Source organism: Chenopodium quinoa, unplaced genomic scaffold (genome assembly GCF_001683475.1).
Source record: "Chenopodium quinoa cultivar QQ74 unplaced genomic scaffold, ASM168347v1, whole genome shotgun sequence".
In the NCBI taxonomy this organism is placed as follows: domain Eukaryota; kingdom Viridiplantae; phylum Streptophyta; class Magnoliopsida; order Caryophyllales; family Amaranthaceae; genus Chenopodium; species Chenopodium quinoa.
In genome coordinates, this window is record NW_018742241.1 from 1,102,807 (window position 1) to 1,174,895 (window position 72,089).

The 72,089-nt window shown below is 36.1% G+C and overlaps 4 protein-coding genes across 7 annotated transcripts in view; 3 read left to right on the forward strand and 1 right to left on the reverse strand.

The window, feature by feature from the left end:
- LOC110736486 (protein PEROXIN-4) overlaps positions 1-818 on the forward strand; it is an 11,249-nt gene extending 10,431 nt beyond the window's left edge. The window contains exons 5-6 of the mRNA XM_021916708.1: positions 10-139; positions 448-818. Coding sequence (XP_021772400.1) covers positions 10-139; positions 448-536 — 219 coding nt within the window. The 3' untranslated portion in view covers positions 537-818. The remainder of the gene's footprint in view (positions 1-9; positions 140-447) is intronic.
- A 7,425-nt stretch (positions 819-8,243) lies between these two features.
- LOC110736496 (seipin-2-like) lies at positions 8,244-12,418 on the reverse strand. Its single transcript, XM_021916717.1, has 2 exons — positions 11,187-12,418; positions 8,244-8,987 (listed from the first exon to the last, which is right to left on the reverse strand). The coding sequence occupies exons 1-2, from the start codon at positions 12,303-12,305 to the stop codon at positions 8,505-8,507; spliced, it is 1,602 nt and encodes a 533-aa protein (XP_021772409.1). The 5' UTR covers positions 12,306-12,418; the 3' UTR covers positions 8,244-8,504.
- A 20,763-nt stretch (positions 12,419-33,181) lies between these two features.
- LOC110736505 (probable LRR receptor-like serine/threonine-protein kinase RFK1) lies at positions 33,182-51,979 on the forward strand. 4 transcript variants are annotated; one of them, XM_021916743.1, is made up of 24 exons: positions 33,182-33,503; positions 35,754-35,925; positions 36,087-36,158; positions 36,242-36,310; positions 36,392-36,463; positions 37,147-37,218; positions 37,328-37,399; positions 37,483-37,554; positions 37,640-37,711; positions 37,788-37,859; positions 37,971-38,042; positions 39,701-39,769; positions 43,489-43,554; positions 44,818-44,880; positions 44,985-45,032; positions 45,178-45,221; positions 47,202-47,590; positions 47,677-47,857; positions 48,275-48,421; positions 50,077-50,195; positions 50,281-50,491; positions 50,575-50,812; positions 50,990-51,140; positions 51,231-51,979. In XM_021916743.1, the coding sequence occupies exons 1-24, from the start codon at positions 33,422-33,424 to the stop codon at positions 51,585-51,587; spliced, it is 2,982 nt and encodes a 993-aa protein (XP_021772435.1). In that variant the 5' UTR covers positions 33,182-33,421; the 3' UTR covers positions 51,588-51,979. The 4 variants fall into 4 exon arrangements, with proteins under 4 accessions (XP_021772435.1, XP_021772420.1, XP_021772427.1 ...); XM_021916728.1 differs by having other exon boundaries at positions 33,183-33,503; positions 47,662-47,857; XM_021916735.1 differs by having other exon boundaries at positions 33,183-33,503; positions 37,797-37,859; positions 47,662-47,857.
- Positions 51,980-55,320: 3,341 nt separating this feature from the next.
- Positions 55,321-58,055, forward strand: LOC110736700 (protein FAR1-RELATED SEQUENCE 5-like). The gene is made up of 4 exons (XM_021917003.1): positions 55,321-55,749; positions 56,173-56,453; positions 56,666-57,386; positions 57,429-58,055. Exons 1-4 carry the CDS (start codon positions 55,321-55,323, stop codon positions 58,053-58,055), a joined length of 2,058 nt encoding a protein of 685 aa, XP_021772695.1.
- Positions 58,056-72,089: the final 14,034 nt, after the last annotated feature.

Genomic DNA, 72,089 nt, shown 5'->3' on the forward strand with positions numbered 1-72,089 from the left:
ATCATGCAGACTGGAGAGATTTGCTTGGACATCTTAAAAAATGCTTGGAGCCCTGCTTGGACATTGCAATCTGTGTGTAGAGCAATAATCGCTTTGATGGCTCATCCGGAAGCTGATAGCCCCTTAAACTGTGATTCAGGTTGATCCATTAGACCTTGATACTTTTATGCCATGCCGTGTATGCTGCTTTGTTTTTTTGCTGTCTAGATCTCCTTTATCTATGATTTAGCCATTGTAGGTAGGGATAGTAATTTGGGATGTCAGGATGTTTCATTGTTTTGGTTTCCCTAGTGTTTACTACTTTCTACATTATAAAGTAAAACCAACTCAATCTGAAGCAACCCTTCGCCTTTTAACTCTTCCAAGTTTATGGTTATCCAAACCTAAGATGCTACTTTCACGAGTTTTTTGTTGATACTCTCTAATAGCTCAATTTGACTATGATAGGCAATCTTCTACGATCTGGAGACTTAAGAGGATTCCAGTCCATGGCAAAGATGTATACAAGACTGGCAGCCATGCCAAAGAAAGGATAAGCTTAAGCATCCTCTTTGCTTGCATACTGTTATTGATAATCTGCGCAATGAAGAGAGAAGTTTATCCCCCACGTTGTATCTATGTGGCTTCATTGATTCTAAAGTTTCAACGAAAACTCTCTTATTTGAGTATATTATTATATGATTGTCCCAAGAGGCTTTCCCCTATTGGCTCTGCTTGTAGTTCCAAGGTCAAAAAGGATCAAAAAAAACTTTGCCAAACTCAATGTTAAATTGTAATCCTTCGTAAAAAAAATTTCCGATTTTTATTTTTTTGCCAAACCTAAACTGGATTGTTAAATATCGCCCGTAAATCTCTATATAAAACTCACAAATTTAGATAAATTGACACTTTTGCTTTTATATGTAACAAAAAAAAAAAAAAAAAAAAACTCACACTCTCATCTTCTATCTACTCTCTCATCACCTCTCTCTAAAAAATAAAATTCAAACTATAATGTCGAGGCGGCAAGGCAAAGAATTGGCGGCAACAAAAGCGGAGGAAAGGCGGTTATACAGTGGCAAGTTATTTTTTATTTGAAAAATAATAATAAAAAAAAAACCACAAAGCGGCGGGGTCGTCTGGCTGGGACGCCAGATCCACGGCGACGGAGCCCAAGCAAGTAGCCATTACCGTGGATCTAGCGTCCCAGCCACACGACAACCCCACGGCAGCGCAGGCTGGGCAGGACGCCAAAGCCACGGTGGCGGCGTCTTGTGTGGACCGCCGCCGTGGGGCTGGCGTCTAACAAGGACGTCAACTATTTTTTTTTTTTTTTTTTTTGGTATGTGTATATTTTTTTTTTCCGTTTTTTGTAATTTATTTTTAATTTTTTTTTCAGATTTTGTTTTATGTTTATATTTTTTTTTCAATTTTTTGTATATTTTGTTTTTAATTTTTTATTTATGTTTATATTTTTTTTTTGTTTATGTATATTTTCTTTTCAATTATTTGTATTTTTTTAGTTTATTTTTATATTTTTTTTTTCAATTATGTTGTATTTTTTTATTAATTTTTTTATGTTTATATTTATTTTTTGTATGTTTTTTCCCATTTGTATGTATTTTTTTTTGTTTATATTTTTTTTTTTCAGTTTTTTGTAATTTTTTCTTTATGTCAATTTGTTACTATTTTTTTTGTTTATTTGATATTTTTTTTGATTAGTTATTTCTATTTTTTGTTGTTTGTACTTAAAAAAATAGATTATTAATATAAATAATAATAATAATAATAACAATTGCTATTATTTTTCGTTATTTAAATGGAGCTAGGTATCGCATATTTGACCTGGTGCGGGGAAGAGTATAGAAGTAGAAACTACTCAATGAAAAGCTCGAAAATGCCTTGTAGGACGCATGACACATTAGAAGTAGAAAGCTTGGTATCGCATAAACATAATAACGTTATTAGAAGTAGAAACTACTCAATGAAAAGCTCGAGGCCCAGACACGTTAGATCCCGTGGTATTTCTACCTCGGCTCGCAGAGAACGAGTTCACTATCCTGAGAAGGATGAAGACGATGATGGTGATAAGGAAGAGGATGAGGAGGAGGAGGAGGAGGAGGACGTAGATGAGGATGTGGTGCTTGGGATGGACGATCAGAGTGGACCATATGATGATTACGGTCCATTCAGTCAGAGGCTTGATGATATGTATGAGACGCATAGGGTAGATGTGCGTAAGGGTAGAGATGGTAGATTTGTTAGTAGATCTGGCACATCATCTGCATCCACTGTGTCCGCGGTAAGCAGAAAACGGTCGAGGGCCGTTAATGATTCTTGGGTGGTGAGGGGTGAGGTGGTTGGGGGACCTGTAGATGGGAGTGTGATTCCTAGCTTTCTAGGACACATAGCTATCCGTATTTGGGAGGACTAGGAGAGGGCTTTGGATACGGGCATTTTGAAATGCCAAACTCGGGAAAAGACTTGTAACTTTTTGTGTAGATGGGCTGAGGCTTGGCCACCTTCTTGCCACCATGCACGATAAGATTGACTCAACGCTGATCACGGCTTTCGTTGAGCGATGGCAGCCGGATACGAACTCTTTCCACCTTCCGTTCGGTGAGATGACAATCATGTTGCATGACGTCGAGGCCATCCTTGAGATTCGCGCAGAAGGAAAACGACTTTCTGTTGTGACTGATGCGGATCAAATAGATTTAGAAGCGAAGTTGTTGGGGGTGGACAGGGCTGCGCTGTACACCGGGGCGCTTGGTGTTTGGGATCACGATGGTGTAAAGATCGCATCCGTTTTGCAGTGTTGTTTGCACCTCACTGCATGTAGGACGCATGACACACAACTGGCTGCATATGTTTTTCTTCTCCTCGGGTGTACCTTGTTTCCGGATAAAAGCGGAAACAAGCTCAGGCCACGCGGCAGAGTTGACGCGTGTGATCCTGACAAAGTAGGCCAATTTTCTTGGGGGTCGCCAATTAGGATTCTCGAGTCGGGCTAACGTGACAAGTATCACTGGATGTCTGACTTTATTACAGACCTGGATATACAAGTATTTTCCTGCATTTCGACCACACCGCGACCCGATTCCTATTGGTGATGGGATGCCACGTGCCTGTGCGTGGAGTTTGCGGTTCGGGAAGAAGCCTGTTGACCGCCTCCGATCGATACGGTTATTGCTTGACAGGATGTTCCATTTAGAGGTAAAGTGTATAAATTATTTCTAATTTATATTGTGATGCATTTATTATATGAATCTTACTAATTTGGAAAAATGTGCAAGTGAACTGGATGCCTTTCGTCCAGAACCTTAGTAATAGGGTACCCAGGACCCTCTACACGGGACTGATTCAGTATCGTGAGATCGTAGAGGCGTACATGCCCTAGCGCTGTCTTCGGCAGCTTGGATTTGTCCAAATTGTCCCTCCTCCACCAGCATGGCCCAGTAAGGCGGTCCGATCTGCGTCGTCGAAGGAGTACGTTGTCCAATGGCCGGAAAGCAAAATTGCCACGTGGGACCAGTTTTCGATGGTTTCCCATCTATGGACTACGGAGTTGCAGAGGCCGCCAACTGGGGTGCCTCCCATGTGTGACCACCACTACATGGAATGGTACAGTCGGTATTTGCACCCGAGGTTGATCAAAGACCTCCACCATGGCGACGACGCCGATGATGATGATGTGCCACCGCCCAGTGTCGTGGATGCAGTATGTCTTATAAAACATTTATTGTTGTGTGTGTGTGTTTTTTTTTAATATTTTTTTTATTCTTATATATCGTTGTTGAATTTCATGTTTTTTTGTTGTGTGTAGTGGATGGGAAAGATGATGCAGCTGGGACAAAGACTCTTTCAGGAGAGGGACAACATGACGACTGCATCAGGCAGAGTTGTTATTTATGATATGGAACGGACCCTTGCGCAGTAGGAGCGGGCGTCAAAGAGGGATTACTGATATGTTGGCAGTTTATTTATAGAACATTTTGTACATTATCATAGTAGTTTGTAAAATCTGACATTATCGTTTAAGTTTGTAATATTTGACATGATCATTTTTGTTTGTAAAATTTGACATTATCTTTTTAGTTTGTAACGCGCAAATACTAATTAGTATGCATGCAAGATATGAATTTAGTCAAAATTAGAATACAAAAAAAAAGGAATAAAAATAGCAATACAAATACAAGGTTACATAGAAAAGGTATACGCATGAAAAAGTAAAAGACAGCTAGGTTGTTCCAATGACGCATCCGGTCATGATACAACACATCCCAACCCTCTACGCTTGGTTTGCGAATGGTGTACCACCGAGGTATGATCGGTGGCACCGGAAAATCGGATGACAGGTTCAATTGGATGAAATGTCTATATGACGACCCCAGAAATGCAATAGCAAACTCTCTTACCGGTTTGGTGACGGTCGCATGAGAATACCAAGGGAGAACCGTGCAACATGGATAATAAGCTCGACTATGCAAACCAAGCCCGAAATGCATGACTGCTCACTTGTAGATGTTTGCAACGGCAAAGAGATCAAGTGGCGCGTCGAACCAATGATTTTTACCACAAGGTCCTCCTCCCCACCGGATACGCTGAAGAGAACTATCCAAGCCTTTGTCGTACACATGACAATAACACCTCGGTTTGCGGCAATTTCATTGTACATCAACTGACGCACTAAAGCGTAGTTATCTTCACCCATCTAAAACACATCAGCCACGACCCGGAATCCACAGTTACCATCTGTAAACACATCATTCCACCCGTCCAAGTATTCCATGATGATGTTAGGGATCCTGTCCATATATGGAAACTCATCAATATCCACTCTTCCTGTTGCACATATCACACATTTAACAAGTCAGCAGTAAACTAAACAAACATTCTAAATAGTAAAGTAAATTAAAGTAAAGTATTGTACTAGTTTCGGGCATGTTCACCGACGAAGAAGATCGGCCACGACCAGACGAACGACTAGATGACGATGAATGACCACGACCACGAATGTACTCAAACGCACTCTTGTTCCGCCGTGGTTATTGACCTCTAGGTCGCTCGACCCCTTCAAGTTCCTCGTGATCCAAGCATTACGTGTTGAACATGTTATGAAGTACGTGGGTAACATCACGAATGATTGAAGGGTGACTGAGGACACTCGGTCAAACATCGAACGAAACTGCTCCAACTCCTCTTGTTCACGGTCGACCGTCTGTGGAGCAACATGCTCTCCAACAACGAGCGTCCGCCAGAATGGGTGAACCTGATCAACATGTAACGACACCCTATCTTGCGTAATTACACGGTGAATGGTGCATACACAAGGTAGTCCATGAGTCACTGATATAGCACATCCGCACCGAATAGCCACTTTATCACCTAACTCCTCCATCCTGTTGTGCTCGCTCAGAATCAACCCCAAGCAGTAGTGTGACACACGACCATGGAGAATCTTAAATATGAAATGGAAATACATCATACCATGTCGCCTTCTAGAGTCCTTGAGAGAGTTCTTGATGATATTCTTCTGAGTATCAATAGCCTTGTTTATTGTCTCAAACAGTGTATCCAGAGCAGAGGTGGAAGAATCAGTCCTGTCCTTCAAAGCTTTATGAGTGCTCTCAACTCTACATGTAGTAGTGTTTCCAAAATGAAAAACTTGGTTTGTCCAATATTTGACAAACTTTTCCCTGTGAGGTATCCACTGTTGCATCACATAGTTTACCACTGCCGGACATCATTGGTATGCATCCTTGAAGTTATCCAAGGCTCGATTGTACTCTGCCTTTGTGGTAGCTTGCAGGATCTTCAGCCACTTACCATTTAGCAATCTCTCTGCTGATTGTAAATTCTTGTTGAAAATGAGGTAGGCTTTGACTTTCACACAGTTGTTGATGTGCCATGTGCATAGTAGATGCTTCGATTCTAGAAACAGCTCCGCTATAGGGGCAAAAAGACCTCCCTCACAATCACTAACGATGGCTGATGGCTGAACATTAGGGCTGGTGTAGTTTCATAACTTCTCCAACACCCAATAATAACTCGCAGCCGTCTGGTCCTTGATGACTGCATAACCAATCAGAAAGTTCTGGTTCGTTGGAGCCATCCCAATCATCTCAACCAGTGGGAACTTGTGCTTGTTTGTCTTATATGTTGAATCGATCAAAATCACAGATGGCCAAGACTCGATCATATCAGCACAATCAGGATGCACAAGGAATAAATGAGTCACCTCGAATGTCTCTTCATCAGAATTAAACCAGAACAGGTAACCACGTGCTTGTGCCTGGTGTAGAAGCTGTTGTATAGGGGTCCTTCCCTCTGACTGTTCAAACCTCAGTTTCAGTCTGACGTTGTAGATGTGTCTTCGGTTTGGCTGGTCTTCAGGAAATTTCTTTAACACAGATGCTAATATTTTAGCAGGCTTCATTTGAGCATACTCATTTCTTTGACAACTAGTTTTGCAGCAAGACTTAGCCGCTTAACTGTCAATGACCCACTTGATATACTATCATCTCATGGTTGTGATACCCCCGTTTAGATTAACCCTTCACTTCCTAACCGTCACAACTTTGGTGTTGTCAAACCTTTACTCTAAACTCACATCCATTACCTTTCCGCTTTGTATCAAACCGAATCGCTGTACTGAAATCTTGTTCCTCCCTTTTGCGATAACGGTCGCATCTCAAAATGCGATCCATTCTACCATCCCGTTGAGATTTATGAGTTGCTACTACTAAACAAAAACTAGATCTAGTTGCAACCTGTTTTTCCCAATCAATCGCTTATTGAACATCTTCAAAGGGACCATCATGTACAAAAATTCCACTATAATAATTTCCGTCTCCACCATAATCCTGCGACAATGACATATTATTTTTAAATACATATAATTATATAAAGATTAAATTAATACATTTAACACAAAATTAAAACATAAGTAATTTCTAAAATTTTTATTTGTAAACTTAATTTCTATATTTAACACATAATACATTTAATTTCTAAATTTACACATAATTAACACAAAATTAACACATAATTATGTATAAAAAGTATTCATACAAAATTAAAACATAATTTTATTTTATTTTTAAATTATTAACACATATTTAATTTCAAATTAGTATCAAGGTTAAAAAACCAAAAAAAAAAAAAAAATTATTAAATAAAAAAAAAAAAAATACAAACTGCTGGTAGCGCTTGGCCGGGACGCCGCCACCGTGGCTGTGGCGCCTGGCCGGGACGCCGCCTCCGTGGCTGTGGCACTCCAGCCAGACGCCACTACCATGGTGGCAGTGTCCCGCCCAGGCGCCACCGCCACGGTGGAGGCTTCCCGCCAGACGCCACCGCCGCGGTGGTGGCTGTCAGGCCATATGCCGGCCAGCATTTCATAATTTTTTACCGCAAAGTACCACGCTTTTCGGCGACGATGACGGCTATTCGGTGTCCCTCGACGATCTAGTCCTGCTCCACATTTTTCGTGAGAGAGAATTACGTTTTGGGTAAAAATTAGAAAAAGGGCAAAAGCGTCAAAGTAAAAATAATTGTGGGGTTTATGTAGAGATTTGTAGGCGATGTTTAACAAATCCCATGCTAAAATGGTAATATTTCGTAGTAAATCTTAGGCCCTGTTTGGTTTGAAGTAAAATATTTTTATGGATGGTAATTTTCCTTATTTATTTCCATTTTGCTTTGTTTGTTTGTGAAGGGGTGGAAAATAATTTTCCCAATAGTGAAAAACATTTTCTTTACAAAACAAGGGAAGCCACATTTTTCCACCCTTGCCTCATTTTTACTCTTTTTACTCTTTTTTTTTTTTTTTTAAGAGTACCTCTTTTTTGCTTTCCTCTTATCCATTCTTATATTTCCATTCCAATGTTTTATTTCTCTATAACTTTTCTGGCAAAGAACCAATTAAAGGAAAACTAAAAATGCAACTGTGGTTTCCATAGAGAATGCTTTACATCAAACTAAACGGGGCATTAAATGAAAGTTGAGCAGAAAAAAGTTCAACACGGCAGTCCAAATATCATTTTTCATGTTAGAAATTACTTCGTATGTATTAATAACCAAAAACAATGACGCCAACCACTATAAGCTTAGCTTGTAGACCTGAGTGTGTCAATTGCTAACATAGTGCTCCAATCAGTTGTCCCAATTTAAGAATTCACCGGACTTCTTGCACTTCCATAAAGTGAAATCAGAAACTACACCGTTTAAAACATCCAATACTAAGAAGTGGAACAGAAATATGAACCAAAGCCCGTGTTATTTCATTCTATACAGAAGGAACTCTAAACTCTACAATGGTAATCTACTAATGAATACTGTGACAAGTGACTACTACTGTGTCAACAAACAAATCCCTATGTACCCACCTTTACACAGTAGGAAATAAGATGTCTACAAATTAATGGACAGTTTCCGTATGGACTGCTTTTACATAATACAATCAGCAAACAATATCATCAAACCGGAAATAAAAATGAATTGATCGATCATAAGTAAGAGTGCTATCTTTGAGTTGAATGAGTATAAGGAGCGTTTCTTCTATTTACACTACTTCGTGTTCTTTCTCCTGGAAATATTACAGGTCTGCAGCATACAAGAGCAAACAGCAACTCCATTGTAAACACTATCATACTGAGCCAAACAAATATAGTTCTTCTCCAATACCATAGGATACGTTTAAAGAAGGGAAGTTTGGATTCCAGATGTACAATCGCATCATATACTTCAGGGATACCAGCTGCCGGACGAAATTCTGCTCTTTGTTCCATTGTTATCTTCAAGCAAGCAGTAGGAATGACCCCCTCTTTGTACCCTCTGAACTTCAACTTCAAAGTTTGGGTCTCGGACAGATAACCAGCAACAAGAGGAACGATCTTGAAAAATGTCAACAGTAGGCGAAGTGGCTGGCTTTTAAATTCCAACATGCATGGATGGCTGAAACTGCCAAGGGTTTTACCATTTTCCGATAGAAATTCTATCCTCACCTGCAGACAATAACGAAGTCATTACATCCCTCTCATAAAGTTGAGTACTTATTAAAAAATCCTTAGCTATACAGGTAGCATTAGCGGTCAAACAATAGCACCATATTTGACTTATTAAAAGGTAAGCTATGTTAATTTAGACCAAAAGTATTGCTTTCGTCTATATCCTTATGAGAGAAGCTTTGACATGAAAGCTACTAAATTTCTCGGCATACAATTCTTATTGATGTGGGAAAAAACCTTTAAGTTAAACTGTCTCAAGCATGATTGGGAAATTCCTTGTTGCATAAATTATTATCTTCTTGCTTATGATGTCAAAGTTGAGGTTTTCTATTAGTGCGCAGATTTTATCATATTTTCCCAAAAATGAATCCAGCCATGGACTTCCTGACCAACTATGGCTATTTGTTTCCTCTCTTTCTCTTCATCTTGAAGCACTAGATCCTAACCTCTCTCTTATCATCCTAAGGAAAGAATTAGGTTAGTTTTCTTCTTGAATCTAGCCTAGGATTTCTTTCTTCATTATCTTGTAGAACGCCAAGGTCAATCAGAATATCAGATGTTAATTTATACTCCCATAGGTCTTCCATCTTAAAATAGTTGTAATGATAAGAGTTTTAGACTACCAATTAGAGAGTGACAGAAGCACAGAACTTTAAAAGGTAGAATAATCTATTGTTTTAAGAAAATAAACACATCAGCAAAACTGTGACTATTCCATACTATCTTCACTTGGACTATCAGCTAACTAAATCAGCCAAAATCTAAAACTAAGCCATCCACAAGTCCAAGGACGTTTAAAGTTTTTTTGACATCATCTCAAAACATATAAACAAAATTCATTACTTTTCAGCTCAAATGGAAAGGCTTAGTGACAGAGCATTACACTTTGTTTCGATGTCAATATACGAGGGAAAAGAAGGGGAGGGAAAGAGGAAGTGGAGGGGGAAGATGGAGTTCCAATTTCCCTCCAAATCTCTCCAATTTTGGGGAATAGTGTTTATTAAAGGAGGGCAAATGGATCCCTCTCCCCTTCCCTCACACACCCCTTATCCAGAATTCCAGATAAACTTGTTCCCCCCTTTTTTCTTTTTCTCCCCTCCTTTTTTCTCCATTTCCTCTAATTAAAAAATAAATTTACGCTTTGTTTGGATAGCAAATAACGAAGGAAAGGAAGGGGAGGGAAAGAGGAGGAAGGGAAGGGAAAAGAAAGGGAGGGGAGAAGTGAGCTCCATTTTCCCTCCAAAACTCTCTAAATTTGGAGGGATTATGCTTATTAAAGAGAGAGGGAAAATGGATCCCTCCCTCTCCTTTCCCTTCCCTTCCTTTACCAAAACAAGAGAGTTTGTCCCCCTCCCTTTCTCTTCCTTTCTTTTCCTTTCATTTCCTTCTATCCAAACCAAGTATTAATCTGATTAGGACCAACTTCTTCCAGTTTCCAAGTGCAGATAAAGAGATCAGAACACAAAGGGGGTACTCCCAATTGTGATGTTACTCTAGAATCTTATTCTACAACAATAACCATAGAGCAGCCACCGAGGCTCGAGAAAAGAGGCAGATGGGATAAAACAAAAAAAAGCACAAGAAGCTTGAGGAACACAAATATGATTGACACTAACTGTAAATAGACAAGGAAGAAATGGAAACAACATAATTGCATCACTTGTACTGTAAAGCCATGGTGTCAAAATGTTCAGAAAAGTATAAAACCAATAGTCAACCAAATAGACCATAAGCAGGTTAACAGAGAGGAATGCTAAAAAGATTACTAAGTATTGGACAATTACAATACTTTCCATTAATGATTCCAAAACAAAAGAAAAAACAGTTCTTGCCAAGTACGGAGTACCAGCACTATAGTATAAAAAGAAAACCTACTGGCATCATAACCAAGGAAAATTAAGAAGATTATGGTATGAACAAATCATATACTATGAGTTGAGCAGCAATGCAGCATTGTTCCAATAGTCAGAGGAATGGAGAAGAACACTTCAAGTTCAAACATAAATAAAAACCTAAACAGAATACTTAAAACTAAGGCTGAAGCACTACCAACCTAACTACAGTGAGGCAATAAAAATCACATACAACCAACTTCAACCAAAATATAGACCATTAATAATAATCTAAGCCTGAAATATTAAAGTATTAAACAAAATGAACACTCAGAAGGCGAGAGCTTTCACAAGAGAAATATACCTGAAAGACTCCCAGATTTCTATTATAATCCGACTCCGGCAAAACAATGGTAACAGTAGCCTGCAACTTGTGATTTGGAGGTATAAATCTGGCATATCCAACAGCATTCACATCCTCATATTTAACCCTCCATTCTTCAGACGGACAACTCGTAATAGGCACGAAAGCAACTGGCTTGCTTTTCGTGTAGTCAAAATTCAATCCCTGCTTCAACAGGAATGGTTCTTCAACAAAACAATATCTCATCATCAACACACCAATCACAAATGCACCAATCAACAAACCCACTAAAATGGAGCACACATAAACCGACCAAAATAATCCCCAACTGCAACGCAACACGAGCTTCAACCATGACTTATGCTCATTCAACCATTCAGACATAAATGGACTCAATGTATCACCAACAACTTTCCATAATTTCGTTAATTTTCCAATCAAATAACCCTTACCAAGCCCAATTATAAGCAATGGATTCACAGAAAACAAACAAGAATAATAAAGCACCCAAAAAGGGAAACTAATAACATTAATCAACAAATTAAATTGAAACCCAATTGCTTTAATTAACAATTCAGCAAGAATACCCAATGAACCAAACTGCCCATCATCATTTTCCCTCTCCCTCGCCGCCAATGAACTGAACTGCCCATCATCATTTTTCCTCTTCCTCACCGCCTCCGCTGCCAATGAACTAGACTGCCCATCATCATTTCCCCTCTCCCTCGCCGATAATGAACTAAACTGCACATCATCACTTTCCCTCTTTCTGATCGCCTCCTCCGCCGGCGGTGGCGGTGGCAGCGTCGAATCTTCTCGTTTTTCGTCGGTAGTAACTGTAGAACTCTCATCTTCGACGGTTTCTGACGTCGATTCCACTCTATTTGAATCCAATTTCTGGGTATTACTCTGAAAATCCTTCAATTTTTGGTTTCTCAGTGATCGGCGACGCCGGAGGCCTGCTGCTGAGACACTTGAATCTGGGAAAGAGGAGAGAGAATGTGAGGATTGAGAGGTTGAAGGAGAATCATCGGTAGTAACTGGGCAATCGTAGAAGGGGAATTCATCGGAAGCGTCGAGAAATTTATCATCTTCATCAGTTGATTTTGTAACTTCCATTGATGAATTTAGAGAAGATTGGGTCTTAGGGTTGAAAGATTAGGGTTCTTCGTGGGATTGCTTTGGCGGGGAAGATAGAACAGATTTTAATTGAATTATTTTGGGAAAAAAGACTTGATAATTTGTTATCGTACATATCATTTCATTTAAGGTCATCATTAGGCGGGTCGGGTCGAAGCTAAAAAATTATGTCCACTTTTCAGATCGGGTCAAGTTATGGGTCATGATTTTTGTGCCCAAATCCGTCCAAAATGATCGGGCTGTGCGGGCTTTTCGAGTCGGACCTTAAAAATCAACTAAATATACATAAAAACGCATTCCCAAACCGAAAAAAAAATTAAATTTTCGGATAGGGCCGGGTTGGGTCAAGCTAACTTTGATCACCTCTAATATCATTATGAAGAGCCAAAGAGGTCAACGTGGATGGCCAATTAGCCATATTGGTATAAAAATTAGCACCCTTGCAACATATTGGTGTAAAAATTATAACTGGCGACGTATTGGTATAAAAATTAGCAAAATGTGACAAATTGGTATATAAGTTCGCATAAGGTGACAGATTGGTATAAAAGTTACTAAATAACGACATTTAGCTCTTTTTCATGTTGAAGATCATATTGTTTTAAATTTAATACTTTTACTTTCTTAGTATTAAATATTTTTTAATATTTTTAAAACTCTAAAAAAGCAAAGAACACCTAAAGAATAAAAAAAAAATTAAAAAGAAAAAAATGAAATCAAATAAAGTAGAGTAAAATTCAAGACAATGAAAAGAGTTATTCAAGAAAAATCGTAAGATCGAGAATTAATTACACAGTTGTGGCTTTACATTAAGCTTTCAATTTTTGCAATATAAAAGAGTATACAAGTAAATTTGTTCCTACTTTCTATAATTTATAACCTTTAAGCTAATTTTAACTAGTTTTAAGTTTTAATACATGAAATTTTAGGCCTTTTCTAGAATAATTCTCACTTCTAAAACTCCAAATTATAAATAGAGTATATGAAATAAAATAAAAATAAAAAAAAAAAAACTTCGTAAAAAAATAAAAATAAAAAGTAATTTAGCTACTTGCTACTTCTACAAATATGCCAATATGAATAATGTTTGATCAATAATTATTCTCCCTCACATTTTCTCCTCTTTCCCATTCTTTAGATTTATCACTTTCTCTTTCTCTTTCTCTTTTAATTCGTTTTTTTATTTTTTTTAGAATTCTATTTGCTCTTACAAATTTTGTTGTTATTATTCGTCAATAACCATACGAAAATACTATAGATGTTAAAAACAACAACAACAACAACAATAATAATGATAATAATAATAATAATAATAATAATAATAAAGCAATTATATGATACGCACTTTCTTTGGCAACAAAAAAGGGTCAAATGTCGCCATTTGCTAACTTTTATACCAATATGTCGCAAGGGTGTTAACTTTTTTACTAATTTGTTGTCTGTGTTAACTTTTATACCAATGTGTCACGAGGGTGTTAATTTTTATACCAATTTGGTCAATTGGCCAACGTGGACATGGTAGCCAATTGGTTTTTGCCTGTTAGTGCAGTGGTGATTAGGGTTGCACTTGATGGGAAAGACCGCGTGTTCGATCCTTCACAATACACAATTAGAAGGGAAGTAAAATCTAACCACCTAAAACTGAGCCTCGTATCCAAATTAGCTCTAAGGGTGAAATAAGTGTTAAAAAATGGTACTAATGTGAGTAATGAGACTATACGTCTTGTTTGTTAAAGTGTTGAAGTAGCTTTTAGCTTATTGAGACTTTATAGAAATTTGACCAAACGAAAAAGCTAATTTGAGTGTTTGGTAAATAGCTTATTGAAATTGCTTTTTGGGCTCAAAAAATAATTTTTGATAAACCTTAAAAAAAGAAGCTTTTTTAAATTAGCTTAATGAACATATAGCTTTCTAGTTATTACATACACTAAAACAACTTACCAAATATTTTTACACAAATAGCTAATCAAACCAGTTAATATAGCCAGTTATACCAACCAATTATTAACTAATTACTAAATAGGACCTATATGGGGTTAGTAGGTGTTTATGGCATTTTATAACAAAAGGAGTTGCTTAACTAATTTGACATTTCATAACAAAATGGGTTGCTTAACTAATTTGACATTTCATTATGTAGATAATTATAACAAAAAGGAGTTTAAGGTGATTTCAATTTCAGCTTGTAAGATGTGGAAGTACCCAAAAATATAAACTCGAACACAAGCCTACATCGCAGCAGTGTATGACCACGTTTAGTAGAATTTCATCCTAAAACCAATTGAAGATAGGTAAATCATTTTCCTAATACTTTTATTAACTGCAAAAGTACAATATGAATAAAGTTGATGTTGAAGCATATTCTTTTCCAAGCAACGAATACATGTAAGTGTCACACATTGATAGTGGAAAAGAGAGTTAAACACTTTATAAGGACAATAGGCTACTCTTCATATTGCCATATGATTTTGAGATGAAACCTTGTAAGTGGACTCTCTTTTTATGGCTTCCCAAATTTAACTATTTAAGATGGAGATCATAGCTATGTTTTCTCCATGTCATTTATAAGATTTTGGAGGCCCAATGTCGAACTAATATATTGGCCACTAGCTCCTATTAATTAAGTCATTCACATATGAAATGTTATCATTTTTTTTTTGTTAATGTATCTTTATTACTTTGAAGTTAAAACAAATAATCTAATTTTAGATTTTTTTAAAAAAAAAAAATTGAAGATGTTAGTTGTACAAAAAAAAAAAAATCTACTCCTATCCTACTTCATTTTTATTATATTCTTAATATTTTTGGGCCTTATTATTATTTTCTCTTTTTTAATTGCACAATTTGGACTTTCATTGTTTACACATACTTCTTTGACCATTTTTTTATACATAAGAAAAAACTAGTTAATCTCCAAGCTAAGGTTGATTATTTTAAACCGATAGAAGGAAAATGACTACCTATTTATTATATATGAAGAACTAATTGTAATCCAAGTATTTATTTGGAATAAGCATTAAGAAATTTTTAATTTTGAATGCAAAAAGTAGCAAATAAAACAAAGCATTTGTATGAATCCACCTATAAAAGTTATATGCATAGCAACTTAACAATTTTCAATCCTAGAATATAGGCGTTGGAAAAAAGATTAAAAAAAAAAAACAACTAAATTGTAGAGAATTGTGTAGGATTATAGATACACTAAGCGGAATTGCATGAATCATGTTCATAAGTATCTAGAACATGATCTATGCACAACACATAAAGAAAACACATAATTATACCTTTAAGCGTGATTCCACGAGTGATCGAGCAAGAACAATTAGGAGAACAAGAACCCCAAACATGATTCTTCTACTTGGTCTACGGGCTAGAATTGAACCTCCACTAATGCTAGTTAGTTGAGAACAAACCCTTCGATCTACCTTCTATGGAGAGGATAGGAAATAATCAAGTCACGAACCACCACCGCAAGCAACCACCTTGCTTGGGTGGTCCGTACGGTTGTACGGATGAGGGGAGAGAGAGAGGCGTGTGAGAGAGGGGATCAGAGTGATTGGTTGCTTGCTTCACACTTTACTGCCTAGGTTAATTGTGGCTTGTATGCTTAACCTAGGCAAGGCCTCTATTTATATATCTCATATATAATTAGAGTCCATGTGAAACCCAAACTCCTAATCCAACCCAAACTACTCTAGCCTTACTTCTCATGTGGCATGTCATTACCTCATGAGGCCCATGAATGGGCTTCATGCTTTGTTCAATCCATAACCTTTATGTGTGACCTCATAGGATCCATTCTATTGGGCTTTGGACTATTTGACTAGCCCAAAGATAATTTATCATATCTAGCAATAGACAAAGACGACCCAAAAGAATGAACTTATTATCTCCATAATATTGATCCATGATATATCTAGTAATTGCACTTGACGAAGACATAAATCCTTCAATCTCCCACTTGTTTGAGACAAGTGTGCAATATGCAAATTCCTTAAGTCAATTAGTGTCTGATTTGATAATATGATTGCATCACATGTCAAGATCATATTAATCTGCAAAGCCATTCTTGAAACTGAGTTAGAATTACAAAACAAATGATTACTAAGTAATACATTTGAGCGCGGTCACGCTTTTTCTGAATTCTCCCTCTTCAAGCAACCATGACACTTAACCTTTTATAAGGATGAATCAATCCAATCTTGTGGCAACCAAAACTCCCACTCAACTTTTAGAATAACCCAAAAGTACTCTGTATAGTCCCCTTTCATGGCATGACGGTGGAGTACAATCAAAGTTAAACCAATCATTAAGCAAGACTAGTGTTCCACTCATGTCAAAGCAATCCAGTAATATATCCGGAAGTTCTATACTTGAACTTCAAAGTAGGTCAAAGTTCAATCATGTATCATTCATACATATCCGTGTGATTGATTTAACATATCTATGTCCCTATAGCCCATGAAATTGCGCTATCAATCATGCTAGTCCATTTATTGAAATCATTTATGTCCAATTTAATGACTTCGACCTAGGAACTTAGTATAACATATGAATTCAGTTCATCAGTGGGGTTTTATTCACCAAATCACGTATTTAATGATCCCAACAATTCATAATTATTTTGGACATTTTATTTAATATTAAACCTCAATTAAATAAGTGAAATAGAAATTTCATATTAACCATAAATTGCAAGTCAATGTATTACATTCGTAATAAGTTTTCTCAAAACATATACAACTTTAATTCCATTCCAGCACTTGCTTCAATCCTACAGCCCTAGTGTGACTCTTATGCTTGGGCTGTGGAAGGGGTTTGGTGAGAGGATCAGCGATATTCTCATTCGTATGAACTTTGCAGATCTTGACATCCCGCCTGCTAACGATCTTTCAAATGAGATGAAACTTTCTCATTACATGTTTGGACTTGTAATGTGACCTTGGTTCCTTTGATTAAGCAATGGCACCATTGTTGTCACAAAACAAATCAATTCCATACTGAGCACTAGGTATAATGTCTAGCTCTGTGAGGAACTTCTTGATCCAAACGACTTCCTTAGCTGCTTCTACTACAGCCAAATACTCAGATTCTGTCGTAGAGTCTGCGATATTGCTTTGCTTCAAACTCTTCTAGCTCACTACTCCTCCTTTTAGACAAAAAATGTACCCTGATTGAGATCAAAAGTCATCTTTTTCTGTTTGGAAGCTCGCATCCGTATAGCCTTTGACAACCAATTCACTCTCACCACCACATACCAAGAACATACTCTTAGTCCTTCTCAAGTACTTAAATATATTCTTAGCTGCAGTCTAGTGTGCTTCACCTGGATTTGCCTGAAATCTACTACACATACTCAAGGCATATGAGACATCTGGCCTTGTACATATCATGGTATACATAATAGACCCTATTGCCGAGGCATAAGGTATATTAGCCATACGCTTTAACTCTTCTGGCTTTTGAGGGCATTAAGTTTTACTGAGCGTAATACCATGAGACATGGGGAGAAATCCTCTCTTAGAATCCTTCATGTCAAACTTGTCGAGAACCTTGTCAATATAAGTCTCTTGACTTAGTCCAATCATTCTTCGAGATCTGTCTCAATGGATTTTAATCCCAAAATGTACTCGGCATTTCCTAAGTCCTTCATCGAGAAACAACTTCTCAACCATTCCTTGACTAACTCAAGCATTGGTATATCGTTTCCCATGAGAAGTATGTCATCTACATACAAGACTAGGAAGACTAGGCTGCTCCCACTAACCTTCTTGTAAACACAGGTTCTTCTTCGCTCTTGAGAAAACCAAACTGTTTGATTGCCTCATCGAAACGAATGTTCCAACTCCGAGATGCTTGCTTCAATCCATAAATGGATTTCTGAAGCTTGAAAACCTTTCCAGGATTTTCTGGATCTTCAAAACCCTCAAGTTGTGTCATATACACATCCTCCGTCAAGAACCCATTCAAGAAGGCGGTTTTGACATCCATTTGCCAGATTTCATAATCGAAAAATGCAGCAATTGCTAGAAGAATCCGAATTAACTTAAGCATTGCTACTGGGGAAAAGGTTTCATCATAGTCAATACCATGAATTTGTCTGAAGCCTTTTGCGACAAGTCTCGCTTTATAGATGTAAAAATTTCCATCTTTATCTGTCTTGATCTTGTAAACCCATTTGCAACCAATAGGTTTTACCCCATTAGGCAAGTCTACTAGGGTCCACACATCATATTCACATATGGAGTCCATTTCGGATTTCATGGCCTCAAGCCATTTCTCAGAGTCAGGGCTTGCCAAAGCTTGCTTATAGGTTGTAGGTTCCGCGCATTCCAATTGGAAAATTTCAGAATCTGTAGTTAACAGGACATCAACAAACTGTTTATTTCTGATTCTGTGTGACCTACGAGGGGTAGGAGTAATAGTAGAACTAGTCTCTTCAACTCTTTGAAGATTTTCGAATGAATTAGATTCAAGTGGGATGATAGGAGTTTCGCTAGTTGAATTAGCTTGCTCTGACGCATGATTTATCAACTGAGTTAACTCATGTGCCCTCGCCTTTGACGTGGTGTTATCCACATCCATTTGTTGCTCGTCTCAAATCTCTTCGAGAATCACTTTACTCCCACTTGACTTGTTAGAAAGAAATTCTTTTTCTAGAAAGACACCATTGCGAGCAACAAACACTTTGTTATCTTTGCGATTGTAGAAGTAATACCCTCTTGTTTCCTTAGGGTAACCCACAAAGAAACATTTGTCTGATTTGGGACTTAGTTTATCGCTTTGTAAACGTTTTACATAAGCTTCACAACCCCAAATCTTGAGAAAAGACTACTTTAGAACTTTTCCATTCCATAACTCATATGGAGTATTTTCCACTGCTTTGGACGGGCTTCTGTTTAGTACTTTCACAGCTGTTCTAAAGTATATCCCTAGAACAATATATGCAGATCTGTAAAGCTCATCATAGATTGAACCATGTCTAGCAAAGTTCGATTTCTCCTTTCTGATACACCGTTTAATTATGGTGTTCTAGGAGGAGTTAATTGTGAAAGAATTTCATAATCACTATAATGATCATCGAAATCTTGGCTCATATACTTTCCACCCCGATCGGATCGTAGTGCTTTAATCATCATGCCAAGTTGGTTTTGAACTTCATTCTGGAATTCTTCGAACTTTTCAAAGGATTCTAACTATTGCTTCATTAAGTAGACATAACCAAATCTACTTAAATTGTCAGTAAAAGTTATGAAGTAGTTAAACCCACCTCTAGCTTTTGAACTCATTGGCCCACAAACATCCGTATGTATGAGTGCCAAAAGATCATTAGTCGTTTCACCTTTTCCTGTAAAAGGTGATTTGGTCATTTTTCCCAACAATTCTCAAATGATTCATAATCAAATGAGGTAAGGAGTCCATCCTTTTGTAATCTTTGGATGCACGTTTTGTTAATATGACCTAACCTACAATTCCATTGGTAGGTTGGGTTTGAACCATCTGTTCGTTGCTTTTTATGATCTATGTTGTAGACATGGGTTATATAATCTAAGACATATAAACCATTAATTAATTTTGCGCTAGCGCATAACATACTATTCTTTAAATAAAACAACATTTGTCTCTTGTTTCAAAAGAAAAACCTTCTGTGTCTAAGACGGGAACTGAAACAATGTTCTTTGTAATCGCTGGAACATAATAACAATTATTTAGTACTAAAACGAGACCAGATGTGAGTTTTAATTTATAACTTCCAATAGCAAGAGCAGCAACAGTTGCTCCATTTCCTACTCGAAGCATCATTTCTCCTTTCGTTAGCTTCTTATTCACTCTTAAACCCAGCACATCATTTACAATGTGAGCACCACAACCGGTATCGAAAACCCATGTGGTAGAGGAAGTAAGATTAACTTCTACAACAAGAATGTTAGGTAACTCTTTACCTTGCATGTTGTGGGGACATTCTAGCGCGTGGTATGACCACTTGCCGCAATAGTAACACTGGCATACATCCTTCCCAGATACTCCTCAGAATGGTTGACAAGTAAATCGACAAGCTTGACTGTTGAGCCTTCATCATCATGAATAAGCTTGACTATGTCATAACCAGCATGGAGCAAAAATAATATGGTGTCATGAGCGAACACATCATTGAAGGGTCTCCCTACGATATCCATTTGGTTAAACAATTCAATCACTTCCTCAACATGGATCTTAACTGATTGACCTGCATGAGTTTCTTGGCCATGAACGATATAAGTCTCGTACCTAACACTGTCAGTCCAAGAGTAATAGATCTTGGGAATCGAGTTATCGATTTCCACGACATTCTCATCAATGATGCCTGCTGTAATACCCCGTATTTTTATACGTATATTAATTTAAAACATTATTTTATAAAGTATTTAAATAATTCAAAATGAATTATTTATGGTATTTTTATTATAAAAAGGTTTATTTTAATTAAAAATCCATTTTTATTTATTTAATTGCTTTAGAAATATTTTATTTTATTATTTAGAAACTTTGGGTCATAATTATTTTATAAAAGGAAATTTTAAAGTCAATGGAATTTTAAAGAAAGTCAAATATCATTTGGAATAGGAGTAGGAATCATTAAGGGTAGAAAAGGTATTCAAGTAAGAAGGGTTATAAGAGAGAGTATAAGTACCCATCATATGAGCAAATTGAACTTTGCCCAAGGTGGAGAATACCCAAAGGTAGAATCTCTTTCTCTCTCCTCTTATTTTTCTTTCCCCTTAATTTTCCCCCTCCCCTCTTCTCACCTCACACGCACGCACCACCTTCACCACCGGTGGCCGACTGCCACCACCAACACAGCCGGCCGCTACCAGCATAGAGCGGTAGCAGCAGTCGCCACGGGGAGGTGGCGCCGACCACTCTCCCCAAGGTGGAGAATACCCAAAGGTAGAATCTCTTTCTCTCTCCTTTTATTTTTCTTTCCCCTTAATTTTCCCCCTCCCCTCTTCTCACCTTACACGCACGCACCACCTTCACCACCGGTGGCCGGTTGCCACCACCAACACAACCACCCGCTATCAACATAGAGCGGCAGCAGCAACCGCCACGGGGAGGTGGCGCCGACCACTCTCCCCTCTTTCCCCTTTTTCGTGCGCAAGTTTTTATCTTTGATAAGTGCATAATATAACATATTAGTCTTATAATTGTCTTTTATCTATTATTTTAGGAATTTGTCCACTTTTATAATTTTAGTAATATATTTGTCTTATATTTATTTTATTACTTAATTAATATAGATATTACTTAATTTCTTTATGTTTGATGTGTTCGGTGGAGGCCAAACTAATCCCAACAATCTAAGTTGCTAACTAGCCACGTGATGGGAAAATGATGAAGTAACTAAAAGTGAATTACAGAAAAGAAAAAAGATAAGAAGAAAAGCCTAATTATTAGGCGTGGAAACCAAAGAGGTAGAGAACCAAACTAAGTCAAAGTTCATCTTCAATAAGAGCTAATAATTTCATCCGAAATGCAAGAAACAAGATAATGAAGATGAATTTTTATCCTAATTCAAGATTTTATCTCTTCAATCTTGGAAAACCTAGGTTGTTTTTTGGTTATAAAAATCCCTAATTATATCTCCCAAAAATGTACACAAGTTATACCACAAAAAAAAAATATATGGGGAGTTCGTAAGGCTTTGTAGAGCACGAATTGGTCCAAGATTGATCGATTGGGTGGTATCGGAAGGCGAAGGGATTAATTTGACGGCAAAATCGAGCAGTAGCTGTTTGATTCTTGGCTCAGTTCATAAGTTCTCCTTAATTTATTATCTTATAATTTTGTAATTTGGTCTTCAATTTCCTGATTTATGTTTCGTCGTTTAAACACTGAGTATAATCGTATTTCAATATTAAAGTTTGATATTTAATTGATTTACATGATTCTTTGTTTTTATATGAACGTTTAATTTATTTATACTTGGGACAGTGCACGATTACTAGTATGAAGTAATTAGACTATACTAAATTATTACTTGATGCGGCATTAATTGATGATTAGAGTGAATGACTCGATATTACTAGTTTGAGTTTGTGAGTTGATCTAATAAATTAAGTTTATTAAGGTAGGAAGTATATTAGCAAGATTCTAATTTTTAGTGAGCTATATATATCAAATCGACTATATGAAAGGAAGTTGCGAACTAAGTTATGTCGTTTTGAATATTGAAGGAGACTATATGAAAGGAAGTTGCGAACTAAGTTATGTCGTTTTAACCTATGATCGAATTAATATTACATTGATGGTTTGCTTGTCGTCTATTCTAAATAATAGATTAGTATTTTTAATCTTGTTTGGCTTAGTTACTCGTTCCATTTAAACCCCCCCCCCCAATCTCTTGTACATAGTGTGAATAATACTCTTTTATTTATATGGTTTATTTTTAAAGTTGACTTTGAGTTTTAAGGATTAATTAATCTCCCCGTGGGATCGACCCTTACTTACCCTTTTGCCAGTTTTTATTATTTTTGAAGGTTTAAGTGAGGTAAATTATTAATTAATTTTATACGGTAAACGACACGTATCACTCTTGTTCTATTTAATCCAACCTTGATTAATTGTGTTTTTGGGTGTGTGTGATGATTTTATGATGCTTTAATAGTGATTAATATGTATATAATTGTAACACTCTAAAAATTCCTTTCCTTTAAAATACCTGTTTTGATCTTTTTAAAATACGAAATAGGAAAATCTAAGATATTACCACCACCGTGAAAACGGCTAAGACAATTATAAAAGACACACAGTGGAAGACTCATTTTAAAACCATTTAAAACAAGTTAACTTAAGAGTCAAACCAAACTAAAGTAAAGTCAAACCAAAGTCAAACAAAGTCAACCTACAACTTGGAACCATTTTTAGGCCCTTATCAAAACCCAAAACGAATGTTAAAACCTTTGTGTTAGTGTCACAAGAAAATATATAATAATCAAAGCGAATAAACACATCAAATTCTTATGGAAACTAAACAGGAATCGCTCTTCACTCATGTCCATTATAAATATGCTTCATCAGCTGAAAACTTCCTTTTACTTTGTCCTCACTATTTGCCGTCGTAGGGCCAAGATATTGACAAGGCCAAACAAACATACAAACACACAATCAGCAAAGCGGAGTACATAAACGTAAACAGTACACATTAACCTACTTTTATCCTATCAATACATAACTTACCTTGTTGCACCTGTTCACAAGCATACAACATACCATACAACCAACCAATAAATAAATGAATTGCTTATTTAATTTGATTAAGCATCGAACGAGTTTCCCACCAAATCCCCTGCCCCAAATAAATTGAGGTAAAATACACCGGGAGCTAATCGGGAAGGCAAATGCCACATGAAAGTGACTGGACGTCCTGCACATAAAATAAAATAAAGGATAATATAGTGTCCTATACTCCCAGTAGAAACTATGGTAAAATATAAAACCCCATAACTCCCCCCATATGTTCATTCTCAAGGTATATACGTTCCAAGAGTTTTGGTGCGTAATCTCTTTCACTTTACGTTGTTTACATATTTTTAAACTTGGTGATGAATCTCAATCCATAACACAATCAATCATCATAAATCATTCAAGCAATCAAACATACCGATTTAATTCTTGAATAATTAGTGACCACATAAATTTAATGTTGAACTCTTTTTAAACTACCTCGACGTTAAATAACACCTTAAACGCATAAACTACCGCAAATCCTATCCCTCGATGTTTAGAACACCTTAAGAGCACCTAGGCACCACATTTCCTTTTATTCCTGTGTACCAAGACACTTAATAGCTCAATTCTCATGCTTAAAGCATCAATAAAAATTATATGAACCATAATAAAATTTCCTTTTTATATTCCAAACCAAATTAAACATTTAGTTTAATTAAACATGTTCTCAATCATGCCAATAATAAAAGTGTGGTTCATATTCAACATGCCAACATAATTAATCCCAATCATCTATTCACCACAAGTAATCCATATTTCACAAATCAATCACCAACATCAATATCATCAACAATTCCAACCAATACCTATCATGATACTGCCTTGGAATTAATTAAACAAAGCCTAACATGCTTCTACAGACTTAAATAAATACCGAGGACGCGAACGTACCTCGAATATGATCTCAAAATCGCCACGACTACACGAAATCACACACTTGGAAATCTCCTCCGACCCAAAATTACAAAGAGACATTAATACCTATTTGTATAAATTTCCAGCAATATATACACTCTTTAAATCACTTTTAAACCCTCTAACACATGCTGAGAATTAATTTAACCACCTACTTTTATTCCCAATTAATGGGTAATTAAAAATCCTTTCAAGAAACATAATTCTAACCGTTATATAAAAATTCCAGCTTTATAAAACTTATAAAATTGTTGTAATTATGTTTAAAAACACCTATTTCAATAATTTCAATCAACTACAATCAATTGATTATATTTCGGCTAAATCTATGTACACGAGGATTTAAGTGTACACGAGGATTTAATTGGGGCTTTCAAATTGGGAAAATTAATTATGTTGAGGCTTTAAGTGTCTATGTACCGTTAACTCCGAGTTTTAATTGAGGCTTTAATTGGGGTTTTAAAAAAATTCACCGAGTGCCATTAATGACTGTCTATGTACACGAGGGGTTTCATATTGGGGCTTTTTGATTCAAAAACTAAATCTAAAAATTAATTACATAATAATCATAATTAGAACAACATGAAATCATCACACACACCAAAAATTAATAATTAAACAAGGTTGGATTGATTTAAAACAAAAGAGAGAGAGAGGGGGAGAGAGTTTATTTTTTTTTTTAAAAAAAAAAACACAACCGCACGGATGGGAGGGGGTTGCTGTCGCCCTCCATGCCGGCAACTGCTGCTGGCGAAGGCCGGCCGGTGGGAAGTGGTGCCGGCGGCCGGCCACCATGTGTGTGTGCGTGTGAAGTAAAAAACAAAAGGGGAGGGGGAAAAATAAGAGGAGAGAGAGAGATATTTTACCTTTGGGTATTCTCTACCTTGGGCAAGGTATAACTTGCTCATGTGATGAGTATTTATACCCTCTCTCAAAACCCTCCTAGCTTAAATTCCTTTTCTACGTACCCTTAATGATTGCTACTCCTATTTAAAATGACATTTGACTTTCTTTAAAACTCCACTGACTTTAAAATTTTATTTTATAAAATAATTATGCCCCAAAGTTTTTAAATAATAAAATAAAGTATTTCCAAAGCAATTAAATAAATATAAATGGACTTTTAATTAAAATAAACCTTTTTAAATTATTAAAATACCATAAATAATTCATTTTAAATTATTTAAATATTTCATTATATAATGAAAATTAATATACGTATAAAAAATACGGGGTATTACAATAATTTTCAGATTTGGTTTTTGAATTAAAAAGCTCCAAATTGAAAACCCTAGGTTTCTAAATTAATGTTTATTGATGGAATTTGATTGTAGTTGATTAAAAATATAGAAATTAATGTTTTTAAACTAAATTATAGCAAGTTTAAGAGTTTTTATAATGCTGGAATTTTTATGTAGAGACTAGAATTATGTTTCTTGAAAGGATTTTTAATTACCCATTAATTGGGAATAAAAGTAGGTGGTTTAAATTAATTTTCAGCATGTTTTAGAAGGTTTAAAAGTGTTTTAAAGAGTGTGTATGTTGCTGAAAATTTATTATGAATAGGTGTTAATGTCTCTTTATAATTTTAGGTTGTAGGAGACTTCCAAGTGAGTGATTTTGTGTAATCGTGGCTTGAGATCATATTCGAGGTACGTTCGCATACTCGGTAATTATTTAAGTGTGTAGAAGCATGCTAGGCTTTGTTTAATTATTTCCAAGGAAGCGTCATGATAGGTATTGGTTGAAATTTTTTATTGGATTGACTTTGGTGATTGATTTGTGAAGTAAGAATTATTTGAGGTGAATTATTGATTGGAATTAATTATGTTGGCATGTTGATTATGAACCACACTTTTATTATTGGCATGATTGAGAGCATGTTTAATTAAACTAAATGTTTAATTGAGTTTGGAATATTGAAATATCATGGTTCATATAACTTTTATTGATGCTATAAGCATGGGAAAGGAGCTATTTAAGTGTCTATGTACACGAGGATTTAATTATATTTCGGCTATTTCACCAAATGCCACTGAGCACTTTAATAATTCATCAAATTCCATCAAGGTTTTCAAAATTCACCAAATGCCACCGAGCTTTAAAAAAATTCACCGAGTGTCATTAATGACTAACGACCGTTAGTTGGCCGTCAGTGTCCGTTAGTTGACTCCACCACTTGTCACGTGTCACCTTCTAATTAGTTCATTTTTTAAAAAAAAAATAATTAAACAAAAATTAAAAAATAAAAAATAAACCAAAAAATATTTAAAAAAAAATAAAAAAAATAATAAAAAAGAAAAAAGAAAACCACCAAATCCCCACCCACTACCCCTTCAACCACCCTCAAACGGCAGGCCGCCCACCCCACCCTAAACCCCTCCCTATCGCCGGCGTCCCTCCCTGGCAGGCGTGCAGGCGGCCCCGCCCCTTCCTCATTCCTTCTCCGTCATCTTTCCACCACCATTAAAACCCACGTTCAAGCTCAAAGGCAAGAACACAACATGCTCATTTCTTCACCATTTTCTACAAAATTACTATCAAAATGCTCACAATCAAGAATGTAACAACATGGGACAAACAATTTCATCAAACAAGCATCACACGAGAAAGCCCCAAATCAATTTTTCCAAGGGGGTTTTCGAATTTTTCACAAATTTGTATGAAATTTGACAATGAAGCAAGGATTATACATGGAAATAATTATATTGTAATGAGAAGAAGATTTTACACACAAATTGCAAAGAAAACCAGCGGAATTCGAGCAAAAAAACGAGCACCTACGAATTGAAAAGGGTTTTCAGGTTGTGTGGGTGGGTGGCCGAAAACGAAAGGGGAGGGGAAAGGTGTTTTGGGTGGGGTGGCCGGAAATCGAAAAGGGGAGTGGAATGGGGTATTGGGTGGGGTTGTCGGAGTCGAAAAGGGGAGGGGAATGGCTGGGAGGCTGTCGGACTTTCGCTCTCCTCTTAGCTGTGCTTCTCCCTCCCATTCCCCTTCCCGGCGGCAAGGGGGCTGGCCTGGGCTAGTGGGCTGGCCTGACTCCCTGGTGGCTGACTTTTTTTTTGTTATTTTAAGATTTTTTTAATGAACCAATCATATCATCACATGTGTCATGATTAAACCCTAATGACTAACGGAGTTAACGGTCGTCAGTCATTAATGGCACTCGGTGAATTTTTTTAAAACTCGGTGGCATTTGGTGAATTTTGAAAACCTTGATGACATTTGGTGAATTATTAAAGTGCTCAGTGACATTTGGTGAAATAGTTGATTATACTTTGGTGTCTAAGTGCACTTAAGGTATTCTAAACACCGAGGGATAGTATTTGTGGTGCATTATGTGCTTAAGGTGTTATTTATTGCCGAGATAGTTTAAAAAGGGTTCAACATTAAATTAAATATGGTCACTAATTACTCAAGAATTAAATTGGTATGTTTGATTGCTTGAATGATTTATGATGATTGATTGTGTTATGGATTGAGAGTCATCACCAAGTCTAAAATATGTAAACAACGTAAAGTGAAAGAGATTACGCACCAAAACTTTTGGAACGTATATACCTCGAGTATGAACATATGGGGGGAGTTATGGGGTTTTATATTTAACCATAGCTTCTACTGGGAGTACAGGACGCTGTATTTTCCTTTTTATTTTACGTAGGAATTTCGCCACTTACGAGTGGTTCTTTTATACTGGCAAGGTTAGCTCCTGTGTTAGTACCCCTTTATTGGGGCAGGTTAGGGGGAAATCCCGTTCGATGCGTAATCAAATTAACTAAGCAATTTATTTATTTATTGGTTGGTTGTGTTGTATGTTGTATGATTGTAAATAGGTGCAACAAGGTAAGTTGTGTGTTGATAGGATAAAAGCATGTTAATGTGTAACTGTTTACGCTTATGCACTCAGCATTGCTGATTGTGCGTTTGTATGTTTGTTTGGCCTTGTCTTTATCTTGGCCTTACGACGAACAATTCTAATGGCGAGTAGTGGGGACAAAGTAAAGAGAAACTTTTCAAGTGATGAAGCATATTCATGATGGGCATGAGTGAAGAGAGAATCCTGTTTAGTTTCCATATGAATATGATATGTTTTATTTGCTTTTATTATTATAAAATTGCTTGTGACATTAACGCAAAGGTTTTATTATTCGTTTGGGTTTTGGAAAGAGCCTACAATGGTTTCAAGTTGTAGGTTGACTATATTTGATTTTGGTTTAACTTTACTTTCGTTTGGTTTGACTATTTGAGTTGACTTGTTTTGAATGGTTTTTAAAGTGAGTCTTCTGCTGTGTGTCTTTGATAATTGCCTTAGTCGTTTTCACGGTGACAGTAATGTCTTAGATTTTCCTATTTTGTATTTCAAAAATAGCAAAACAGATATTTTAAAGGAAAGGAAATTCTAGGGTGTTACACCTGCTTTGCCTAATGGTCGTACACATCCTCTACATTCATCATATAGGCAATTTAGCAACAAGGTTGGCTCATAGTTCTCAAACTTTCTAGCCCAATGGATTGAAGTAGAAGATAAGATGAGATTCCTGACTTTCTCTGCATCCGAATTATCTTTCGTGTGCCTTTCAGAAGTAAATCCAACTGTAAATCAGCTTTCGATTGGAATATAACGACGAGCTTCGAGCTTGTCTCCTTAGAACATTTCTAAGCTCCCTTTCCCAATCTCTGAAGCTTCTTAAGTTTAGCCTTATTCTTAGTGGTAAATGAGTGCTTTCATTAGTGCTCTACAAACAAAATAAGGCAAAGTTCAATATATAATATGTTAATAAACATTAAAGCACCATAAAATTTGTTAATTAGGTAACTTTAAAGCACTTTATCAATAAAATTCGTCCCAATTGTATTAAGTGATTCCAAGATCCTTTATTTGTGTAATAGTTGAACGGAATGAGGCCTTACCATCAACCATTACATTTTCAAGGTAAGTAAACTCTTTACAAATTGTAACTCTTGGTTGAATAATTAGCCATCTCATGTTTAATTATTACCCTTTGATTCAAGGTTCTAAATGCTTTAGGTAACCTTGTTAAGCACAACCAATTAAATGTGTAAAACGTGACCTACCCCAAATTACCTAAGATAACAAGTGACACCCTGAGGAGGCAGACATGTCACTCACGATCGAAGGGTTGTTGGGTATTTAATTGGAAAAACAATCTCAATATTTCTTGGATCTAGATTTATTATGTTGTGATTAATTTAGTGAACTCTAGCGCATCATCATAAACATAAAAAAAAAACCTAGCATGCATAATCTACTAATGCATAAATAAACAAGACATAGTATGGCCCCTTAATCCTAAGAAAACTAGTAAACCAAAAGCTCCCACTTGAATCTCATGGATCTCATCCACCTTGCTCCTTTGGGCCTTCACTCCATGCCCTTCTTGGATTAACTGCAACTTGTAATTCTACTCTATTCTATTTAATACTTAAATATAAAATAAATTACAAAATACTTAACGGTACGCATACCGTATTTAGATTACAAAAACACATCACAATGCGCAGATCGTATTTAGTAATCTACAGGGCCATACTAGTCATTATATAGCAACATAATATCATATATTATAAAATTACCACATAATAAATATTACGTAAACATGCTTGCCTAAACTACAACATCGAATGTTCATAATTAAGGAACATGGTACCAAAATATCTCATATTTTAATCTGTAATTAGATAATATCATGTATTATTCATGACCATTTATTAAATATCATATATTTTAAGTTAGGTATGAGATAGAATCAAATCTTATTTTAATCTGGAAAGAATCATATTTATTCTCCATGATTATCCTAACTAATTTAGGAGATTCTATCCTAATTACTAGCCAATCACATAATTTTAAATCAATTATATCCTAAAATAATTATGGGATAATCTTATTATTAAATCAATAATTATCCATATGGAATCTTTTGCTCAAAATATCCTAACAAACTAATCAACATTAACAACTTTAATTTTGAAAACTTATCAAAATAAGAACTTTTAAATTTGATATTATCTTTCAAAATAAAATCTGATTTTAATTTTGAATTTTAAATTAAATAATTTTTTATTTTTGAAAAATAGCGCAAGCAATCGTGGTGTGGCCAGCCGAAACCAACCACGGTGGCCGTACACCGTATGGTGTACGTTGCAGAGCAGGGACACACGGCAGCAGCAGTGCCGCACAACTGTTGCACGATGCTGTTGCTGCCTCCTTTGCTTGGACCTGCTGCCCCGCCCATGCCCTCCCTCTTGGTTCACCACCGGCGGCAGCCACCGTGGCTGCACCACCGCCCCAAATAAGCCAAAAAGTAGTATGTTTTTTTTTTTTGTGTGTGTGAGTGGTGTGTTTTAATTTAATTAAAATCAACACTTATTAATTAAATTAGTCCAAGTAATTTAAAATTAAATCACATTTAATTGTAAAATTAGGGTTCTTCATGAAAATAATTTTTAATTCAATTTAACACTTTAATTAAATCATCGATCATGCAAAATTCATAATTTATACATGAATCAATTAAATTAAATTCATGAAACTATAAACAATCGAAATTATTCAAAACACAAAACACAAAATCAAAATTTAGGGTTTAAAAAATTCCGAAATTAGGGTTGGGGGGTTCGAATTTTTCAAACATATTAGGGCAAAATCGGTCAAATTTTAGGCAAAAATTGAGCAATTAAATCATATTTAACGATTCCATCTGTTAAATCACCTTAAAATAATAATTGACCCATGAATAAATTATTCTCCCTCTTAATTGAATTAAAATTTGTGTACGTCAAAGAATTATGATTAATATGCATACATGCATTACGCTAACTGATACTACTAATAGGATTATAGATACTAGTCCACGGGCTAGAAAAATCTCCACTAATGCTAGTTAGTTGAGAACGAACCCTTCGATTTACCTTCTACTGAGAGGATAGGAAACGATCAAGTCACGAACCACCACCATCACCGAGAGCAACCACCTTGCTTGGGTGGTTTGTACGGTTGTACGGGACGAGGGGAGAGAGAGAGCCGTGTGATAGAGGGGATAGGAGAGATTGGTTGGTTGCTTGCTTCACACTTTACGGCCTAGGTTAATTCTGACTTGCATGCTTAACCTAAGCAAGGCCTCTATTTATATATTTCTTATATAATTATAGTCCATGTAAAGTCCAAACTCCTAATCAACCCAAACTACTCTAGCCTTACTTTTCATGTGGCTTGTCATTACCTCATGAGGCCCGTGAATGAGCTTCATGCTTTGTTCAATCCATGACCCTTATGTGTGACCTTATAGGATCCATTCTATTGGGATTTGGACTATTTGACTAGCCCAAAGATCATTTATCATATCTAGCAACAGACAATGATGGACCCAAAAGAATGAACTTATTATCTCCATAATATTGATCCATGATATATCTAGTAATTGCACTTGACGAAGACATAAATCCTTCAAATTGTTTGGAGGAATATTATGGAAAAAAAAAGAGAAAAGATATAGTTTGGGCAAGGATACTAAAAAGTTTGGGAGTGAAAAGATTAAAGGTGTCTATTCGAGTGTTCGGGTCGGATTCGGTGGAATCGGATTAGGTCATGTCTTATTTTAGATTTGAGTCATGCTAAATTATTGTGTTCATACAAGTTGAAATCTCAATTTGGTTTTTTTTTTCAACTCGGTTTTAAGTTAGATCAGTCAGGTTGGGTTTTGACACCTTTAGAAAAGATGATATAAGCAGTGAGTATTTCTTTGTTATAAATACTTGAAAATCTCTGACCAAATGCTCAAAGTTTAATTTATTACTGTATAATATAAGAAATCCTTATTTAACAATGTGGTATTATTTATCACTTAAATTAGTTAATTAGTAAACCTTTGTATTCACAATCATTTTTAGGGTAGCGTTGAAAAAAATATTACTCGTAACAACTTTACAATTTTTTTACAAATGGTGTGAAATTACTCTTACAAGTATTGCTTTATTATTAGATATTGATAGATAAAGTTAAGTATGATCTTTTCAAATTTGTTTTGATCAATTTTATGTTATTTTGCTGAAATCAAATCAAAGATATTTATGAGTAAAACTTTGCATTAATATACGTGAAACTTTGAATGGTGTTTCCGATATTGTGTTTTAAGTTTGACGGAAAACTAGGTCTGCGGTCGGTGTTAGTCCATTTATAATCTAGGTTGTACAGGAACGGATACTGACACATATACGAGTACGAAACGAATATAGGAAAACGTTAATCTCAATTCTCAAGCGATAGTTGGATGGAGTGTCCATGTATCCTAGTTTATATTATGCCAAATACAGATTTAGGCTTGGCCTGCCCTGATACAAATAATGATGGATTTGGGTAGATTTTTTGGGTCCGATTTTAAAATTTTTTTAGGGCTTTGGCCGTCCAAAATTAGGTCCGTCCAATTTTGGCTAGAAAAGTCCGTTATTTTTGGTCCGAAATATCAGGTTCGGACACGATATTTTCAGCTTGAAGTTGGCCCGAACTGTCCTATCCCGAATCCTTGGCCCGCCCCGGCCCATGATCAGACTGTGCAATTAGCGCAGATGACTTTTAGTATTCCGAACTCCACTGTTGTATAGTCAAAGTCAAGTACTTCAGTGACAGCCTATTTATCCACTAATTGATTTTTTTGACAAATCTTTGGCCAATATCTCTTTCTGCATTTGAATTATCAAACAATAATAGTAGTAATACAACTACTTTTAATTATTATATGAATCTAGCTTACAATTTAGTTTCTTCCTCTAATTCTTGGTACTGATACAACCTCCAATGCATAATTTCTGTTGAGTAATCATACTTTCAATTCATAAATTATGATTTTTTGTTGGAACACCCAGAATTTTTTATAGCTTCCCAATTCATTTTAATGGCCAAACTTTTTGGTGTGTTGATAATTTTTCTGGGTTTTCTTCTTTATCCATTACACTCCAGAGTACATGAAAATGAAGGTTAGATTTTTTTTCCTTATATTAATTTCTAACTTTTGCATTAATTTTTTTTAATTGGCTTTAATATTGATAATCATTTTATGAATTTAGAAGGATAATATGGTTGTAAATAGACAAGAATGGATAATTTGTTTTGTTTGTTTCTTAATATTTGCTGTCGGTTTGTCAGCGGTATATTGTTTCTAATTATAGGCTGGAAAGTGAGATGATGAAAGGTTGGTGGTTAATTATCCATTTTTCTCAAAAGCTATAAAGACCCATTATAAAGTTCATTGTGCCCAAAATTATACTCACTCTGTCTCTCATTTTTCATTGGTTTCGATAATAATAATGTGATACCGTCCATGTAGGATCGAACGTATTTGTAGTGAATTTTTTTTCCTGAAGTATTGGCTGAGAAGTGGGATGGTGAAGGATTGAAGGGTTACTGGACACTAGTAGTGGTAGTAAAAATGTTGAGGACATACCATTAAGAATCTGTGTGTGTTGTTATATGTTTTTAGAATAGTTGCCTCGCTTTAATTTTTATGGTTGTGATTACCTCTTACCTGTTAAGGTAATCGGAGTCTTCCAAATCCTAAGCTTATTTATTTAATTTATATTTTATTTTTAATTAGAGAGTGTGAGGACTGAGGAGGGAATTAGAGAAAACCTGATTATATTATTAGGGGGTTGAACCTATTTTTTTTTGACAAGAGAGTGAACCTATGTTATTTTTATCTATATACTTAAAAACTTAAAAGGTTCAAGTGGTTTATTTGGTAAAGGATCTTATATTAGGGGAATGCACTGGTTAGCTTGAGTGTGTTTAAAAATATTGTGGAATGAGCTATGTGATTATAGCTCAGTTATGCATTTGCAATAAAAAATTAGAGAGATTTCAAAATTAATGTGGAATGAGCTATGTGAATGTATCTAAGGTTCTATTTAGTTTATCGGATTTTGTTTGAAATTGTATTGTAATGAACTTATATTACTTTGAACTTGTTTGAACTTACTGTATATGGTTTTATAAAACTTATTTTGTCTGAAATAAAATAAATTAAGTTAAAATAAGATGAAACTAATGGTCCTCAAGTTATGCATCTCGACTAAAAAGTAGACTTATGGACATGAGTATTAATGAAATTAATGACAAAAACATAGATCTGTTATCTTGTTAGTAAATATGCATAACTGAGAAATTTCTCATGGACTATTTCATGCAATACATATAAACTTAGTATTGCTCTATTAATTTATATTATTGCTCCCTTATAAATTTGAGCCAAAGGGTTTGTAGGGAAGGAGCTCTGGTCCTGCATTAATCAATGACAAGACAATACTAAACATGGCTTGGCTCAAAACTACATAGCTTGACTCTAGGTTGAATAGAATGTTATAAATTGAGTTTAACTTTGAACTTTAGAAGGCCTTGAATTTGAACTTGAGCACATCAGATTGCTATTGTTTGGCTTTATGATAGTGTTCTTATATGAATATTATGCTGATAGAGAATACATACGAAATATTCTCTTTCTAGGTTTAGAGAGATCTGTAATGATAATATTATTTTCCAAATTTTTTTTTAAACTTAGGAAGGGAATATTGTGCATATATTCTCTATCATGTTTGACCTAGGCAAGTTATGATAAGAATTAACTTATTCCATGTATTTTTAGGACTTAATGAGTTAGGGTAAAGGATATATACAAAGCTCACTAAAATATAAAAGACATGTACTAAAGTACTCAGTATATTTTGAAGTTCACAAGCCTATAACCATGAGCCCAATTCAAAGGATTTCATGATTAGCTCATTCTAAACTCAAATGTTGAATTCAAGTTTGAACTCAGCAAATTAGCAGATGACTGAAGCTGAGTTGGACTTTTAATTGAGCTGATTCCAAACTATTCATGAGCACTCTATTACTTTTCTGACGTTGCCATCACTAATGCATTTCGTGTGCACCACAAGAAAGTAATTGATAGAGGTGCAAACATTTTAAGCTAAGTTATTTATAGAGTGTTCTCAAAATCTTGCCATCTAATTTTTTTTTGTTTTTTTTTTTCTTTTTTTTTTTTTTTTTTTTTTGGTGACAAAAATCTTGCCATCTACGACTAGACAATAAAGTCTTGTTTTGATGTAGTGGATAGTTTGAGATCACTCTGACTTCTCTTGATAGTAATTCAGAAGTTTAACATTCCATTTAAAAGCTGACATTATGAATTTAGAAACCCATAGATGTGGTGATTTGTTTCTGTTTTGTAGTGGTTGCTCTCCAAGAAATATTTCAAATATTGGGTGCCAAGTACTGGAAGTTTGATAATGTCTCTTGTCAAGTTGAATTGGCTGGAGCAACACCACAGTCACCATTGGATGCTGAAAGTGAAATTAGCTGTGATTGTCATCAGGAGAACAACACTTGTCATGTTGTAAGAATGTACTATTTCCTAATCTCATTTCTATAGCCTTATTTCATTCATCTCTTCGATATGCTGTACAGTTTGGAATACAAGTCAAGGATTTCTAGTTTTACATTGAAACTTGTATAACTTTTTCGAAGGTAGTAAAATAGAAATGGATGTACTGTATGCATTGCAGATTTCTCAAACGTTACAGTCTTCCTGGAGTGCTTCCACGTGAATTGGTGAAGCTTCCTTATCTTCGGGAAGTGTAAGAACTAGACATCTGTTCTTTCTCTTCTACCCATTTTATTATCTAATTACAGTGTACATCATTCATTGCTGTGCTTGCAGTGATTTTGCCTATAATTATCTATCAGGAGGAATACCTGTGGAATGGGCTTCACTGCAATTAGAATACATGTAAGCATGTTAATATTACTGGCATTTTAATTGTTTTTGAAGTCCGAATTTTACTTAGTCATGCAGGTGAAACTCATGCAGCTCTCTTCTTTCAAACCGGTTGTCTGGAGAAATCCCCAAGGAGCTGGGAAAAATTGGCAGCCTCACTACCTTGTATGTCTCATTTTATCCAATCTACTACCTTGGCAGTTATCTAGGGAGTTACTTCTGTGAATACTTACATTCATTATCAGCATATCTGGGAACTCTACCATTCATTGTCTTCGGTAGCTGTTTTTCCTGGTCTATGGAATTCAATGTGTTTTTGTAAGTAATGTGTTGAAACCACCTTTTATTCTTGCCACTTTGTTCCCATATTTACAATATCTATCTAACTATTGGTATGCTAATATTTGTTATATATCTGCAATCACATAGACTTTTCTGTATACCTACAGTCCCCTAATCCTTACATATTTCCCTCTCTTGTCGTTTTTCTCCTTTATATTTAATGTAGTCCCCCAATTATCTTTCTGCATTTATGGAGGAAGAAAGTATGTTAGTAAAGGCCTATATAAGGGTATTTTTGTCCGATGTAGAAATTTTGTGTGGGTGGCGTATTGTTAACAGAAATTAATGTATGGTTGGTTAAATGAATTCAGATGCTTTTGTGCATGTTAATAAAGAGTGGTTTCGGGTAAAGCTTCTTACTAAAATAATGTGGTTTGTAGGTTTTCTTGACTATATATTTTTGTGAAAGGGTTTGGAAATATTTTTTTTCACTTATTTTTCAGCCTATGTTGAATGATTCACATTTGGGTGTATATGTTGTAATGTCTCTCATGCAATCTTTCCAGGAGTCTTGAGGCCAACCAATTTAGTGGTAAACTTCCTGATGAACTTGGGGAATTAGTTAACTTGAAGACACTGTGAGTAACTTATTCCTCTATTAAGAAATCAGCTCTTTAATTGATCAGTATATAATCAAGTTACATCAGGTTTGATCATATACTTTCTCTCTTATGGTATGGAAATTAGAGTGCTGTCGTCAAATGATTTAAGAGGAACACTACCTCGAACTTTTGCTGGCCTGACAAACTTATCAGATCTGTAAGTTTTCAACTAGTGTAAAACATCGCTCGTTCATATTGTCCTTTGCCATGACTTAACTTTTTCCTTTTTGACCAATGCAGTCGGATTAACGATAATAACTTTAATGGGATAATACCGCATTATATAGAAAATTGGAAACAGCTTCAAAGACTGTAAGATACTTGCGCCATTGGCCAGAGGCTGCTACTTCATTCTGCTGTAATTGGGTGTTAATCTTTTTGCTCTGCATCTTTGCAGGGAAATGCATGCAAGTGGACTTCAAGGGCCTATTCCGTCTTCAATATCTTTCTTGGATGGACTAACTGAATTGTGAGTATATGTGATAAGCTGTAGCATTTTGACACTTTCAGTAACGCAATGTCTTGAAGGATATCTGAATTCACAGGAGAATCAGCGACATCAATGGATCTATTCAGAATTTTCCGGATTTGAGGAATATGACTGGCCTAGTAAGACTGTATGTTGAACACTTATATCATATAACTAAAAGTATGTTGAACTCTTGTATCATAAAACTAAAGTTTTGTTACAATGCTTTTCACTAAATTGATCATTTCTGGGTTTTTAGTGTGCTGAGGAACTGTAGCATTGCTGGAGAGCTTCCTGTGTATTTGTGGGATATAACGAGTTTAAAAATGATGTAAGTGACTAACTTGGAACTTATACTATGGTGTCAAAATTTAGCTTTTATATGTTGATTTTAAGTTTTCGTATAAGTTTTGTTGTGGGAAATGTGGTAGCCTTGGTGGCAAATACAGGTAAAACTCAATTATGCAGAAAATAGAAAGTTGTCATGGCATGCTTTTGGCAAATTAATATGACCCCAGGGCTGTATATGCTGACTGTGATTAGTGACATCTGCTATTCAGGGCTTCAGGGCCAATCTTACCAGATAGCTTCTGCCATTATCCGGCCCATTGTTGCGGATTCTGAACAGTACTTTATTCATTTTGAAGTAGTGGTAAAAAATCGCTAATTTTGGCAATGGATTTATCATACTATGTATTGAGTTACTCCCTCCATATTTTTTAAAGTGAAATGTTTTGACTTTTTGCACTATTTACCTAATCCATTTTGACTAATGTTATTGATTTATACATTAGAAAAAATAGTCTTTTGAGTAGTTGTTGGAATCGTTCCATTTTTATAATTTTTACTTATTGATAATTAAAGATATATTGCTCAAAGTTTTGGATCGGCATACGTGCACATGAGAAACATTTAACTTAAAATAATACGGACTTACGGAGGGAGTATGTCGTTAATAGTGGCAATGTACTACACCTCCAGATCATTGCTTTACAGTTTGTTACATTTATATAGTTGGGGTCTTGGGAGAATAACTTAGGGAAGGCCTACTGAGGCCATGCCTGATGTGTCTCGCATTATTAGTAGAATTTATGTGTTTCTCAAAATACTTAGGGATAGAATCTTATTTGCTGTTTAGCTTTGGTGGTGTTCCCCGTTCTCTAATAACATTTTTGTGTAGGTGGTTGTCTCCTATTTCTCGATATTAGTCTTCTAGTGCTGCTAATTTGTTGTCTTACTTCGTTCTGCTAAACTTTTTTGCTACTTCAATTCTTTATGTCCCACGATTATCATCCTAGTTGACGTGATGGAGAAAAAGGGGAAAGCCTATACCTAGTATGTAAAAGGCATCATGTGTCATTCTTCTACTAAAGAAAAGGAGTAAACGAGGATCACCAATGATTGTGTTGACCAGACATACTACATGAGAGGGGTGAAATAGAGAATGAGGCACTTAGGCAAATTTTGTGGAATGAAAACTAAAATTCAAGGAACTCAATAATGCAAGAGAGGTTTAGTGTGGACAAACTCTCTTGCCCAACAAGAAGAAAAACCACAACCTATTTAGAATTTAACTCAACTCTTATTAATAATAATAGGGCAACAACCCATTACAACCTAAGACTCAAGCTCAAGTTTCCCAACGAACTTAAGCATCCCTCAGTGGATTTCTTAACCTATTGTGCCTCTCAAATCTCTCTCAAATACTCAGCTTTAGAGTTTACTTTAACCCTAACCCCAAATTATAACTCATTTAGGACACCAGTATAAGGACACAAAGACACTTTAGAGTTTAGAATTCAAGTGGAATGACTTAAGATATGTATTTTGCTCGAATGTTTTGTGTATTTTTCAACTATTTTCATTACGGTGATTTTTAATATCTGTGGTTATATTTTCCATCAGAGAATTCCTGCCACTCCATGCTTTCTAGGATTTTATTGTTTCACAAATAATGGTCTAATGTCAGATATTTGTCCATTTTTACAGTGATGTTAGCTTGAACAATTTAGTGGGTGAAATTCCAAATGACATCAATGTTAAGAACGTGAAGTTTATGTGAGTTGCTCTCTGAACTCAAAATTCATGGTTCTAGTCATTTTGCAAATGTTAATGCTATACATCATGGTTTATTGTGCAATTAATCAAGGGAGAAACTATTGCCCTTTTACCTTTCGTTTTGTACAACTGTCTGAATTATTATGTAATAAATAGACAGAGAGAAGTAAAATTAGAAAAAGGTACATGTAATAGATAAGAATGTAAAAATGCAAATTTAATTATTATCATATATATAAATTAAAAAGTGGATACTTAGGCTATGTTTTCTTCGCCAAAATAAGAAGGTTTGGTCAGTATTTTGTAAGGTTTGATCTAGCTGGTCTGATCTTATCTCCTACTTTTACTGAACTTTTGTCGTAATTGTGCCTATAATTAATATAAAATAATATCAAGTGAAGTTTGTAAGAGTCGTCTTAATGTGTATTTTCCAAATGTCTAATATTCATGATATATACGAAATTCTAAATGATTGGCCACAAGAAAACACTATAAAAAAATCTGATTTGGTCTATTTTATTTCTATTTAGTATAAGTTATAAGTCCCTGAAATAATATGTAGAGAATGTAATATAATTTGAAAAGTGATTGTAAATAGGAAAAATTAACAACAAAGGTCTCAACTATGTCCGGTCTTCTTTAAAAGGTCTCACCTTTCAAATAACTAAGGGCAGTCCCAACTATTGTACATATTTTCATCTAGCGGTCCGTGACCTGAACTTACCTGCTAAACCAGTTAAATGAACCACGTGGCGTTGTTTCATTGGCTCTTTTTTTTTTTTTTTTTTTTTTTTTTGGCTGCCCCTCCTCTCTAAGCTTTCCAACCAACACCTTGCTTGAACAACCACCTGCAGCTACCCCACCACAAAATCACCACCTTCTAACCTACCCCAACCACAAAAGCACCAACCCAGGCCACCCCCACAAATACACCTAGCCACCCACACGAGCCACACCACAAACCACCAATCAACGCACACCCCGAAGGCATGAAATCACCACTGTACCGTCTAGCCCACCCTCATCCCAAAACGACCACCAACTAGCCCATCCACACTACAAAATCATCTCTGTAAATCCCATCAATATACTACGCCAATTATGCAAAAATCAAAAGCTCTAGTAGCTATCCAAAACCAGGGATATACCAGCAGCTTTGGAGGAGAGTTGCGACCGTGGCTCTGACTTTACGGTGAGTGAGCTTGAGGGATTAGGGTGAGATGGATCAGGGCCGAAAATCGCCTCCATTTTAGCATGCCATAACTCAAATGCTACAAGAGGAGGAGATAAATGGAGGTAAAAGAAGAATGATGGTGGTGACGATGGGGTGGTAGATTGGTGGTTAAAGTGTGGAGAGTGGTGACTAGGAGGAGTTGTGGTGGTTATGCCGCGAAAGGAGAGAGATTAAGAATAAATTATTGTAATTAAAAAATATTACCGGTTTAACAGGTAACAAGTCATACAAGACTGTTTCTTAAAAAAAAAAAGTCATACAAGACTGTTTTGAGAAGAAATTGTTGTAGTTGGGACTACCCTTAGTTAATTGAAAGCTGAGACCTTTTAAAGAAAATCACCCAAAGTTGAGACCTTTGTTGTTAATTTTTCCTTGTAAATATGATTACCATGCTTCTGAGTCGTGTATTTTCTTGTCAGGCCAGGGCCTTAGTGCCTTAATGCCATGCTGGATATATCTGGTGTGATCAGCCTTAGAGGTTTCCAAAATGTACTATACCAATCATTATTCTTTCCTGCTCTAATACGGTGGTCTATTTGATTTATTCATGTAGCCAACAACTGTCATAGGGTTTACACTCTTTCAACACCCCTAGTAGGTCAATCTGTCAATTAACCCAAAACATTTAAACACACTCTTTGGAAAACTAAGGAATGAATATCAACTAACCCCTTCCAATGTCTAAGTATTAGTTTTAATGATGTAGGTGATCAGAAAATAATGACAACATTAAGAGGGCCAAGCGGCCAACAGTCCTTTGAAATTTAACTAGTGGAAAAAATAAAGGAAGTTGTAGATGCAATCCCTTTGTTCATAATTTTCTATATGGTAAAACACTTTCCAGTTATACAAAATGACCCTTTGGTTTAAAATTTTTCATTATTTTAGAATGTAGATTCTGATTTACTTTAATTTATTATTTACTAGGCCATTGATAGTTTTATATTTAAACAAGGAAAAATCTAAAAAATTCTCAATATCCTTTCCCCTTTCCTTTTCCATCTTATTCTGCTCGTATGTCTGCTGATATTTCAGTTTGTTATCTCCGGTGTTTACCATTGACCTCTTACTCCACCTAGGAGGTGAAGCTTGTCATTGACCCTCAGTTTGCTTCCTCTTTCTCATTCAATCTAATTCTCTAGTCCTGTTCTTTAATTCTCTTAGACGCATTTGGTTTGAGCTCTTGGGATAGGGTTAGTGTCCATTTCATTCATTTAATTGTTTGGTTAGGTGCATTAATAATGAAATTTCATACCAAAAGGATTAACTCTACCCCATCCCCCTAGAATCCCATACCCATCTCGCCCCCTAAGATTCACAATTCATTCCATTAAGAGATTTAAAAACCATTCCAACAATAAACCTAACAACTTAAGACTAGTATGAGATTATGAATCCATACCTACCTAGTATGAGATTACATACCATTCCAATCAAATTTAACAAACCAAACAACCCCTTAAGAGTTGCAGTTTGCCAATCCCTCGTAATATGATAAGGTTTTGGGGAAGGGCCAAAGGGGTAAATGAAGAGAAAGTTAAGGACTCGATAGTAATATTATGGGAATAGGGGATTGCGAGTTTGTGACTAGTGGGCAAAGCCAAAGGGGGGTTTTGAGGAAGCTATCTTTACTTTGGGAAAGCGGAGGAGTGGTGGTGGCTCCATCATCTATTTTATATCACCTGATTGACCTCTACGAGAAACTGAGCCCCCCTTCCCCTTTCCCCAGAAAAACTCTCTTGAAGCCTTGAATATAATCAACTACTTCACCAGTAGCATGAAGAGGACTAATTGGAGGCATTTGGATATCAGGGTAGATAATAAAAAAGGGAAGGGGATGATTTTCTTGACACAACCCCCTTGAGGCCCAACCACTAGCTTGCCTTCCAAATAGTTTTGAAAATTTGCAAACAACAAACACCCCCTAATATCACTCCCTTTTTTCAATTTCAAATCCATCACATCAATCATATTGAAGAGACTCCAGCTCAAGCTATAAGCCTTATCACAATCAAGCTTAAAATTGATACCCTTCTAACCACTCCAAATATTTGGTTAGCATCATTGACCATTATCTGATAGTATAGCTCCATCCAAAATATACCTTAATTCACAAAAGTACATGGGTCACAAACCAACACAACCTTGGCCAAAATCTCATACACACCTGTAAGACGACTAATCAATATTGAAAATCTTCAAATTAGGATATATACTTACTCTTTGCTCTTGTTTCTCACTAGTGGGTACCACATTTCCATCTACTAGAGCTTCTTTTCTTGCCTCATGAACTCCAAACAACCCCTCCATCCTTGCCAGCTCACTGTAACTGCCCAATTCTCTATTAAATATTAACTGTAGCATGTTTCTTGATTTATTAGCAGCTGCTTTCTTTCCAGTAGCAGAATTAATCACAACAATGTTCCCAATGTTTGTTCTTGATATTAACTAAGATTCTTGTGGGCATTTTTGTTTTTATGAACAGATTTTTGACAGGTAACACGCTTAGTGGAAACGTACCTTCTTCTTTATTGCAAGATGGAAGGAACATGTAAGCCATAATTTTTGTTAGTGTAGTTCATGGTCTTCTCTTGTAAGTGGTTGGCTTCTCTTATTGTTTCTCTAGCCTCTTAAGTTTATGATCTAGTAATTTGCCTACATTCTTTTTAAAGTGATTTACAAGCATATTTGTAATTGCTGATTTGCCCATTATCTCCAATTACATCTATTTTTTCTCTCTCCTCAATATTATATAACCCTTTTTTTTTTTTTTTTTTTTTTTTTGAAACACTCAATTTTATATTACTTACTATCTTTGATCACATCGTGCTTGGTTTGTTTCAACATGTATTATCTAAACTAAATTTACCTGAAATTGTCTGAATTTACTTTGTTTGAAAAAATTAATTTGTCTGAAATTGTCTTATTTGTGTGTGAATTGTCAGATTTTTTTACAAAATATTTTTTTCCAGGACTTGTCTTAACTTGTTTTTTTAACTTATTCTAACTTATCTAAACAAATCTGGACTTAGTTTATCTAAATTAAATTACAATAAGATAAAACTAACATACCCCTAGTCTCTCTCTCTCCTCCAATATAAAATTACACACTATCTCTAGTCGTTTGTACTTTTCACACTATTACCAATTAAATGTTCTACCGCAAAATTTCTCTTGAAGTAACATCCTAACATCCTCTACACCCTCCCCACCCCCCCCCCCCCCTCCGCTCGGGTAAATTGTAATATGGGATAGAGGGTTTATAATGCAGTTTAGATATTTTAAGACATTGAGATGAAATGCTTGTTTACTTGTTTTGTGAAATAATTGAATGGATGCTAGTCATGCTACTATATGGACGATGTGGCCACACAAAATTTCTTTTCTGTAGAGTTTTCAGGTGACTATAATCATTAGGTACTATATGACTTTTACATGGTTTATGCAGACTTAAAGGATTTTGGATGCTCCTAATAGGCTTTACAAGATAGTTATTGTTTGAAAATTTACCGTCTACAATAAGACACTGCAGCTGTCTCCTAATCCTTAGTCAATAAGAGATTTAAATAGTTGAAATTGTTATGCTAAAAATGCTGCTGAACTTCTATAGCTTTGAGTTGCTTTTCCTCATTGAACTTCAGCTTTGCGCATAGGTGTATCTTTTGTGTTTCTGACCTCTCTGTAGCCTCTTATGACAATGGAATTTGCTGGTTCTGGCTATAACTAGGGTATTCTTGTTTAGTTGTTTCACTTGTTTTCACTTAATTTTGATCTTTCATGTAGAAGTTGACAGCTGGTTGATGTTTTCTTGCAGTGATCTTTCCTACAATAATTTCACTTGGCAAAGTCCTGAGCAGCCCTCGTGTAGAAAAAACATGTGAGCCTACCCCTTTTCAGTTACTTTGTATATAATATATTTTTTGTGTTACCTGTTTGGTGGTGTTCTGACATTCTTTTTTCTGCCCGCTACTTGTTAACTAGGAACTTGAACTTAAATTTGTTCCGGAGCTCTTCTACTGGTGTCAGTTTGTAAGCTACTTTTTGGTTTTACTGTGAAGTAGAAGTAGAGTTATGTGTTTACAAACATTGAATGTTATGAGCTTTTAAAAAGTCATGCTAAACTCTTTGCACTCTTGTTAGGCTTATGTATTTATTTCCTTCTTTATCTCTGTAGAAAAGGACTGCTCCCTTGCTCAAATAGTATTGATTGTCCACGATGTAAGTAACTTTTACTGGATATGCATTCTTTTATTGATTTGTTTGTGAGAATTAGGCCTTTATTTAAATTGTTTGCTTTCATTTATGAACGAGCACTACAGATCTCAATGTTTTCCTATTCTTCTAAATCTACAATTGTTAATTTTATTTTTCTTCTTCTTTTGGTTTATGAACGAGAACTACAGATCTCAATGTTAATTTTATAATTTAATGAAAAAATTTTGAAGTTGATCACCCTAGAAAGATTTATAAGGCAATCACAAGGACTAAATGTGTTAAGCTGTTTCCTACTTTCCTGATTATTAATTCACAAGGTATGATTTAAGAGATGAATATTAAATTATTGGAGATAGAAAGTTAGAGGATTTATATGAGTCTTTTTATTTTTCAAATGAAAAGAAGTGGGTGCACATTTATATGTGATATAAATACGCAGAAAAAACTGTGGAGGCATATGTATAGAATGAGGTAGAATAGACATCTATTTTACTATTCTGAATAACTGCCATTCCTCTCTAACCAAAGAAGGAATAGGAAATCCCCTGCATTTGTAGCCTGGTAGGTCCCTCCTCGGACAATCCATGTCACTGGGAGGTAGTTAATTTGCATTGTAGGAATATATGGAAGGAGTAAGATACAAGCATGTACAAACTATGACAATGAACGTAAACATGAATTAAAATTTCTTACATCTGGCTAGATTTGTTAATATAAAATCTTGATGTGTAACTCAGGCATCTTAAATTATGTTCAACTTCTCTCATTTTCAGCATATGCACCAGACTCTTAAGTAGTCTCATACTTCATCATTAGAAACAGATGTTATATTGCTATGTATCTTAGTTCAGTTATTCAAGGAAATCTGGGTGAAGACATAAAATGTTGTAGTGGATAATATATGGTGTTTTATATCAAAAAACAATCAATCAAACTCAAGCAGAAGTTCAATCGAATTGAGATGTTTAGGATCTCTTTATGGAACATTATATTGACTTGCTTAGCAAGACCAAGTTTTTTCTAATGGTGGTAGAGAAGAGGATGATCAGTTATATATGTAGCCAGGAAGAGATAAGATCAATGATGAGTTGGAAAAATGACGTGGTTGGGTTCTCAAGATTTATGGCTTCATATCGTTTCTAATTGAGGTGGCAATTACAGATGCCTTGCTTTGACTAATATATGTAAGATAACCACTCCAAAGGAGAGTAATATAGAAAGAGGTAGATCAGAGAAAAATTAAATTGAGGTAATTAGATAGGTTTTACCTCATTTGTAGCTTAATATCTTACCAAAGACATGACTTACATGCATGTTTGGGGCTCTGAAACCCTTGTTGTTAACCAATGGAGGAAACCCTCTTAGGACCTTATTGTCTATTTGAGAGGCAACTCTCTTCCTTCCAACTTCCAGGTCTTCATCTTCCATTTCTGTTTCCTCATCATGCCCTCGCTCCTTTGCTTGTGTTGTATATGTGCCCTTGATGTGATGTCTTCCCTCTAGAATTTATTAAATGCTTACCTCTTGCCTTTCCCCTTCATATCATCATCACCCTTGTGACCTTGCATCATCAGTAAAAATGGTTTTTAATTATTTACTTTTGCGATTTTATTTGAAAAAAAAAATAAAAAAATTTGCCCATACTTGCAACTTTCTTTTGAATCATGATCTTTTGCCTGGCTTTCAAAAGCTGTTTTTTCTTAGGATAGTTAGAAGAAAGGCTACATATAGAAAATTACTCAGTATCCTTTGTCTCATCATGTGTAATTGCCACTTTTCACTCTTCTTATACAATCCGAGGTGAAATCGTAATTATGAGAAGATTGTAGTTTCATCTCCATATAAATAGGTTTGTGAGATACCTTTGAATTGGATTGACATCTTACAAGAATATTACAAGATTGACATCTAATGTTTATCTTTTAACAAGAATATTACAAGATTGACATCTAATGTTTTCTTACTTTACTGTTCTATTGGCAGATGGCTGCTCTTTGCATGTTAATTGCGGTGGAGATGATTTTGTAGCAGAGGATGAAGACAGAAAAGTTGTCTATGAAGGAGATGGAGGTGTTGGAGGTGGTGTTGCCACATATTATATGAGCAGTAAAAACAACTGGGGATTTAGTGCCACTGGTGATTTCATGGATGATGATGATTTGCAGAGTATACGTCATACTAAGTATTTACCTGGAAGTAATTTATCTGATCTGTATGCCACAGCACGTATTTCCCCAGTAACACTTACTTATTTTACTTACTGCCTGGAGAATGGAAATTATACTGTTAAATTACACTTTGCTGAGATTCAGTTCACAAACAACAAAACATATTACAGTCTTGGAAGGCGGTTCTTTGATATTTACATTCAGGTAATCAGTTGTCTCCATGACGCATGTACTTCTTCTATTTACGATTGTCCTGATATTAAGTTTGTCTACAGGACAAATTAGTGCAGAAAGATTTCAACATTGAAGATAAGGCTCATGGTGCTCAAAAGCCAACAGTCATAGTGTTTAATTCTAGCGTGACAGATAATATTTTGGAGATCCGACTAAACTGGGCTGGTAAAGGGACAACAAGGATTCCGACCAGAGGAGTTTATGGACCCCTCATTTCAGCTATTTCTGTCAATCCTGGTAGGGATTGAATCTTTTGTTCGTCACAGAGATACTTAAACCTTTCTCTCTCTTCTTGGTTTATGCTATTAGGCATTGTTCTATAACTCTTTTCACGCTTTGTTTGGGTAGCTAAGTAGAAGAGAAAGGGAGGGTAAGGAAAGAGAAGGATGAGGAGGGAAGAGAAAGGGAGGGGAAAGGTAAGTTCCATCCCTTCCAAATCTCTCCAATTTTGGAGGAAATATGCTTATTATAGAGGTAGGGAAAATGGATCCCTTCTTCTCCCTCCCCTTCCTTCCCCCAATCCTTTATCAAAATAAGGGAGATGGTCCCCCTTCTTTTCTCTTCCCTCCCTTTCCTTCCATTTCCTTCTATCCAAATTCCAAACAAAGTGTCAATTGCTAATTTTGTTTCTAATATTGGTGTACCTCTCTACAGTTTCCAGACAATGCTCAAGTGGCAGAAGCCAATCAAGCCATAGGATTATTTATATCACTCTAGGAATCGTCTCCTTTTTCTTTCTGATCTTGGCTGTGCTTATTTTATGGTGGAAAGGCTGCTTCAGAGTCAGGACAAAGAGCGATGGTAAAGAAAGTTCTAGCTTGGCAGTAAATGAGTATACATATAATTGACAAACTGATTTTTCATATAACCTAGACTGCATGCCATGAAGTGCAATTCTTAAGGAGATATTCCAGGATTCTCAACTCACTGTGATGATACTTTTCATATTACTGATGGGCAATTGCCTGTCACAAGTTAGGATAACTGCTGTTAAGTTCATTGATAGCGATTTAAGTCAATTTTGGCTTTGGATTGTGTGGTAACTCTGCATTTTCGTCCCGCTAGAGTAAGAAATGTGGACTTTAATATCTCCGTTCACCCTGAATATTTAAGGCTTATGATTGTACCATTTGTGGCCAACTTTGTGAGATACTTTTCCATCTTGGAAATAAATTTCAAAGATGTTTCTCTGCGATATAGCAAGGTTTGGTAAATATTTATGAAAATCAGATAGAAGCTCAAACTTTTGTCGCTTGCTATTGGTTCTAAACAGGGATGCTCATACATGCTGCATGTAGTTGTTGCTATTCTTTACTAGGTGGATCACGTAATGCATGAATGTAAATCTGACTGTTCTTTTAAAATTGTTGTTTCGGGAATCATCATCTTAACCTTGGTATGTACTTTGAATTAACAGTGTGTAAGCCATGGTAGTTGGGTGCTTGTGTATCAGCTCTTGGGTGAGGCATTCTAGTTTGGATTTATGTTGTGGCCAGGATAAATTATAGTGGTTCGGAATGGACTTTGATTATGAAAGTTTTGCATATCTTTATTCTCTGTTGATTCAGAAATAATTCTAAACAGGCCTAACTTGTATATTTTTACCTCGTTTGTCACATGATAAAATTTGGAATGTAGATATTCGAATGAAAGTTGGAGTTACATATATTGAGATTTAGATAAGGGAGAACTGACTAAATTGGTTTGGGCATGTGAGACATCGATTAGAGGATGTACCGGTAAGGAAGATGGAGTCGTGGAGAATTTGGATAATGGAGCATTTAAAAGGAGTCAAGGGAGACAAAGATGTCTTGGATAGAGGGAGCTAAGAATGAATGAAGCAAGTGGGTTTGGAAGAGCATGTAACAATGTTACATTGAACAGAAATGAATTGGAGAAAGAGGATCTTTATGGATTACCACAAGTGATAAATTCTCAGTTCATGCAGTGAGCCTGTCCTTTTGGGAATAATGCTTGCTGTTGTTGTTGCTGCTGCTTCCTCAGGGATCTGTGAGAATTCACGTGATCTCAGATCAATGCATCCAATATCTAGATATTCACCGGGTTGCATTTGTTTAAATTACTTTTACATGTGGATGACTGAAACCCACTTTCTTTCCCTCTCCAATACTTGTGTATAGTGGCTGCTCTTGCTTAAATTATTTTCAAAAGCGAAACATTCCTCTGTTTTTTTTTTTTTTTTTTTTTTTTTTTTTTTTTTTTTTTTTTTTGGAGTTTGGATGATCTTGTTATTAGAATATTATCGTTGTTATTGGTCAAATATATTACTTTTTAACGGTGAATATGGTTGTTGCTTATCAGAAAAGGTACGATGTAGACATGAAGTATGCACTGGAATGATTACAAAAAAGTCTTGGGGACGTTGGGGTTATCTTGCTGTAATTTTTATTAAATCTCATGATGTCATGCTATGGTCTAACCGTGTTCATTTACAGATCTTGGTGGACTGCAAATACAAGGTGGTGGGTATACATTGAAACAAATCAGAACTGCCACCAATAACTTCAATCCCTCAAACAAAATAGGTGAAGGTGGTTTTGGACCTGTTTACAAGGTATGTTAGTGCACAATGAGTCATACGTCATGTCTTAGTATATTTGTTGAAGAAAAACAAATACTGAAGGTGAATTGGCTAGCAGGGTTTGATGCACGATGGCACTGTTATAGCAGTAAAGCAGCTTTCCTCCAAATCCAAGCAGGGGAATCATGAATTTCTCAATGAGATTGGCATGATTTCTTGTCTTCAGCACACCAATCTTGTTAAGCTTCATGGATTTTGCATTGAAGGGGATCAGTTATTGTTAGTATATGAATACATGGAAAACAATTGTCTGGCACGTGCTTTGTTCGGTAGGTTATCAAATTTGAGATCAACAATGGTAGCATTCCTGATTAGTACTTGTCAATTTTAGGCTATTTGAATATGATTGTAGGTCATGAACAAAGCCAGATTTTTCTGGACTGGGAAAAAAGAGTCAAAATATGCCTCGGAATCTCCAGAGGTTTAGCATTTCTCCACGAGGATTCAAGACTCAAGATTGTTCACAGGGATATTAAAGCTACTAATGTACTGCTGGACAGAGAGCTGAATCCCAAAATTTCTGACTTTGGATTGGCTAGGCTTGGCGAGGATGAAAAGACTCATGTTAGCACCCGAGTAGCAGGAACGATGTAAGTAGTACCCTATGGGTTATGACTAGATGTCACACCCCCCCCCCCCCCCCCCCCACACACACACACACTCGGTAGTTATTTCTCATTATCTTAGTCATATACATGCCTCAGACTTCAGTTTGAGCACCAAACGTCATGTAATGACATTTGTTTTGCTTTTTTGTGCCTTTATAGTGGATATATGGCGCCAGAATACGCAATTTGGGGTCACCTAAGTTATAAGGTTGATGTTTATAGTTTTGGAATCGTCACTTTGGAAATTATCAGTGGAAGGAGCAATAGCTACTATGTGCCATCTACTGACTTCTTTTGTCTTCTAGATTGGGTATGGTTTTTTTTACCAGATTCGCTTTTCTCTGCGATTAATATGTAGGAAACTTGTAATTAACTTTATTTCTGACCCATTCACTTGCAGGCATGTCATTTGCGGACAAGTGGTAACTATGTAGAACTTGTTGATCAAAGGTTGGGATGTAATTATAACATAGAAGAAGCAGAAACTATGGTGAATGTGGCTCTCCTGTGCACCAGTGCTGCAGCTTCTGAAAGACCTACTATGTCTGAGGTGGTGAAAATGCTCGAAGGTGAAATGGCAGTCCCAGATGTGGTTCCTGACTTCCAAGCATATACTAATGATGTAAGATTTAAAAGCATAAGAGGTAAACATCCTCACAGAGAAGCCGAGAATGTTGGTGGTAGGCAATCTGAGATTTCAACAACGATGCATACAGAAACTTTATCATCCTCTACATCCAGTCAACGCGTACATTGACATAGCCTCTAACAGAAACTCCTCATGACAATTATTTTCCTCAGCATTTTGGTATGTGTATGTATCATCTGTTCGAAAATATGTTAAAAGTGCGCCCTGTTGACCATGGGGTGCTGTTGTACTGAAGCCTGAACGCAAGTTCTTGATGCCTTGGTGCCCCTCTATCTCTAATTATTATGTTCATGTAGAGTTTAGACACCCAAGAGTTAATGACTCACATTGTAAAGGGCAATTGTTGTATGTAATAGTTAATACGACCGATGTTCTCGTTCATAACTCAAAAGATTTGGTAACCCAAAAGGGTCAACCAAAGAATAATATGTACACAATTAAAATATTAGGGCATTTGTTCCAAAGTATAAAGTATTATTTAAAAACAATTATATTCAAAATTAGATTAGTATGGTATTAATCTCTGTAGCTAGTCTCAGTTGCGTATACTTCGGAATAGGGATGGCAGTGGATCGGGTTAAATGGGAGACCCGCCCCATCCCCGCCCAAGTGGGACGGGGATGGAGGGGGGTTTGGCGGGTGATGGGTATAAAATGTGTATCCGCCATGGTGATGGGGCGGGTATGGATTTTAGAGCAGACCCACCTCATACCGCCCTATACCCGTCCCATATTTCCTTTAGAAGAGTTTAGAATTTATGAAACTTGATACCTCCTTAGGCCCAATCCGCCCAAACAGTAAGAGTCCCAATTTTTTAAACTAATCTGATATAATTGTCATTATTGATTAACGTGATACAATACAGCATCATGGCAGTGAGTTTGGGACGGTTTTGGGGTGGGTATAGATACCCAAGTGGGTGGTAGGGCAGGGATGGATCCTATTTTGTATTTGGCGGGGCGGGTATGAATGTGGATATTATACCCGCCACGGGTGGTGGGGCGGGAATGGGTATAAGATTTTTAGGCGGGTATGGATATGGAGGTACCATCATCCAAATTCGACCCGCCCCATTGTCATCCCTACTTTAGAAAGCACAAGATTGTCAATATATAAGGGAATTTAGGTTTATGGTATCTCTATTTTGGTTGGTATGGATGGTAATGAAAAATAAACCTCCCAAGTATCACCACATGTAACTGTGCCACATTGGTTGAAAAAGAGAGAGTTAATCACTTTATGATTTTGGGGGCTACTCCTCCTATTGCCATATGATTTTGGGATGGAACCTCCTTTGGACTTGTGAAGTGGACTCTTTCTTAGTTTGCGGGTGCGGCCTAAACCCGTGTTTAGCAAATGGTATCATTATCATTTACTTGCATCAGATATCCAGGAAAATTTAGAAGGCTTAGACAAATGTGAGTTCTTTTGGTACGGCAATTTAGGGAATGAATCAAGGATGTACTCAAGGCAAAAGTCAATTGTAATGACTTATTGAGTTAACAATTTTGCTAATAACGGCAATTCAATATTCTTGTAATTTACAGGATCATCAAAAAGACTGTTAAAAAGAACACAACCGCACAGCCCATGCCCCTTGCCACCAGTCCGCCGGTATGCGTGTATGGTCTACGGTTTTACCAATCCTTCTAGCTCCTAACCATGTTTAAATTTAGGCTTGTTTACGGATCGGATATCCGATCTAAAATGTGATTTCGGATCGGATATCCGAATACTCAAATATCATAAATTGATATCCAAATTCGATTTGAAAATTTCGGATATCCGATATTCGGATATCCAAAATTTTCGGATCGGATGCTTCGAATATCCATTATCCAATATTAAGTAAAATTGATTATGATTACTTTTTAAATTTCACTAATTTTACCGTTTTTTTTATCGCTGAGTTGTACAACATATTTTGACAAAATAGTAGTCCTTTTGCAATAAATAATATCATCAAATATATTAAGAATATTATAATAAATTAAAAATATAGAGTTAATTTTATATATATATATATATATATATATATATATATATATATATATATATATATATATATATATATATATATATATATATATATATATATAAGGTCGGGATCCGGTGAGAACCACCCTTTATGTGAGACCCTTCTTCTATGTGAGGACCAATACTAGCCATTAGATTATATGAAATTCAATGGCTGAGATTAAAATACAAATGTGCTTAAAAAATACACTGCACGCTTAACTGCTTCGACTTTACTGCACAACGAAGCTCCATACTTATCAATAGTGACTGCACAACGAAGCTCCATACTTATCAATGGCGACTGATTAATCAATTTGAAGGCTTGATAATTTTGATTTCATCATCTTCTTCACAAGTACGAATAACTCCGATTAAAGAATTTGAAGGCTCGATAATTATCAAGGTCTGTTAAACTTTTCAATTTCGATTTTATTGCTCTGAAAATTTCGCATTGCATCAACTATTATGGTTTCATCAATTGTTGAAAATTTTGAATTTAATTTGATAGTGATTCTAATGATCTCAGATTAAACTTATCATCAAAAATTAAGAAATAATATTTGATTTTTAGTAATTGAGAATTTTCGATTACATGTTTTATTGAATGTAATCATATTAAACTTGATAGTGATTCTAATGATCTTAGATTAAACTTATCATTGAATTGCATGTTTTATTGCATCAATGGCCAGGTTATTGAATTGCATGTTAATTGCATGATAATTTTCGATTTTTGAGGTTTGCATGATAAATATGTATAATAACATAGAAAAAATATTAGTTAGCAAACATAAATAAAATGAGCAAATCCAAAAAAAAATGAGCAAAATAATTTGGTGATGATGGAAGGGTGCAGGGGACAGGGGCCAGGGGCGGCAGTAAATATAATGAGCAAAATAAACTTAAAATGAGCAAATGACTATTATTGTTTAGCAATTATTGTTTTTTTCTTATTTTAACTTGCCATGGTCTGTATTTTGATGTGCTATATGGTTGCCCTTCTCTCTTTGAACTTAATGTCATGGAGCATTGGAGCTGGTATTGTGCTTCCTAAATACTTATTTGCTCATTTGTCAAATGAACATTCAATTATTTGCTCATTTGACAAATGAGCATTCAATTATTTGCTCATTTGGCAAAAAATCAAGGAATTGTTTGCTTATTTCACAAATAAGCATTGAATTCCTTGATTTCAGTTCTAGTTTTAGATTCTGAAAATATTTTGTGTGTGTGTGTGTGTGTGTGTGTGTGTGTGTGTGTGTGTGTGTGTGGGTGTGTGTGTGTGGGTGTGTGAGAGTGAGTGTAAGAGTTATGTTGTAAGGAGTAATTAGTATGGTTAAAAACATGATTCAGCAACATAATGTTCTGTTGTAAGTAGTAATTAGTATGGTTAAAAATATGAGATTTTTAGTGAGCTTCCTGAAACTGTGAACATTACATGTAATTAGCTTTATTGTTTACAAAACTACTTGTGTTCTGTAGCAACATTGCTTAAACATCTAATAATAATCTTTTTTCTGAAATTCAAATTATCAGCTTCGACTCCAAACAACATTTACTGTCATGATTCATTGAGTTACTTGCTATGCTTGCCTGTACCCAAGCCCCACCCCCTTCTTCTTGTTCTGTTTCCTGCACCGACCACACTCCCTTCTTCCACTTCCCTATACAAACCTATCCCCCCTGCCCCCTCATCTTTATGCTTGCACTTCTGATTTCTGAAAATGATTTCAGTTCTAATTTTAAGGAGGTGCATATTCACTTGTTACTATTTTATGGAATTGTTAATGACTTGTTATTTCTATTATATTTAATGTCAGAAATGATGAGCAACAACGAAGAACTTGACAGTCATTCTAATACCATCACAAATGTACCAACTACTCCTACAATAGTAGTTTCTCCTAAAGTAGCACCTTTGCTCACTCCTGGAGGAACAAAAGAATGGCTACCAATATGCCCCAATGAGTTGAAACCAGCTATAGGGATGAAGTTTAATAATCTTGAAGAGGCCCTTGAATTCTATAAAAGTTACGCATTTGCTGCTGGATTTAACACAAGAAAGTCTACAACTAAAAGACAAAGAAGAAGCAAAGAATTGAAATCACAGTATATATTATACAATAAGGAAGGATACACAGAGAAAAGAAAGGCTACTGTTGAAAAAAATTTAAATAACAAGGAAGGAGAAAGCAATGAAGAAAAGGCTTCAATCAAAAGGAAGAGACTCGTTACTCGTGTTGGGTGCAAGGCACATATTATCATAAAGCATTGTGATGATAACAAATTCATAGTGTCACAATTTCATGAAGGACATACTCATGCACTTTATACACCTAGTTGCAATCTCTTCCAAAAAGAAGGAAGGAAAATGAACATATTGCACAAAAAAATAATTGTGAATAATTCTAAGGTAACACTTTTAAAGTCTCTTATGTTTCATCAATTCTCTATATGTTCTAATAAAAGCTGTTTGCTCATTTGACAAATGAGCAAGTAAATATTTGCTCATTTGACAAATGAGCAAATAATTAGTTGCTCATTTGAAAATTGATCATTATTTTGTTTGTTCATTTATAAATGACCATTAAATTGTTTGCTCATTTTAAAAAGAGCATTAAATTGTTGAGCATTGAATTTTTTTATTTGACAATCTCTTTTAATCTTTAAATAGGTGAATATTGGTCCCGTTACAACTTTTCGAATGATGAAGGAAATTGTTGGAGGATATGATAACATTGGTGCATCTAAGCAAGATTTCAAAAACTTTCATAGAGATTTAAAAGCATACATTCAAGGAAGTGATGCTCAAATGTTTGTGGATAACTTTACCAACAAAAAGCTAATGTGGAGCGCATTTTCTTCGATTTTGAGATGGATGAAGATTATTGCATTTGTAGAGCATTGTGGGCAGACCCCCTTTGTAAAAAGAGTTATGCTCTATTTGGTGATATGGTATCTTTTGATACCACATACCAAACCAATAGGTAATACATAATAATCACAATTCATTTTTTATGTTATAACCATGATAACCATGCCTTATTTCACAAATGAGCAATGAGTTATTCGCTCATTTGACAAATGAGCAGTAAATTATTTGCTCATTTGTCAAATGAGCATTGAAATATTTGGTCATATAAAATTTAATCTGTATATGTAAACAGGTACAATATGGTGTTTACTCCATTTACAGGGGTTGACCATCATAAGAGCTGCATTACTTTTGCTGCTGGTTTCATAGCAAAGGAAGATATTGTGTCATTTGAGTGGCTATTTAGATCATTTATCAAGGCAATGGGGGGGAATGAACCTAATTGTATGATCACGGATCAGGATCCAGCAAAGAAAATTGATGTTGCAAGTGTGTTTACAAAAACTGAACATCGTTTTTGTATGTGGCACATAATGAAAAAGTTACCTGATAAGGTGGAGAAATTAATCATGCAAGAGGAAACTGGTTTCCTAAAAAAATTATGTGCTTGTGTTTGGCATCTTGAAATTGAACCAGCTGAGTTTGAAGAAAGGTGGAACAACTTGATGGTTGAATACAACTTAGAAGAACATGAGTGGTTAGGTTATATGTACAAGATAAGGGACAAGTGGATTCCGGCATATTTCAGAGATGTGTTCCTTGGAGGTATAATGCGTACAACTTCAAGATCTGAAAGTGAAAACAATTTTTTTTGCTCCTTTATCAATCCTCACGTGTCACTTGTTGAGTTTTACTTGAGATATGAAGCTGCAATTGATGCCCAAAGACACACTCAAGGTCAGAATGATAACGATTCAAAGCACAAATATCCTGAGTGCAAAACACCACTAGGGATAGAAAAGCATGCAATGCATTTATATACCAACTCTGTGTTTTATGAATTTCAATATGAGGTTGAAATTGCTTGTTTTTCTTGTGGTGTTAATGAATTGAAGAAAGAAAATGGATTGGAAGTTGCAAAAGTAAGTGAAGGAAATCGGGCTAGAACATTTGATGTAGTGTTTAATCCAATTAACTTTGACACCACATGCTCTTGCAAGCTATTTTATAGACTGGGAATTGCATGTAGACATATGATTTGGGTTTGGAAAGCAAAAAGGTTAGAAACCATTCCTGATCAGTATATGCTACACAGATGGACTACTTTGGCATTGAAGAAACCAATTTTTGACTTGGGAGGAAACCTATTGGAGCAATGTGCTAATATAGTTGACAAGAAAAAACTGTTAAATGATTTATGGTCAGAAATTCACAGTTGTGTAAGTTTGGCAGAAGGCAAAGATGAAGATATTCAAGACCTTTTGATAAATCTTCAAGGAATAAGAAAAGATTTGGAGGCTAAGAGGATTGCAAGAACTAATGAAACAACATCTGGAAGTACAAACAACAAAGAACAAGACCTTGAGCTATTGATTGGAGTTAGTGTGCCAAATGAGATAATTGTTAAAACTCCAAAAATTTCAAAGAATAAAGGAACTGGAGTTCATGTATCAAATGAAGAGAATTCAAAAAAGAAAGGGCCTGTGATTGATGAGTTGACAGGATCTAGTCGTATCACCTAATCAAAAGTAATTACCTAAGTCCTCTAACTAAAGTAGATAGGGAAGTAGGGTCGAATCCACAGGGAAACAATGTTCTTCTATTCCTAATCAACAATTATAATCTAAATTATCAGGTAACCAATTTGTATTTGTATGAATTAAACTAATAATAAAACTAAGCAAATAAACTAGGAGAATAATCAATAATAAAAAGCTCTAGGGTATATGTTCACCAATAAATAATACTCCAGAGTAAAACATACGATCAATTATCAATGCATAAATTAATCAAATTATAAAGGGTTGTCGCTACGTATTATAATCACACAATTAATCTACTGGTATTAAATCTCATCTCTCGAATCTCGACCTAACCATTAATAGATTAACATGCCTATTGAAACTAAGCCTAAACATCAATTCTCATCTCTCGAATCTCGAATCAATAATGCTAGACTCATACAATTAAACCAGGCCTAATCTAATTGCATAGCATTAAATTAATCAATAGGAAATTAATCAATCATCAATAATAAACAATATTAAATTACCCCTTCGTATTATTCATGGATCCCCACAACCCTAGAATTAAAATCTACTCACACATAATTAAATCTAAACTAATCATAGTAATCAAGAAATACATGAAAATAACAGATTAATCAAATTGCGGAAAATAAAGTAAGCAAGAAATTGTACCAAGAGTTAACGGAAAATAAGGAATTTATTGATCAAAAAGGTTTTGAGAGAGAAAGTACCCAAGTACTAAAGAAAACTAAATCTACTCGCTCAAAAAAATAAAACCCTCGATAGAAATTACAAAAGAAAGAAAATAAAATTCCCTTCAGAAACACGCGCCCGGTCGGGCAAAGGGCCGCCCGGCCGGGCGCGCCTTTTGTACTTCCTAAAGCTTCCTCGCGCCCGGTCGGGCGCGCACTCGGGCGAAGCGTGCCCGGACCTTCTCCTCTCGCCCGGCCGGGCGCGCCTCAGGGCGAGCACTGCCCGGTCGGGCGGATACTTGGGCTTACACTTCTTCGTCCTTTGGGCCTCGTTACCTTAACCCAATTCGTCATCCTTCTTAGATAAAATTGCCCAAGCTCCAAATTTCCTCATTGAGCCCTTAATCACCGGATTGAATCATCAATTACGGTCTTGGGCTTCTAAACACGATCATATAAATACGTTTCAACTCCAATGCTCGCGGTGGCTCCATTAAATGCCGGAAAATGTTCCAAATCTGCAGTTTCCTGTAGAATGATACCACAACTACGAAAACACTAGAAAACGCATATTAGTAATAAAATTGGCTCTAAAGAGCCAAAAATACTCCTAACTATGATCACGGGACGGGGATAAAATACTATGTAAAATGAATTCATCAAACTCCCCCAAGCCAAACCTTTGCTTGTCCCAAAGCGAAGAGCTCATCAACGAATAAATAAAACATACTTCACCCCAAAAATCAATCAAAACCAACCATTACCGATTCAGGGCAAACCCAACAAATATGCATCAAAATTAACCAATCGAATTCATCTAACTACTCATCCTTCCTAACAATTGTCAAATAGAGCAAACCACAAGAGCATATAGAATTCAAGACTAGTGCTCACACACTCAACTCTCATTTATGTGGCGGATATAAAATGTATCCGATCGCTCTCCTTCTAACCCCTTTATTGTGAACAGTTCCCTCCCAAAATCACAACACTCGCGTGTTTAAGAAAAGCAAGCACTCAACTTAATAGTCGACTCGAAATATGTCAAATCATTCTTTGCATTGATAAGCAACTAATTTCACATTCACACAACTCTATGCACAAAGGTCGGAAGGTCTTCAAAGCTTGTAATGTAAGGCTTAGGTAAAGGGTAGGAAATATTTGGGAAAATGTGAGAGTAAAGCTATGCTTAAGGGAGCCAAAATCCTAACAAATAAAACCAAGGTCAAAAATAAATAATGACCAAATCATCTCCAACACAACTCAACTCTGCCAAAAATTCACTAAATAACCAATTATATCAACAATACTTCCAGCACTTACAACTTCACTCAATATTACAAAATACTACATTACTGAGCTTGAGTGAACAAACAAAGTTTGAACTTTTTTTTTTCTTTGGTTCCTTTTGATCAACATTCACTTAGAACATTTGAACATTTTTACAATTTTTTTCTTTTGCTCTTTCATTTTCTTTTTATCTCACATTGGAATTTTTTTCAACTTTGAACGACAATTTCTCAATTTTTTTCCAATCCACAAAAATAAGAACAAATAAAAAAAACTTCTCAAATCCACCCAAAATTGTGCAAATTATGTGCACACTACAACTCCCTCACCTCACTCACTATTAGCTCCCCCAAGCCAAGCTTGGGACTAGTAACCAATGGGGTAAAAATAGGCTTGTAATGTGGCTAAATATACAATAAAAAGTCAAGGCAACAACATGGGTAGCAAGAAAGGAACAAATGTATCTAAATTCATTTGAAGGCTACCTAAGAGAACAAATGCCTTCGTCCTCCTCAATGTGCATAATAATGAGTCATACAAACATTACTCAAAGTTATAAACCAATACTCAACTTCATTGACATACCTGGAACTAACACACATTCCTAACCAAATCAACTAGTCAAGCACTATATTCACAAGCAGTTGGGCAAAATTGACTCATGTTAAGATTTCAAAGCAATCAAACATCAAATCATGGCTAACCTATCCACAATACTCATCATCATATACCAAGAATTAAAACAATTTTTATGTATGGGGCACAGGGAAGCATAATTTATCATCCATTGAAACGTATTTTTGTATTTTTTTTTTTCAAAGCAGTAAATCTACCCTAGAAAACAATAAAAACTATACTAAATCACACACAAAAATAAAATAAAATAAATAAAGAAAAAAATTAAAAAAAAGGTAAAGAAAAAAAAATATACTTACATCCAAAATCTCCCCCAAGCCAGAATCAGACAATGTCCTCATTGACTCGGGAATTAGTCCAGCGCGACTAATCATCTCCATCCTCATCCATCTGGCCAGACCCACTGCCGCTGCCACCTGCACCACCAGAAGAACCGCCACCAAAATAGTTAGGGTGAACATCCCCCCCTAACCCCCCAAATGGAAAGTCTTGCCCATAACCGGCAAATGTGGAATAATCAGTGTAAATACCATGGGTGGTGGGATCCACATATCCCTGGGGTGGTGGCTGGTACCAGTCAGGGTAAACAACATTATCGGGAATAGCACCCCGACGAGCATAATCATCATACATAGGAAAAAGGGCTCTACCCTGGTTCCTCTCAACATACCCTAACCGTTGGTCAATAGAGCCGACCATCCGCCTAAGGTCGCCCTGGGACTGCTCTACCCTGCCTATGGCCTGACCTATACTCTGTAAATCCCAAATAGTCTTGGAATCTGGTGTGGGTCGGGGTCGAGGTACCTGAGGTGGAGGTGGTGGTGCCTCATAGTGAGGTTGTGGAGGAGATGGTGGACGAGGTGAGGCACGTGGTGGATGCCGGGGCAAACCCTGTGCGTGAGCAAGTAGAATGTCGTAGGTATACGACTCTTGCCCAGGGGGAAAATCTGTCAACTCAGGGTTAGGGAGGGGGAAAACAGGGATGTGCTCCCTGTCGACTCTGACTAACCACTCTGAAACTTGGTTACGACTGGTTTTAATCCAGTTTAAAAAATGCATATATGACAGGTTTATCAGAGATTCCCCCCCACAGTTAGTAATCCCTGCATACCTAGACTCACTGAACCCAACCTTTTTAAGGGCTATCATAGTGATAAGGCCGCCAATGTGAATGGGGGTTTTAGCATTGTTGCTACAGGCATTGGCGTGCCTACTCAGGTGATGAATAATATAACGGGCGATGTTCAATCGTCCATAACCAAAAACATAATGCCCTAGGATAGCTAATTCGTTAGTTTGAGCATTGTGGGGTTCGTGACGTCCCAGAAAACAGGTCCCTGAAAATCTGTGAAAAATTTTAGGGACGGGGTGATGGAATGGAAGAGTACTGGCATGCTGCGAATTAGGGAAATTTTTGCCCGTTAGAGAAAAATAAATATCGTTTGCCTTATACTCTTCACTCCATTCAGTAGGGGGAGAGGGATCCAGTTCAAACAGTTCAGCAAATTCCACATAATTTAAACTAATGTTTCTGTTTTTTAATCGAAAATGTAGAATTGGACCATTCCTAGATTGTGCTACATTAAGGGATGAAAGAAATTCACATGTCAACTCCCTATATGTCGGGTAGTACATATCAATAAACTTTCGCATGCCAATATCAGCCATGAATTGTTTAACATGATCATACAAGCCTAAATTTTTAAGAGTGTCCCGGTGTAACCACCGGGAAGAAATTACCTCACGTCCGGCGAGATTTATCATACGGTCACGCTGATCGGATGTAGTAATCCGAATGGTTGGCCAAAAATCCGGAAGTTGGAGTTCTGGTTCGTACTGAACCCCTTGGCCCCGAACCCGAGCCCGACCCCGTAACGCGAACACTTCGTTGTCTCTTGAACATGGCGAAATTATGATTGTTGAAACCCTTCAAAAATAATAATATTAGTATGGAATGTAGGGGATGAAGAGGGGAGTATAATGATGGAAGAAATTTGAGATTTGGATGAAGGAAGAAAAAAAAACGTAGAGAGAAGTTAGAGAAAAGAGGGATTTTAAAGAGAGAAAGTAATGGAGGAAGGAGAAAGAAAGGAAAAGAGAAGGTGATTCCGAAGAAATAGAGGCGCGCCCGGCTGGGCGAACTCTCGCCCGGTCGGGCGATCTAGACGCGCCTGTTCGGGCGTGATTTCGCCCGGGTGGGCGATGTTTTGACGTTTACGAAGATCTCTCGCGCCCGGTCGGGCTAGATTCCGCCCGGTCGGGCGCGAGATTTGGTTTTCCAAGTTTGTTCTCACGCCCGGTTGGGCGAGCTTTCGCCAAAAAACTAACTTACTCTCGCGCCCGGTCGGGCAATTTTTTGACGTTTACGAATATCTGTCGCGCCCGATCGGGCAAGATTCCGCCCGGTCGGGCGCGTGGCTGAATGTTTAGTTCGTCAAAATTTCGGTAGATTTTTTTTAATTTTTGGCTAACTCTTTTTTCTCCAACCTGCGTCAAAACACTCTATAACAGTTTTAGTTCCCTCTCTCTGCCTCTCTAAAAAGAATATAAAAAAATAAAGGAAAAATACGGGTTGCCTCCCGCAAAGCGTTGGTTTATCAAGGTCCCGCAAAACCATCTTACCATATGTTAATCAAGATGAGGAGGGATTGGTTAGGTGTAGTAATTCAACTGCACCTATCGTAGCCCCGTCGTGATAGAATTTCAATCGTTGACCATTAACCTTAAATAGACCACCACGATCATCATATAATTCAACAGAACCGAATTTATTTGTCCTTTTAACAGTGAAAGGACCTGACCACCTTGACTTCAACTTTCCTGGGAACAGTTTAAGTCTAGAATTAAATAACAAAACCTTGTCACCCTCTTTGAATTCTCTCAGAAGGATCATCTTGTCATGCCATTTCTTAGATTTCTCCTTATAGACACGTGCGCTATCATAGGCCTGCAACCTAAACTCATCTAACTGGTTAAGTTAAAGTGACCTTTTCTCTCTTGCTAACTTAGCATCTAAATTAAGCTCTTTGATTGCCCAATAAGCTTTGTACTCTAATTCCACTAGGAGGTGACATGCTTTTCCGTACACTAGTTTATAGGGAGAAGTACTAATAGGGGTCTAAAATGCAGTTCTATATGCCCAAAGGGTGTCATCTAACTTATCACTCCAATCCTTCCTAGACTTTGCTACCACTTTCTGCAGAATAGCTTTAATTTCACGGTTTGAAACCTCTACTTGCCCACTAGTTTGGGGATGGTAGGCTAAACCTGTTCTATGGTATACTCCGTACTTTTTCAGAAGGGTGTCTAACTTCCTCTCATGAAAGTGAGATCCTCCATCACTAATTACGGCTCTAGGGACTCCAAATCTAGGAAAGATGATTTTCTTAAATAATTTGTGAACCACTTTGGAATCATTGGTTGGTGTGGCAATGGCTTCTACCCACTTAGAGACATAATCAACGACAACAAGTATATAACGATTCCTTTTGAGGAGGGAAAGGGACCCATATAATCAATACCCCAAACATTAAAAATTTCAACTTCTAAAATACCTGTTTGGGGCATCTCATGCCGCCGCGAGATGTTGCCAGTCCTCTGGCAGGAATCACAAGCTATGACAAAGGCCTGAGCATCCTTGAACATGGTAGGCCAATAAAATCCTGACTCGTTTATCTTGGCGACTGTCTTAGCAGGGCCATGATGTCCACCATAGGGGGAGTTGTGGCAGCTAATGAGTACTCCGTGGACTTCCCATTCGGGAACACACCTGCGAAACAAACCATCTGCACACTCTCTAAACAAAAAAGGATCATCCCAAAAATAATGTTTAACATCATAAAGGAATTTCTTTTTCTGTTGATAGGACAAGTCAGGAGGTAGAGTAGCACCCACTAAAAAATTAGCATAATCTGCATACCAAGGATGTTGCTATACAACTGAGAACAAGTGATCATCAGGAAAGGAATCATCTATAGGGAGAGAATCTTTACCACCATCATATCTGATCCTAGACAAGTGATCAGCTACAACATTCTCTGCTCCCTTTTTATCTTTAATTTCCACATCAAAGTCTTGGAGCAAGAGAACCCAACGGAGAAGCCTAGGCTTTGTTTCTGCCTTAGCAATCAGATATTTCAGAGCTGCATGATCAGTAAAAACAATTATTTTAGAACCAACTAGATATGATCTAAATTTTTCTAAAGCATATATAAAAGCAAGAAACTCCTTCTCTGTGGTAGCATAATTGACTTGGGCTTCATCCAAAGTTTTACTAGCATAATAAATAGCATGTAGAACTTTGTTTTTTCTCTGTCCTAACACGGCTCCAACTGCAAAATCACTGGCATCACACATAATCTCAAAAGGTAAATTCCAATCGGGAGCACATATGATAGGTGCCGATATTAGAGCTTGCTTAATCCTGTTAAAAGACTCAAGACACTCATTAGTAAAACAAAAGGGGCATCCTTCAACAAAAGCTGAGTTAGTGGTTTAGAAATTTTAGAAAAATCTTTGATGAAACGGCGATAAAATCCCGCATGACCTAAGAAACTTCTAACCCCCTTAACATTAACTGGTGGAGGCAATTGCTCAATCACAGAAATCTTAGCTTTATCAACTTGTATACCCTTATCAGATACGATATGACCAAGAACTACTCCTTCTGTCACCATAAACTGACATTTTTCCCAATTCAAAACCAAATTGCATTCTTCACATCTTTTCAATATTTTAGTGAGATTAATTAAGCATGCATCAAATGAAGAACCATACACACTAAAATCATCCATAAAAACTTCCATGATAGACTCTATGAATTCAGAAAAAATACTCATCATGCAACGTTAAAAAGTGGCAGGGGCATTACATAAGCTAAATGGCATCCTGCGATATGCAAAAGTACCATAGGGACAAGTAAATGTAGTCTTTTCCTGATCATCAGGGTGAATTGGAATTTGGAAAAATCCAGAGTACCCATCTTAATAGCAAAAGAACTTATGATTGGCCAACCTTTCAAGCATTTGGTCAATGAAGGGTAGGGGAAAATGATCCTTCTTAGTGGCTATATTTAATCTACGATAATCAATACACATACGCCACCCTGTCACAGTTCTAGTGGGAATTAATTCATTCTTATCATTTTTTGTTACCGTCATCCCACCCTTCTTAGGTACTACCTGCACATGACTAACTCACTTTGAATCAGAAATAGGATAAATAATACCTTCATCAAGTAATTTCATCACCTCTTTCTTAACTACTTCTTGCATATTAGGATTCAACCTTCTCTGAGGTTGAATACATGGCTTGTGGTTCTCCTCTAAGTGTATCCTGTGCATACAAAAATCAGGGCTAATACCCTTCAGATCATCAATACTGTACCCGATTGCCCTTTTGTGAGTTCTAAGAACCGTTAAGAGTTGGGAAATCTGTGATTCATCAAGTGCAGTACTGATGATCACTGGGTGTAAATCCTGCTCATCAAGAAAAACATATTTTAAATGAGAAGGAAGAGGTTTTAATTCAGGTTTCTTTACCTCCGCAGGTTTTGATTCCTGAACCAATTTTTCTACCTTCAAATTTTCTTTAGGGCCAAGCTCTTCAAGGGAGAGAGCTGCCTCTATAGCATCCACTTCTTTGCTCCATATGTCAGCATCACCTGTAGTAAAATCACCACAAAGTACTTCCTCCAAGGGATCTCTTGCAAGAACCTGTGGTAAGCTATCTTCACAAATAATGTCAATCACATCAATAACTTCAATACTACAACAATCTTCCTTAATCATAGGACCTTTTAAAACCTTCCCTAAATTAAAAGTAATATTATCATCTCCTACAGAAAGGGTTAGTTTTCCATTTTTCACATCAATAATAGCTCCAGCAGTGTGGAGAAAAGGTCTCCCTAAAATTATAGGAATTTGCGTATCCTCAGCCATGTCCAAGACTACAAAATCAACGGGGATATAGAATTTTCCCACTCTAACAGGAACATCCTCTAAAATACCTAAAGGATATTTAACAGAACGATCCGCCATTTGTAGGGTCATGTTAGTCATTTTTAAGTCACCCATATTAAGTTTTGCACAAATAGACGATGGCATGACACTAACACTGGCACCCAAATCACATAAAGCTTTATCTATAAAGACATTACCAATATGACAAGGTATAGAAAAACTTCCAGGGTCCTTTAATTTTGGTGGAGATTTATTTTGTAGTAAAGCACTACATTCTTCAGTGAAAGCTACAGTCTCTACCTCGTTAAAAGCCCTTTTCCTAGTCAGAATCTCTTTCATAAATTTAGCATATGCAGGAACTTGTGTAATTAATTCTGTGAAAGGGACAGTTACCTGCAAATTTTTCACTACCTCCAAAAACTTACCAAACTGCTTGTCCAACTTTGTCTTTAAATGTCTGTTGGGGAATGGTAGTTTGATAACAGGTTTTCCTTCATCACCAGCTCTGGGTTTAGTATTATCCTGCAATGCATTATCAAGAGAAGGGTTAGTTTTTTCCTGCAGGGTGTTATCAGTTGAAGTACTAGATTTACCCTGCAACCCTGCAGGGTTAGTAACAAAGTTATTTAACCCTGCAGAATTAGAGCTAACATTATTAGATATGATAATTTCATCATCAGGGGGCATAGGAGGCCCATCATAATGTGCACCACTCCTCAGAGTAATTGCATTAGCATGATCTGTGGGTTGTACTGGCTGTGATGGCAGGGTTCCTTGTTGGCGATTTTGTAGAGTAGCAGAAAGTTGCGCAATTTGATTGTCAATAATTATATTATGGGCTACAAGGGAATCAATTTGTGCATCTCTACTCTGCATATGTTTTTGCATACTTGCTAACATAGTTCTAATTTCTGACAAGGCAGGGTCAGTGGATGGAGGTGGATTTTGTGATTGGGCCCTTTGGTTGGGAGGTTGATAGTATTTTTGTTGTGGTTGTTGTGGAGGTGGAGGATTTAGCACATTGGTACTCCTGTAGGAAATATTTGGATGGTCTCGGAGATCAGGATTATAAGTATTGGAGTATGGGTTATTGTGCCTATAGGTTTGGAAGGCATTAACTTGCTCCATGGAACTCCTGCATTCTTTTTCCCAATGTCCTACAATTCCACAATTTTCACAAAAAGAATCGTTAGTATTATTGACAGCAGAAACATTAGATACGGGAGCAGGAATAGCAGTACTAAGATTATCTAATTTCTGACAAATAGAGTTTAATTGAGCCTGCAAAAAGGATACTGAATCAACATTATGTTTTCCCTTGTTAGCGAAACCTCTAGGATTCCCATATTGAGAATTATGGATTGCCATTTCTTCAATTACTGTTCCTGCTACATCTTCTTGAAGATTCATAAATCTTCCATTAGCTGCCGAATCAAGGATTGATCTAGATGAATTTTCAAGCCCGTTGTAGAAGGCTTGAATAAGCTTCCATTGTTGCATCCCATGGTGTGGGCACTCTCTCTGCAGATCCTTGAATCTTTCCCAAGCTTAATATAAACTTTCATCAACCTCTTGGGAAAAATTTGTGATTGAACTCCGTAGTAGAGCTGTTCTCTCTGCAGGGTAATATTTATTATAGAAATTCAAAGCAAGAGTATCCCTGATTTTGCTTTACCACACAAAGAAAAGGGAAAAAGAATCTCCCTGATTTGGTCCTGTGTGACCCCATTTTGCCTAATAGTATTGCAATACTGGCAGAAATCTAAAATATGAAGATTTGGATCTTCACCCTTAGCTCCGCTAAATTGCTTCCTTTCAATCATAGTATTAAACTGGGTCTTGATTTCAAATTGTACTCCTTCGAGGGCAGGTGGAGGAGTAAGATGTGGGAAATCTGCTAGGGACGGCTGAGAATAATCGCTGAGCTTGCGAGGTGGTTGGTGCGTCATTTCTGCTTCTAGTTCTGAATAAACTTCTGTATCACTAGAATCAGATGATGGTTCCAAAGGTATAGAACCCTCGGAAGTAGCTCGTACCTGTCTAAAAAGGTTCTTCTGTCTATGAAAGGAACGTTCAATCTCAGGGTCAAACGGAATGTAACCTGATCTAGAACTCCTGGGCATAAACACAGAACTAAACAAACAAGTATGAGAAACTGTCCCAAAGAACTTAGTTCTCTAAGACGAAAGAAAATAATTTAGACTACAAAAATAATCACAAATAAAAATAAAACCGTATCCCCGGCAACGGCGCCAAAATTTGACAGGATCTAGTCGTATCACCTAATCAAAAGTAATTACCTAAGTCCTCTAACTAAAGTAGATAGGGAAGTAGGGTCGAATCCACAGGGAAACAATGTTCTTCTATTCCTAATCAACAATTATAATCTAAATTATCAGGTAACCAATTTGTATTTGTATGAATTAAACTAATAATAAAACTAAGCAAATAAACTAGGAGAATAATCAATAATAAAAAGCTCTAGGGTATAGGTTGACCAATAAATAATACTCCAGAGTAAAACATACGATCAATTATCAATGCATAAATTAATCAAATTATAAAGGGCTGTCGCTACGTATTATAATCACACAATTAATCTACTGGTATTAAATCTCATCTCTCGAATCTCGACCTAACCATTAATAGATTAACATGCCTATTGAAACTAAGCCTAAACATCAATTCTCATTTCTCGAATCTCGAATCAATAATGCTAGACTCATACAATTAAACCAGGCCTAATCTAATTGCATAGCATTAAATTAATCAATAGGAAATTAATCAATCATCAATAATAAACAATATTAAATTACCCCTTCGTATTATTCATGGATCCCCACAACCCTAGAATTAAAATCTACTCACACATAATTAAATCTAAACTAATCATAGTAATCAAGAAATACATGAAAATAACAGATTAATCAAATTGCGGAAAATAAAGTAAGCAAGAAATCGTACCAAGAGTTAACGGAAAATAAGGAATTTATTGATCAAAAAGGTTTTGAGAGAGAAAGTACCCAAGTACTAAAGAAAACTAAATCTACTCGCTCAAAAAAATAAAACCCTCGATAGAAATTACAAAAGAAAGAAAATAAAATTCCCTTCAGAAACACGCGCCCGGTCGGGCAAAGGGCCGCCCGGCCGGGCGCGCCTTTTGTACTTACTAAAGCTTCCTCGCGTCCGGTCGGGCGCGCATCCGGGCGAAGCGTGCCCGGACCTTCTCCTCTCGCCCGGCCGGGCGCGCCTCAGGGCGAGCACTGCCCGGTCGGGCGGATACTTAGGCTTACACTTCTTCGTCCTTTGGGCCTCGTTACCTTAACCCAATTCGTTATCCTTCTTAGATCAAATTGCCCAAGCTCCAAATTTCCTCATTGAGCCCTTAATCACCGGATTGAATCATCAATTACGGTCTTGGGCTTCTAAACACGATCATATAAATACGTTTCAACTCCAATGCTCGCGGTGGCTCCATTAAATGCCGGAAAATGTTCCAAATCTGCAGTTTCCTGTAGAATAATACCACAACTACGAAAACACTAGAAAATGCATATTAGTAATAAAATTGGCTCTAAAGAGCCAAAAATACTCCTAACTATGATCACGGGACGGGGATAAAATACTATGTAAAATGAATTCATCATGAGTCAAATGTTGAAACAAGAGGTAGAAGTGCAAAAAGGCTGAAGGGAGAAAAAGAGAAGGCTATAGAACAAAACCAGAAAAAGAAGAGATTATGCAGAGGTTGTGGTGAATGGAGTCATCATGATATTAGAAATTGTCCAAAAAAAGTGTAATGATACTTTTATATAAATAAAAATTAATATTTTTATATAAATATAAGTTTAGCATTTTTGTGTTTTTAATTTTGTTGAAATGAGCAAATAGTTAATTGCTCATTTGTCAAATGAGTTAACATTTTTTAAATCATACCTGTTTTTTCTTTTGGACAATTTGTTTAACAGGTTTAACAATGGTTGAGTATGTTCTTTTGGGATTGAAAATTTATATGGCTTGCAAACAGAGCAAATAATTTGTTGCTCATTTGTCAAATGAGCAAATAATTTGTTGCTCATTTGGCAAATGAGCAAATAGTTTGTTGCTCATTTGGCAAATGAACAATTAAATTTTTGCTGATTTTGTCACATGAGCAAATAGCTAACTGAAAATCAAACAAATGAGCCAAAGCATATTTAATAAGGTCAATTTTAGAAAATTATCTCCAGTACATATACATACCAAAAGTTATACAATTGTCACATAACAATTGAACTTAAACTTCTACTGTTTTACCAAAAGTTATACCAAAAGTTAACAAACTTATACCAAAAGTTAACAAAAGGTATACCAAAAGTTATAAAACTAACACTTCTACTATTTTAAAAAATGACCAATTGAACTTCAGTCTAATTACATCATAACAATTGAACTTCAGTCTTCAATCAATTTGAATGCTGCTGGATTGCTGCCCCTGCCTTTTGGTATGACTTCATTTTTCAGCCTGTTATCTCTTTAGGACAGTTTGTTTGACAGGTTCAACAATATTTACTTCACTTGAAATAATTGACAGAGTATACTTCAAACGAAGTTTTTCAATGATTATGTGCTGCAAAAAAAAAAAATTGAAACAATAATTCAGGGTAAGTATAGGTTAAGTAATTGCTTAATGCATGCATATGAGAGGAACGTAGCCTGAATGATAGGTTAATAGAAACTTCTACTGTTTGACAGGTAAGTATAGGTTAAGTTGCAACAAGCATGAAATGTAAAAGACTTACATTATTTTTCTTTAAACCTGAATTCCACTTTTGCATACCCATATAAGTTTCCATATGCCTCATCATTGCAACACCGCAATGCAAATCAGCATTATCAGAAGACTTCCAAGGTACACCAATCACTACAGATTCCGTGGACTTGATTTGTTTTGATAAAACAACACTTTGTATTGTTCCATCACCATCCATGAAATATGAAAATGCACTTTTCTGAAAATAAAAAAATAAATTAAAATAAGAACAAAACCAGGCAGAACAAATATAAACAAAACAAAATCTTGAGCCATACCAGATTTTTAAGAAATATCTTGTTTTCTTTAGAACCATCTTTGTAATCAATAACCTCTATTGTACCACGCTCTGTGGTGGTGTTAAAACATACCAAATAAAAATGACCACTTTCATATACCGGGAAAAAGTAAAGGTCAATATCTTTCTTTGAGATGAATGTTCTGCTAAATTCGAACTTCACAACATCACAGAACATCTTATTCCTTTGTTGAGCACTATCGTTTTTATAATGAAAAAGGCAATCCTAAAAAATACAAAAATAAGATGAATATTAATGAAAAAAGTAAATAAGAACTGAACAAAGTGATGTGAAATCAGAAGTCATATATATTGAGTAAATTGAAATTTTTTTGACAAATGAGCAATGAAGGTGTACTC

Coding starts and splice junctions, on each gene's coding strand:
- LOC110736505 (XM_021916728.1), top strand. CDS start 33,422: ATGGCCAAACTTTTTGGTGTGTTGATAATTTTTCTGGGTTTTCTTCTT. Junction 37,400..37,482: donor CTGACAAACTTATCAGATCT/GTAAGTTTTCAA, acceptor TGACCAATGCAG/TCGGATTAACGATAATAACT. Junction 43,555..44,817: donor TTGCAAGATGGAAGGAACAT/GTAAGCCATAAT, acceptor GTTTTCTTGCAG/TGATCTTTCCTACAATAATT.
- LOC110736700 (XM_021917003.1), top strand. CDS start 55,321: ATGATGAGCAACAACGAAGAACTTGACAGTCATTCTAATACCATCACA. Junction 55,750..56,172: donor TTACTCGTGTTGGGTGCAAG/GCACATATTATC, acceptor ATCTTTAAATAG/GTGAATATTGGTCCCGTTAC. Junction 56,454..56,665: donor ATGCTCTATTTGGTGATATG/GTATCTTTTGAT, acceptor ATATGTAAACAG/GTACAATATGGTGTTTACTC.
- LOC110736496 (XM_021916717.1), bottom strand. CDS start 12,305: ATGGAAGTTACAAAATCAACTGATGAAGATGATAAATTTCTCGACGCT. Junction 8,988..11,186: donor GAAATCTGGGAGTCTTTCAG/GTATATTTCTCT, acceptor TATTGTCTGCAG/GTGAGGATAGAATTTCTATC.